The sequence below is a fragment of the Phyllobates terribilis genome, unplaced genomic scaffold (assembly GCF_046119375.1).
Source record: "Phyllobates terribilis strain yellow unplaced genomic scaffold, ASM4611937v1 Scaffold_7__3_contigs__length_470593459, whole genome shotgun sequence".
NCBI classification, from domain to species: domain Eukaryota; kingdom Metazoa; phylum Chordata; class Amphibia; order Anura; family Dendrobatidae; genus Phyllobates; species Phyllobates terribilis.
This window is the reverse complement of record NW_027362767.1, coordinates 57,654,541-57,726,629: the sequence shown is the minus strand read 5'-3', so window position 1 is coordinate 57,726,629 and position 72,089 is coordinate 57,654,541. Positions and strand designations below refer to the sequence as shown.

The following is a 72,089-nucleotide window of genomic DNA, read 5'->3' as shown; positions in this document are numbered from 1 at the left end:
CATCACTGATTGACACCTTTCTGCCTATGCAGAGTGTACACAGAAAGCTGCTTATCAGTGATGTGGGCGCGGTTATACAGAGCTCAGCATTCAAAAAACTGCTAGACCTGCAGCAGAGAAAACAGGGATTTTATCAAAACTGCAGCAAGCCGTCCAGTAAGTGATACATCGCCGGAATCAGAGTCTGTGACCCTACATCATGCTGCTCTCAGATTACATAGCAAAACATTACTGTCAGACTCCCTTTTAATACAGTGCTATAGATGCCTCTATCCAACCTGTCTAACCTCCTCCCATCAGCTGACGAGTGTTTCCAGCACAGGCCAATGATACATACCTTATATTTCAGTACAATTTGCTGAATGTCATTTTTTGCTTTGCTAAGAACTTTGTGTAGGTTAATTGCAGTATGAAAATGTTTAAACCACAAACTACTTTCCACCTAGACAATGTAATCACCAAACACACCCAAACGTCTCCGGCGCGGGGGCAAAGTGCACCCAACGCAACACTTGTACTCCGGCCCATGTTAAATAATAGATTATTGAGGGATTTCGGGAGAAAAGAAATAATGGAACATTAGCAAAATTGCAAAACAATGGATCTCAGTATTTTCAATTTCCACTAATTTGGATACATTGGGGGGTTGATTTTCCAAATCTAAGGTTCGGAAAGAAATCTTAATATATTCTCTGAACTATATGTGCAGGACGGATCGTTCAACTACCCTGTAGCAACCAAAGAATGAGGCTAAAGCCATCAGATCTTGACATCTGTCAGCCTGTAAGCTGCCAAAGGGGAAACACAGCTTGTCTTTCTGGCAGCAGAAATCTATGTATCCTGTACAATGACACAGGGGGTATGCATCCATGGCATAGCGTGGGCTACCAGCGCCTGCAAGTATTGCACCCCAAACCAAGAAATAATGCCCCTTTATGCCACCTCCTTTATACTCACCTAATCCGCTGACATCTTGGCGTTCATCAGCCAACATAATGTAGACTGGTGGGGCTTTTAGCTCTTGGCACAACCGCCAAATGCAACTAAATCGGCATCACATTGAGTCCTAAACCGTTCAAAGCGGTTCTCGCCTGAAGATCTGGGGCTCCGGGTGAGAAGTCCGCTGTCCCGGATCTTCAGTGCTAATGACACCAATTCTTTTTTTTTAATGGCCTTCAGTTCGATCTCGAGCCATGGCGACTTGATGGATGAACGATCTGTAGGAAAATCAATCTTTTGCAAGCCTAGATAGGTCCACCAGGGTCTTCTCCGCCGCTATCTTGATAGTATCAAGCCATCAGGTTGCTGGTCTTCCTCTTCACCTTGTTTCTTCTATTCTCCCGACCATGATGTTATTCTCCAGTGATTGCTCTCTTCGTATGACCATGATGTCCTTCTCCAGTGATTGCTCTCTTCGTATGACCATGATGTCCTTCTCCAGTGATTGCTCTCTTCGTATGACCATGATGTCCTTCTCCAGTGATTGCTTTCTTCGTATGACCATGATGTCCTTCTTCAGTGATCGCTCTCTTCGTATGACCATGATGTCCTTCTCCAGTGATCGATCTCTTCATGTGACCATGATGTCCTTCTCCAGTGATCGCTCTCTTCATGTGATCATGATGTCCTTCTCCAGTGATTGTTCTCTTCGTATGACCATGATGTCCTTCTCCAGTGATCGCTCTCTTCGTATGACCATGAAGTCCTTCTCCAGTGATCGCTCTCTTCATGTGACCATGATGTCCTTCTCCAGTGATTGCTCTCTTCATGTGACGATGATGTCCTTCTCCAGTGATTGCTCTCTTCGTATGACCATGATGTCCTTCTCCAGTAATTGCTCTCTTCGTATGACCATGATGTCCTTCTCCAGTGATCGCTCTCTTCATATGACCATGATGTCCTTCTCCAGTGATTGCTCTCTTCGAATGACCATGATGTCCTTCTCCAGTGATTGCTTTCTTCGTATGACCATGATGTCCTTCTCCAGTGATCGCTCTCTTTGTATGACCATGATGTCCTTCTCCAGTGATCGATCTCTTCATATGACCATGATGTCCTTCTCCAGTGATCGCTCTCTTCATGTGATCATGATGTCCTTCTCCAGTGATTGTTCTCTTCGTATGACCATGATGTCCTTCTCCAGTGATCGCTCTCTTCGTATGACCATGAAGTCCTTCTCCAGTGATCGCTCTCTTCATGTGACCATGATGTCCTTCTCCAGTGATTGCTCTCTTCATGTGACGATGATGTCCTTCTCCAGTGATTGCTCTCTTCGTATGACCATGATGTCCTTCTCCAGTGATTGCTCTCTTCGTATGACCATGATGTCCTTCTCCAGTGATCGCTCTCTTCGTATGACCATGATGTCCTTCTCCAGTGATTGCTCTCTTCGTATGACCATGATGTCCTTCTCCAGTGATTGCTTTCTTCGTATGACCATGATGTCCTTCTCCTGTGATCGCTCTCTTCGTATGACCATGATGTCCTTCTCCAGTGATCGATCTCTTCATGTGACCATGATGTCCTTCTCCAGTGATCGCTCTCTTCATGTGATCATGATGTCATTCTCCAGTGATTGTTCTCTTCGTATGACCATGATGTCCTTCTCCAGTGATCGCTCTCTTCGTATGACCATGAAGTCCTTCTCCAGTGATCGCTCTCTTCGTATGACCATGATGTCCTTCTCCAGTGATTGATCTCTTCATGTGACCATGATGTCCTTCTCCAGTGATCGCTCTCTTCATGTGATCATGATGTCCTTCTCCAATAATTGTTCTCTTCGTATGACCATGATGTCCTTCTCCAGTGATCGCTCTCTTCGTATGACCATGAAGTCCTTCTCCAGTGATCGCTCTCTTCGTATGACCATGAAGTCCTTCTCCAGTGATCGCTCTCTTCATGTGACCATGATGTCCTTCTCCAGTGATTGCTCTCTTCATGTGACCATGATGTCCTTCTCCAGTGATTGCTCTCTTCGTATGACCATGATGTCCTTCTCCAGTGATTGCTCTCTTCGCATGACCATGATGTCCTTCTCCAGTGATTGCTCTCTTCGTATGACCATGAAGTCCTTCTCCAGCGATTGCTCTCTTCGTATGACCATGATGTCCTTCTCCAGCGATTGCTCTCTTCGCATGACCATGATGTCCTTCTCCAGCGATTGCTCTCTTTGTATGACCATGATGTCCTCCTCCAGCGATTGCTCCCTTCATACGACCATGTTGTCCTTCTCCAGTGATTGATCTCTTCATGTGACCATGATGTCCTTCTCCAGTGATCGCTCTCTTCATGTGATCATGATGTCCTTCTCCAGTAATTGTTCTCTTCGTATGACCATGATGTCCTTCTCCAGTGATCGCTCTCTTCGTATGACCATGAAGTCCTTCTCCAGTGATCGCTCTCTTCATGTGACCATGATGTCCTTCTCCAGTGATTGCTCTCTTCATGTGACGATGATGTCCTTCTCCAGTGATCGCTCTCTTCGTATGACCATGATGTCCTTCTCCAGTGATTGCTCTCTTCGTATGACCATGATGTCCTTCTCCAGTGATTGCTTTCTTCGTATGACCATGATGTCCTTCTCCAGTGATTGCTTTCTTCGTATGACCATGATGTCCTTCTCCAGTGATCGCTCTCTTCGTATGACCATGATGTCCTTCTCCAGTGATCGATCTCTTCATGTGACCATGATGTCCTTCTCCAGTGATCGCTCTCTTCATGTGATCATGATGTCCTTCTCCAGTGATTGTTCTCTTCGTATGACCATGATGTCCTTCTCCAGTGATCGCTCTCTTCGTATGACCATGAAGTCCTTCTCCAGTGATCGCTCTCTTCATGTGACCATGATGTCCTTCTCCAGTGATTGCTCTCTTCATGTGACGATGATGTCCTTCTCCAGTGATTGCTCTCTTCGTATGACCATGATGTCCTTCTCCAGTGATTGCTCTCTTCGTATGACCATGATGTCCTTCTCCAGTGATTGCTTTCTTCGTATGACCATGATGTCCTTCTCCAGTGATCGCTCTCTTCGTATGACCATGATGTCCTTCTCCAGTGATCGATCTCTTCATGTGACCATGATGTCCTTCTCCAGTGATCGCTCTCTTCATGTGATCATGATGTCCTTCTCCAGTGATTGTTCTCTTCGTATGACCATGATGTCCTTCTCCAGTGATCGCTCTCTTCGTATGACCATGAAGTCCTTCTCCAGTGATCGCTCTCTTCGTATGACCATGATGTCCTTCTCCAGTGATTGATCTCTTCATGTGACCATGATGTCCTTCTCCAGTGATCGCTCTCTTCATGTGATCATGATGTCCTTCTCCAGTAATTGTTCTCTTCGTATGACCATGATGTCCTTCTCCAGTGATCGCTCTCTTCGTATGACCATGAAGTCCTTCTCCAGTGATCGCTCTCTTCATGTGACCATGATGTCCTTCTCCAGTGATTGCTCTCTTCATGTGACCATGATGTCCTTCTCCAGTGATTGCTCTCTTCGTATGACCATGATGTCCTTCTCCAGTGATTGCTCTCTTCGTATGACCATGATGTCCTTCTCCAGTGATTGCTCTCTTCGTATGACCATGAAGTCCTTCTCCAGCGATTGCTCTCTTCGTATGACCATGATGTCCTTCTCCAGCGATTGCTCTCTTCGCATGACCATGATGTCCTTCTCCAGCGATTGCTCTCTTTGTATGACCATGATGTCCTCCTCCAGAGATTGCTCCCTTCATACGACCATGTTGTCCTTCTCCAGTGATTGATCTCTTCATGTGACCATGATGTCCTTCTCCAGTGATCGCTCTCTTCATGTGATCATGATGTCCTTCTCCAGTAATTGTTCTCTTCGTATGACCATGATGTCCTTCTCCAGTGATCGCTCTCTTCGTATGACCATGAAGTCCTTCTCCAGTGATCGCTCTCTTCATGTGACCATGATGTCCTTCTCCAGTGATTGCTCTCTTCATGTGACGATGATGTCCTTCTCCAGTGATTGCTCTCTTCGTATGACCATGATGTCCTTCTCCAGTGATTGCTCTCTTCGTATGACCATGATGTCCTTCTCCAGTGATTGCTCTCTTCGTATGACCATGAAGTCCTTCTCCAGCGATTGCTCTCTTCGTATGACCATGATGTCCTTCTCCAGCGATTGCTCTCTTCGCATGACCATGATGTCCTTCTCCAGCGATTGCTCTCTTTGTATGACCATGATGTCCTCCTCCAGCGATTGCTCCCTTCATACAACCATGATGTCCTCCTCCAGTGATTGCTCTCCTTGTATGACCATGATGTCCTTCTCCAGTGATTGCTTTCTTCGTATGACGTGTCCAAAGTAGGCAAGTGGTAGCTTGGTGATCCTTACTTCTAGAGACATTTCTGGCTTGATTTGTTCCAAAATTGCTTTGCCATCCATGGTATTGATAACATCCTTCTCCAGCACCACATTTTGAAGGCATCTTCTTAGGGTTGCAAAATTTCAAAAGAAGAAAAAGTAATACTCTTGAAAGCGCCCTGTGGTGGCCTCCTTCCTTCCTCCATGCCATATGTGACGAATTATATACTGCATGGAGGATTTTGCAAAAATGTATCCTTTTATTTTTATAGTATGTGCACTGTGTGTACAATGTATCCAGTACAGATGGGAATATTGTCATTTCTTGCATCCAACAATGTAGAAATATATGTTTGCAATCATCCAACAAGATACATTGTGTTCTTTGCAAGCATAGTATCCGTGCACAAAGTCCCTTTTAATTCCTGATTTATATTCACTAGGAAGGATGCTGCGATTCTCCCCCAGGAGCGGTCAGCGGGCGGATGACCGGAGTGCATAATAATCCGGGTTTATATAACACAGTGCCAGGTCAGGTGAAGCCTCTTCTCTCTATTGCATAACCAGCTTTTTGCAGCCAGATCTCCATCCGCTCGGTATTTGATGTGTTCCGGATTCTACATTTACCATTATATAACCCCGGTCATCGCCTCATTTTAATTCCAGGGGAATTAATAAAGCAATGCTAATGTCCCGGCCCCTTTTGATTCCTGATCAAAGATACTATAGAATCATTGTGCACAATCTTCCTGTGTACCTTGTACAAAGAATAAATCAGCTTTTTGCAGTGTGCCATTAGACCCGCAGGCAGATTTAATAAGATGGAGATGCTGGAAGTGGCTGTAGTGGTGACGCTCAGGTCGCTGTCAGAGGGTCGCCCATATATGTGGCTCATATTAACCAATTATATGTATGGTAATACAATAAGCACAGCCTGGCTGCCTGGATCTCCACGTCTTCTATATGTGAAGTTTTATTAAAGGAGACTTTTTCCAGCATGCAAGAATCCTGAGCCGAAACGAGCAGCGTAATGCCGGGCTGTAATCTGTTTATGGTCCTGGCTCATATACAATTTAGCTCGGATTTTCTTACTTGCCTGCAATAGAAAAATATGCCATCATTAGAAAATGACCTTATATTAAATCAAATTTTGTGTTCAATGTATTTTTTTTTTAAGCATATCACAATCTATATATATATATATATATATATATATAAAAATCTTGCAATTCTCACACCGGCCACTGGGGCTTCTTTTTTTTAGACCCCAACTTCCAGATGTTTCAGGAAACAACACATGTACATTAGCCACAATGAACAGACACAGATCCTATCTTTTGTATTGAATCATCAAATCAGCGTGTCCAAAGGTCACTGTGAAGGGAGGAGGTGAGCTGTGACATCACCTATTGTGATTGGTGGATGCTGTGTTGTCAGCTGTATATAGAGGTGTAACCTGTCATTGGAATCCTGCCTCTGATGATAAGGAGCCTGCTGAAAACTCTTCCTGGAAGGACAGGAATTTGGGGTCCTAGTGTGAAAATTGCAAGATTTTAAAAAATATATGGTAAATAAAAACCGTGATATGAAAAAAAAAAATGGGCAAAAGTTTTTCAAAAATACATGTAAAAGAATAACCTGATTTAAACAGATAATTTTCTGATGATGGCTTCCCTTTTAATCTATGATGGGTGTCTGTCATCTATGCAATGCTGGTGATAGGGGAGACATTGCGGTCAATACCACTGGGCAATGCTGTCCAGCCAGGGATTAATGTGGCTGGAAACTGTAGGGTCAACAGGTTGAGCTAATGGGTGTGTGTGCTGTCCAGCAGGTGTAATCGTCTCCATGCTGTGACCAATGGGGCAGCACCACATCCTACTTAAACTCCCAGCATATTACTGGGAGTTCCAGATACTGCCTGAACTCTGGTGCTGTATCTCGATTTTGACCGGCTTGTACTTTGACCTTATCTTAACTGTTATCCCTCCTGTCTGACCTTCTGGTATCTGACCTTTGGTTATACCACAGACTATAGTTTTGTCTTCTGATTCTGTCCCAGTTTCCTGCCTCCCCCGATTCTGAGCCGGCTCCGTTTGACCATTCTTGTCTCAGTCTCGCTGCTCTGACCAGCAGCCACTCCGTGGACGCAACTCAGGGGGCCCAGTAGTAAGTCCAGATCACTGCATAGGTGTAAATGCTGGGATACTTCTGGCATCTGCCAGATGGAGTGGTTACTACTAGTGATGAGCGAGTATGTTCTGTTAACCCTTTTGGCAAGCATGCTCGGGTGCTCGCCGAGTATCTTCAGCGTGCTCGGGTGTTATGTTTGAGTCACTATGTGTGCATGATTTGCAACTGTTTGACAGCTTTTATACATGTGAGGAATGCCTGTTTCTTAGGCATTCCTCACATGTATTAAAGCTGTCAGAGAAACAGGCATTCCTCATATGTATTAAAGCTGTCAAACAGTTGCAAATCATGCACACATAGTGACTCAAACATAACACCTGAGCACGCCAAAGATTCTCGGAAAACACCCGAGCATGCTCATAAATCTGAAGTAACGAGCATGCTCGCTCATCACTAGTTACTACCTAGTGTGCTTGAGGTAGCCTTTATGAGCGGATAGCCATTTTTTTATGGCGCAAACAGATATAATTAAAAGGCTTTTTGTGAGTTTAGAGCTTCATTTATCTATAGGGATGTGGGGCCCAACTCATGATTACATTTTCACCAGTTTTTGGGCACTAAATCATCTCAATTAATGACTTTGATTTGCAACAAATTAATTAAACCATTTGCACCTTTTTTCAAGTTGTCCTTCTTTGTTTAGTTTTCTACTTTTTTATGCGGCTTAACTTAGACTTTTTGGTAATGGAGCTTTTCCAGATACAGTACAGACCAAAAGTTTGGACACACCTTCTCATTTAAAGATTTTTCTGTATTTTCATGACTTTGAAAATTGTACATTCACACTGAAGGCATCAAAACTATGAATTAACACATGTGGAATTATATACTTAACAAAAAAGTGTGAAACAACTGAAAATATGTCTTATATTCTAGGTTCTTCAAAGTAGCCACCTTTTGCTTTGATGACTGCTTTGCACACTCTTGGCATTCTCTTGATGAGCTTCAAGAGGTAGTCACCGGAAATGGTCTTCCAACAATCTTGAAGGAGTTCCCAGAGATGCTTAGCACTTGTTGGCCCTTTTGCCTTCACTCTGCGGTCCAGCTCACCCCAAACCATCTCGATTGGGTTCAGGTCTGGTGGCTGTGGAGGCCAGGTCATCTGGCGTAGCACCCCATCACTCTCCTTCTTGGTCAAATAGCCCTTACACAGCCTGGAGGTGTGTTTGGGGTCATTGTCCTGTTGAAAAATAAATGATGGTCCAACTAAACGCAAACCGGATGGAATAGCATGCCGCTGCAAGATGCTGTGGTAGCCATGCTGGTTCAGTATGCCTTCAATTTTGAATAAATCCCCAACAGTGTCACCAGCAAAGCACCTCCACACCATCACACCTCCTCCTCCATGCTTCACGGTGGGAACCAGGCATGTAGAGTCCATCCGTTCACCTTTTCTGCGTCACACAAAGACACGGTGGTTGGAACCAAAGATTTCAAATTTGGACTCATCAGACCAAAAGCACAGATTTCCACAGGTCTAATGTCCATTCCTTGTGTTCTTTAGCCCAAACAAGTCTCTTCTGCTTGTTGCCTGTCCTTAGCAGTGGTTTCCTAGCAGCTATTTTACCATGAAGGCCGGCTGCACAAAGTCTCCTCTTAACAGTTGTTGTAGAGATGTGTCTGCTGCTAGAACTCTGTGTGGCATTGACCTGGTCTCTAATCTGAGCTGCTGTTACCTGCGATTTCTGAGGCTGGTGACTCGGATAAACTTATCCTCAGAAGCAGAGGTGACTCTTGGTCTTCCTTTCCTGGGGCGGTCCTCATGTGAGCCAGTCTCTTTGTAGCGCTTAATGGTTTTTGCAAATGCACTTGGGGACACTTTCAAAGTTTTCCCAATTTTTTGGACTGACTGACCTTCATTTCTTAAAGTAACGATGGCCACTCGTTTTTCTTTACTTAGAATTTGTATTATGGTAAGAAAAAAACAGCTATCAGTCTATTCAGTAGGACTATCAGCTGTGTATGCACCTGACTTCTGCACAACACAACTGATGGTCCCAACCGCATTTATAAGCCAAGAAATCCCACTTATTAAACCTGACAGGGCACACCTGTGAAGTGAAAACCATTTCCGGTGACTACCTCTTGAAGCTCATCAAGAGAATGCCAAGAGTGTGCAAAGCAGTCATCAAAGCAAAAAGGTGGCGACTTTGAAGAACCTAGAATATAAGACATATTTTCAGTAGTTTCACACTTTGTTGTTAAGTATATAATTCCACATGTGGTAATTCATAGTTTTGATGCCTTCAGTGTGAATGTACAATTTTCATAGTCATGAAAATACAGAAAAATCTTTAAATGAGAAGGTGTGTCCAAACTTTTGGTCTGTACTGTATACGCCAGTTAAAAGTCACTTTTTTTGTTTTACATTTTGCAAAACGTGACTTTTTGCATTTGCACTAAACGGTTAAAAGCAAGAAAAAAAAAACACAATTTGCGGCTTTAATCAAATTGGCGAGCTTGAATTTTGCGTAATAAGGTGCAAACAAAACAGCGAAAACTACAAATCAAAATAGGAAAGTTACTTAAAAAAATGCAGTTTTGCATTTTGTTTAGACACTTATTTTTTTCATTTTTGCCTTCAAATCCAAATCTCTACTGAATTGAATCATTACATCCTGGGGATCTTCTTATAAACTATTTTAACCACAGAAGGTCATAATGTGACCAAGGGTTGGATATAAATCAACAACAGCCCAAAGGACCCAATTCTACATCCAAAACAGCAAGGCGCTTCTGCCACAGATACATAAAGGGTTGTATTACGATGAGATATTAAACTGCAAAGGGCCCAAATACTGCTCTGACATAGGGACCCTCTTCTGTCTGTGTCCACCTGTGTTGACTTCTCTCCATTTTTGTCCCTCCTGATTCTGTCCCGGCTTAATTTGACCATTCTTGTCTCAGTCTCGCCGCTCCGGCCTGCAGCCACTCCGTGGACGCAACTCAGGGGGCCTCATGTACTGTTAGATTGGTCTCATCTATAGTCCTTGTTCTCTATCTATATGTGCACTCCCATTTTTTTTTTTTTTTGTAGTGCACCAACATTGATAACATCCAATGGTGCCGGCAGTCCGAAATAGATCAGTCTAGTGCTATAGGTTTTCTTTCTTAACGTCTGCGATAGCAAATTTCCACTTTGGGAACATAAAAACAAAGGGATGAGTTACATGGATGGAACCCCAAAGGTCTGCGTGTGGTTACCACGGGAAACCCAAAGGTCCGCGTGTCGTTTCCAATAGAAACCCAAAGGTCCGCGTGTGGTTTCCAATATGGTGTCCATCAATTTATCAGAACAATAGTAGCGCCTTGTCCATGCAGAGCTTGTGGTTGCACAAAGTCCGGGGCAGAGCCCTGATTATAAAGGGACTAGGGGTGATAAACTGGCAGCTGTTCTGAGATTAGAGGATTAGTGTAATATCTCCACTTATCGGTGCACTCAGTCCTCATAAAGACCAGTTGTGCAGGAAACATTTCCCCTCTGTGCATTGGTGCTGTGCCTTTCCCAGGCTGGAGAAATCCTGTGCATTTCAGGTCTTAAAGGTTTTAACTCCTCGCCAGCAGCAATGCGCTGCTGTATATATACTAATATGGAGAAAAGTCATCCGGGACTGATGCCATATGAGGATATAGCGCAAGGTCCGGCATCAGTCACTAAATAAGGAAGGAGACACTAAGTGATCCGCCTGCAGCTACAACCATCATCATCGTACTGACGGAGGAGAGTAGTTACATACAGGGCGGTGTATACAGCGGAGTCCACAACAACATCAGGCATTGGGCTTTGTATTGTTGTGATGCACGATGAATGCATGCAGATTGGGGTTAAATAAGGCCCAATTGGCAGGTCACTAAGGAGAAATACTGGGGAATGGGAGAATGCTGTGAATAGACGGGATGGGAGGGAGACTGCTGTGACTGCTAGGGAGGTGAAGGAATAACAGATGTGATTAATAGGGAGGGGACACCACTGAAATATAATAGGGAAAGACAGATGTCGCTGCCTAAGAAAGCTTAAAGGGAATCTATCAGTAGGATCTACCCTCCTAAGCCGTCTATATGTGCATGGAGGTCATAGGAAGCTGAATAAAATGATACCTTGATATCTGTGATCCAATGTCTTATTCCCGAGAAATCCATGTGTTTTTTTTTTTAACATGTAAATGAGCTGTTAAGATCTATGGGCCGGACATAGATCTCCCTGAGAATCTGCCTCCAGAGCATTACTAGTGTGAGACATGTAATGACTGACAGTCTGCTCTCCTGATCCACATATCTCACATTCGTAGCACCTCCTTTAAATTTAATATAAGCCCTGCAGGCAGATTCTTGGGGAGATCTTAACAGCTCATTTACATATTAAGAACAATGTGGATTTCTCGGGAATAAGACATCGCATCGCAGATATCAAGGTGTCATTTTATTTGAATCTCTATGACCTACATGCCCATATAAACATTTTAGGAGGGTTTATCCTACTGACGCGTGCCCTTTAAAACTGACCTTTTATTTGCAAAATGTAGGTTTGTTTTGGTGTAAATGGTGCTGTTCCCCAGAATCTGTGCTGTTCTTGTGACTCTGCTTTCCTGAGGAATTACGTGGTCACTTTTCAGGATAATCTAATATAAATTAGTCCTGGAAAGACCGGCTAGTAAACTCAGGATATTCTTTCGTAGCCTTATTGCTTGTTTGCGGTCCCCCCCCCCCCCCCTAAGGCCATGTGCACACACTTAGCATTTGCAGCAGATTTTTCTATTGCAAAAACCAGATAGCAGTAAAAATGCTGCGTAAAATAGACGCGTTTTTGATACCTTCCCCCTCCTCCTTTCATTTGTATGGGAGAAAAATGCTGAAAGATTTGAGAAAATGCTTTGAATGATCAAATCTGTAAGGAAAAAAAATAAGCAGCGTGTGCATGAGACTTTAGGAATCTCATACACTTTGCTGTTACGGTAAAACATTTTTTTTTTTTTTCTGTGGCAAAAACGCAACATGTGAACCAGCCCTAATAGAGTTAAAGAAAACCTGTCACTTGCCAAAAATGTCATTTTTTCTTTTGTTCCTGTGCCTCTCCATTCCCGAGATATGATCCCCACTACCAGTAGTCAGAGTTAAAGAGGACCCGTCACTCACCAGAAATATATCATTTATTGTGTGTAAATGCCGCTGTTCTCCTGAATCCGGCGTTGCTTTTCTTTTTTTTTCTGCGCCTCTGAGATATGGATGCATCTTACCTGTATAAAAATATAGTCTTGTTGTACAAGTAGGTGTGATCCTCAACTACACACGTGGTCAAAATTATTGATACCCCTCGTTTAATGAAAGGAAAAGACCCAAATGGTCACAGAAATAACTTGAATCTGACAAAAGTAATAATAAATGAAAAATCAGTGAAAATAAACAAATGAAAGTCAGACATTGCTTTTCGGCTTCCACAGAGTTTTTTTTAAACTCATGAACTAGGCCTGGACAGAAATGATGGTACCCCTGAAAATAATGTGACAAAAGGGACAAGTTAAATCAAGTTGTGTCCACTAATTAGCATCACAGGTGTCTACAATCTTGTAATCAGTCAGTGGGCCTGTATATAGGGCTACAGATACTCACTGTGCCTGTATATAGGGCTACAGATACTCACTGTGCTGTTGGGTAACATGGTGTGTGCCACACTCAACATGGACCAGAGGAAGCAAAGGAAAGAGTTGTCTCAGGAGATTAGAAGGAAAATTATAGACAAGCATGGTAAAGGTAAAGGTTATAAGACCATCTCCAAGCAGCTTGATGTTCCTGTGACTACAGTTGCACATATTATTCAGAAATTTAAGATCCATGGGACTGTAGCCAACCTCACTGGACGTGGCCGCAGGAGGAAAAGTGACGACAAATCAAAGAGACGGATAATACGAATGGTAACAAAAGAGCCCAGGATAATTTCTAAAGAGATTAAAGGTGAACTTCAAGCTCAAGGAACATCAGTGTCAGATCGCACCATCCATCGTTGTTTGCTCCAAAGTGGACTTCATGGGAGACGACCAAGGAGAACACCATTGTTGAAAAAAAATCATAAAAAAGCCAGACTGGAATTTGCCAAACTACATGTTGACAAGCCACAAAGCTTCTGGGAGAATGTCCTATGGACAGATGAGACAACAATGGAAGTTTTTGGCAAGGCACATCAGCTCTATGTTCACAGATGGAAAAATGAAGCATATCAAGAAAAGAACACTGTCCCTACTGTGAAACATGGAGGAGGCTCTTATGTTCTGGGGCTGCTTTGGTGCATCTGGCACAGGGTGTCTTGAATCTGTGCAGGGTACAATGAAATCTCAAGACTATCAAGGGATTCTAGAGAGAAATGTGTTGCCCAGTGTCAGAAAGCTTGGTCTCAGTCGAAGGTCAAAGGTCTTTCAACAGGATAATGACCCAAAACACACAGCTAAAAGCACCCAAGAATGGCTAAGAGGAAAACATTGGACTATTCTGAAGTGGCCTTCTATGAGCCCTGACCTAAATCCTATTGAGCATCTTTGGAAAGAGCTGAAACATGCCGTCTGGAAAAGGCAACCTTCAGACCCGAGACAACTGGAGCAGTTTGCTCATGAGGAGTGGGCCAAAATACCTGTCGAGAGGTGCAGAAGTCTCATTGACAGTTACAGGAATCGTCTGATTGCAGTGATTGCCTCAAAAGGTTCAACAAAATATTAAGTTAAGAAGAACCATCATTTCTGTCCAGGCCTGTTTCATCAGTTAAATTTTTAAAAAATTCTGTGGAAGCAGAAAAGTAATGTCTGACTTTCATTTGTTCATTTTCATAGATTTTTAATTTATTATAACTTTTGTCAGATTCAAGTTATTTCTGTGACCATTGTGGGTTTTTCTTTCATTAAACGAGGGCTACCAACAATTTTGACCACTTGTGTATTCTTGTGCACCACGCCCCCTTGTCAAATAAGACCAGATATACATACCCCGAGAAGAGGCTATATCTTGGGAACGAAAAGGCGTAGAAACAAAGGAAAAACAACTCTGGATTCAGGAGAACAGCAGCATTTACACCAGGTAAAGAAATTCCATATTTCTGGTTAACTCCCTCCACTAGTGGGTAAAACCAGGATGGCATAGCCGGTTCATCCAGGAGCAGTTTCTCCTTCGATTATATCAACTCGATGGTGTACGTCTGTAATTTCTGAAAAGACGACGTTACATCCCATTTCACTGCATAGAGAGGATCAATATCTCTCACACTATAGCCATCTGTCTGTATCCCACCATGCCGCATGCTATGCTGGGGAAAATGTATCCACATAGACTACCGGCATCTGCAGTGAAGTATAATGCTGCCTACGACAGAGCATGCCCAAATCTTAATATGGCAACCTCCGAAGGAAAAACTTATAATCTTCCATGTACTAATTCCACAATTACAATCAAACAAGGAAACAAGGAAACAAGGAAAATAAAAAGAAACAAAAAACTGAGTTTATTATTCACAAACTGTAAAAAAGAATATTGTGTGAGGATCGTCCCTGGAGGAGGAAAAGAGCGGCTGCTCCAGCGTCCGTGTGCTGTTTACAGTTGCATTTTTCCGTCAGTCTATATACGGAGTTTTCTAATGACAAAGTACAGAACATTCTTTTTTTTTTCCTACAAGAATGCTTAAAATAAACCCTTGGTGGCAAAGGTCAGGTACCCGGTGTGACCCACGGTTTCCCTTGGAGAAACGCCGCTTTTGAACAATGCGTTGCCCTGCTGGGACACGGAGACTTGCTTGGATGCGTCGCCGCTCTCGGAGATTCCTTTTTCTTCTACAGCTTTTCCGAAATCCGGGATTTGCAGACTGACGGTCCGTACGTCGTATACCCGGAGGAGAATTTCCAGGGTGTTGATTTCTGTAAAACCGTGTTCTTCCAGGGCCAGACACGTTCTCTGAACTTGCTCAATGCAGGGAGAAAAGGAACAGATTCTGCCACCTGTAACACAAAAAAAAAAGATAGGTGGGGATCTCTCTTTTCTTAGAAGAGTCTGTTACTTGGTAGAACACTGAAGAACTGCAATATAAGAGTCCGTTACTTGGTAGAACACAGAAGAGCTGCAATATAAGAGTCCTTTACTTGGTAGAACACTGAAGAACTGCAATATAAGAGTCCGTTACTTGGTAGAACACTGAAGAGCTGCAATATAAGAGTCCGTTACTTGGTAGAACACTGAAGAACTGCAATATATAGCGCAAGCGATCAAACGTTGGCAAGTACAAGGCCCCTGGGGGGAGGGGACCAGAAAACCCCAAAAAAGTTAAAAAATAAATGACAGTTTGAATCAACCCTCGCCCGCCTCCATTATTTTTGATGGAGAAAAGTTAACAACATATTTGGGGGTCGTCACGTCAGGAATACAGTCTGATCTGTAAAAATATAATGATGATCTGGTGAAAAACCGGAAAAAAAAAAAAAAGAAAAAGTTCAGGATTGTACTTTTTTGTTCACTGCACTCCCCCCCCCCCCCCCCCCCCCAAAAAAAAGATGCAATAAAAAGTGACCAAAACATGCTATCTACCCCAAGATGGAACCAATAGAAACAACAGTTCGCCACCAAAAAATGAAAAAATTAAAGTTAAAGAGTCTCAGAAAATGGCAACAAAAAATCCGCTGCAGCCAATCATACCGCCTACTCAGGCAGAGCCATTAAGAGTGATTGACTGCAGCGACATGAGTGCTGCAAGCAATAACAGACACTGGGAGCAGTGGCGGAGACTCAGAGCTGGACCAGGGGAGGGTGAGTAAAGCAGAGGGGTAATATTTTTCAGACATGTGAAAATGTTATAGCGGTAGAAACCCTACTGTAACAGCAAATACAAGGCTGGCATTTCCGTGGACTCTTCCTTTAAACAATGCCTTCATCACACGAACTACATCCGCTAGGCTTTGTCGCAGCACGTCCTGTGAATATAACGAAGCGAGCGCGGCTTGATTACTTTTCTCGGGCAGCGCCGCCATAAATCTGCAGCTCAGACATCTATTGCTGGAAGATAATTAGAATCCTATACAAAACAAACCCAAGAAAGGAATAACTTAGCAGCCGAGCAGAACGGGGAAAGCCGCGCTGAGCATTGTCATTCTACGCATGGCTTCATTCTTCATAAATATGGAGGCACCTAATAACTATTCTTCATCAGAAGACATGCACTGCATAATAAAGGAGCCGATAAATCAGCTTTGCCTTCATTCTTGCTTATTTTCTTTTAAAAAATAAATAATTAAGTAATATTTGCATTTTATCAGGCAAGATGGAAAGGTTCACAAGCGTCGCCCGGTGTCTAGGAGGCGCCACTTCTTGTTTTCCTCCTTACAACACTATGTGCTTCGGGCGGTTTTATAAAAGGGCCGACAGAGGCCCGGACAATTCCATATTGGTTAGCGGCAGCCTCTGATCAAAGTCTAATCCTCAGATTTGTAGAAGAATTAATCAAAGAAATTACTGTTTAAAACATCACAGCTTTCCTCCGCTGCTGCCGAAAAACACTCCAAGACCTTGTATAAGTATAAGTGCTGCGACCCGGAACAGGGAACAGGCAAAAAATATATAGAGAATAACCCGATTAGAAGAGTTCATCGAGAGGTCAATTGAGGGGACCACCAACATAGGACATAGCGTATTATTAGCCCGTCCCCATAGACCCGGCCCCTTGGCGCCCGTCTCCACAGACTCGGCCCCTGTCACCAGTCACCATAGACCCGGCCACTCGGCACCCGTCACCATAGACCCGGACCCTTGGCGCCCGTTACTATAGACCTGGACCCTGTCTCCATAGACTCGGCCCCTCACATAGACCTGGCCCCTCGGCGTCCGTCTCCATAGACTCAGCCTGTCTCCATAGACTCGGCCCCTTGGCGCCCTTCTCCACAGACCTGGCCCCTCGGTGCCCATGTCCACAGACCTGGCCCCTCGGCGCCCGTCACCACAGACCCGAACCCTGCCTCCATAGACTCGGCCCCTCACATAGACCCGGCCCCTTGGCGCCCGTCTCCACAGACCTGGCCCCTTGGCACCCGTCTCCACAGACCCAGCCCCTCGGTGCCCGTCACTATAGACTTTGACCCTGCCTCCACAGACTCGGCCCCTCACATAGACCTGGCCCCTCGGCACCCGTCTCCATAGACTCGGCCCCTCACACAGACCTGGCCCCTCCGCGCCCGTGTCCACAGACCTGGCCCCTCGGCGCCCGTCACCACAGACCCGAACCCTGCCTCCATAGACTCGGCCCCTCGGCGCCCGTCCATAGATTCGGCCCCTCACATAGACCCGGCCCTAGTCTCCACACACCTGGCACCTCGGCGCCCGTTACCACAGACCTGAACCCTGCCTCCATAGACCCGGCCCCTCGGCATCCGTCTCCATAGACTCGGCCCCTCGGCGCCTGTCTCTATAGACCCAGATGCTGTCGTCATAGACTTGGCCCCTCACATACACTTGGCGCCCGACTCCATAGACCCGGCCCGTCACCAGTCACCATAGACCCAGATCCTCGGCGCCCATCACCATAGACCTGGATCCCGTCTCCATAGACTCGGCCCCTCACATAGACTTAGCGCCCGACTCCATAGACCCGGCCCCTCGGCGCCCGTCTCCACAGACCAAGCCCCGTCACCAGTCACCATAGACCCGGCCCCTCGGCGCCCGTCACCATAGACCCAGATCCTCGGCGCCCGTCACTATAGTCCTGGACCCCGTCTCCATAGACTCGGCCCCTCACATAGACTTGGCGCCCGACTCCATAGACCCGGCCCCTCGGCGCCAGTCTCCACAGACAAAGCCCCGTCACCAGTCACCATAGACCCGGCCCCTCGGCGCCCATCACCATAGACCCGGACCCTTGGAGCCCGTCACTATAGACCTGGACCCCGTCTCCACAGACCCGAACTCTGTCAGCAGTCACCATAGACCCGGCCCCTCGGGTGCCCATCTCCACAGACCCGGACCCTGCCTCCAAAGACTGGGCCCCTCACATAGACCGGGACCCTCTGCGCCCGTCTCCATAGACCCGGACCCTCGGCGCCAGTCTCCATAGACTCGGCCCCTCACATTGGAGACTGGTGCCAAGTCTACGTGAGGGGCCGAGTCTATGGAGACGGGTGCCGAGGGTCCGGGTCTATGTGAGGGGCCCAGTCTTTGGAGGCAGGGTTCGGGTCTATGGAGACTGGTGCCAAGTCTTAGACCCGGCCCCTCGGCGCTCGTCTCCACAGACCCAGCCCCTGTCACCAGTCATCATAGACCCGGCTACTCGGCGCCCGCCACCATAGACCCGGACCCTGTCTCCATAGACTCGGCCCTTCACATAGACTTGGTGCCCGTCTCCGCAGACCCGGCCTCTGTCACCATAGACCTAGCCCCTCGGCGCCCGTCACCATAGACCCAGCCCCTCGGCGCCCGTCACCATAGACCCGGACCATCGGCGCCCGTCACCATAGACCCGGACCATCGGCGCCCGTCACCATAGACCCGGACCCTCGGCGCCCGTCACCATAGACCCGGACCCTCGGCGCCCGTCACCATAGACCCGGACCCTCGGCGCCCGTCACCATAGACCCAGACCCTCGGCGCCCGTCACCATAGACCCGGACCCCGTCTCCATAGACCCGGACCCCGTCTCCATAGACCCGGACCCTGTCTCCATAGACTCAGCCCCTCACATAGACTTGGCACCCGTCTCCATAGACCCAGCACCTCGGCACCCGTCTCCACAGACCTGGCCCCTGTCACCATAGACCCGGCCCCTCGGCGCCTGTCACCACAGACCCGGACCCTGTCACCAGTCGCCATAAACCCGGCCCCACGGTGCCAGTCACCATAGACCCGGCCCCTCGGCGCCCGTCACCATAGATCCGTACCCTGTCTCCATACACTCGGCCCCTGTCACCATAGGCCCAGCCCCTCAGCGCCTATCATTATCGACCCAGTCTCCCGGTGCCTGTCACCAGCAAGCCAGACCCTGGAGAATGTTGTACACACTTCTATACATCAGTAAGGAGGCGATGCCTCAGCTCCGTCTTCGAGGCAAGGGATGACCACCATTGGGCATTCACGTCATTGACCTCTATGGGGAGTAGCCGTGTGGGGCGTTGCAGCAATCCTGCACTGGACATATGAGGACTAGACCATCAGGCCGTCAGCGAGATCGGAAGTAAGAGGAAACAAGTCAGTGACCCGCCTGACTGGAGCATTTCCGGCCCAATGCCCTGCTGCACTCAGAAAATAGCATAGCCCAGAGGCGAGAAGCCTCACTGCCTATACTCATCGTGTCATTCTGCTGCCATTAATTAATTGTAATGGGATTCTCCTGACAGAAAAAGCCGAAAGACGTAGAAAGGATTCAGGTAATGGATATGGCAGGTTTATAATAAGATTCCTCTACATGGAAAGAATTCTAGAATAAATACCATAAATATGTTACAGATCCTACACCATTATATTCACTGCATGGCCTCCAGACACAAGAGACCAGGAGCAGCGACGGGAACCACAGATCACTATTCATAGAAAGGGAAACGACATGAAGAAAAAACGGATTGGAATGTAATTATTGTCACACACAGTGTAGGAAAGACAAAGTGCAACACGAAGGATGAGGGGAAGGGAGCCCAGACACTAGGAAAAGGGGAGAGAGGAGACCTCCTAGGCTGATCTGCAATCAACCTGTCTCCCCTACCGTCCCTTTATTGGTTCCTCATCAATCGCCGCACAGGAACCTATCCCTGTATTTCCTTAGCGCTTGGCCCTAGATAGGGAACGGGGGTGAGTGCTAGTCGATCCCCACTGACAATTAAAGACAGCAACGGGAGACAGACACAGGGGAAGTATCTTAGCTTGAGCCGACTTCAGAGACATGGCACAGACGTCCTCTTAGTACCAGAGAGGAAGTAAGAACTGCACTTGCTTCAAGCCTTCACAAGGGGTCATGTGAATATCACCAGCGCCTCCTTATTGCAAAGTGAAAGTATTTATACACCCAGGCCAGGGTGTTAATTAGTAAGAGGAAGGTAGCCACTGGGTCCTAGAGTGAGGCAGATGTTAGAAGGTGTCTGTAATGCCAAACAAAGATCTCCTGTAACCAACTGCAGGGTGACTGTCACATTTGACACACCTGTGACAATTATATATAAAAATCTTACAATGTCACTCGAGTCACACTGCCGAGAATACTACACAGCAGAGTGTCGTCTCAGGGAGAACTCCTCCTTATACAGTAGAATAAGGAGAATGCACAGAAAATAGTAATATTAGCCTTGTGGCTAGTGTGATAATTGCATATATATATTTTTTTTCTTTCATATTACACTCTTAAAAAAAAAAAAGAAAAAAAAAGGGAAGTATATATATATATATATATATTTTTTACACACACACACACACACACACACACACACACACACACACACACACACACCTTTTTCTTATTTTTTTTCTTTCATATTACTCTGAAAAACAATATATCAAAAAGTTTTAAAGTGTACAATTAATGTACAAAGTGCATTTAAGCCATAGGTCATTTTCTAATGTTCCCCTTACAATCATGGTCCTGGTGGGTCAGTGGTGCTGCCCCAATGGGAGTGTAGGGGCCGGGCTGTGACGCCATCGGATGCCGATCTGAGCCCAGACCAGGAGAAGCAATATTAATATAAAACCTACGTAGATTTCCATAGGAACCGATGACGGCAGAATATTCATCCCAAAGCCCTGACCTTTTTTTCAGCCAGTAACCCCTTAGCTGCCAGGGCCAAACACTGTTCTGGACAGTAACTGACCCGAGGGAGCCGTCACAAATCATCAGTCATGTGTAAGGTAGGAGGAAATGAAGAGAGCGGATATGAGACGGCCGACAGCTCAGAGACATGGAGGCATCAAGCAGCCGTCACTGCGATAGGACTTGTGAAGTTGGAAGGGGAGGGTGAGACGAGGACGACGGTATAAGGTGAAGCGACGCGTCCTAAGCTTCTCCCCAGCCTCAGTCATATACTCGCTGCTGGAGTGATATACAGACACATTGTGATTTACCGAACCCCTGTGCACCGCTGTGCCCCCGACCATCTTCTTGCTCCCTCTTCCAGTGAAGGGAAAAAAAAAAAAATCAGATGACCACTGCAGCCAAACACCCCTGATTGCCTGCAGTGGTCACATTCCATCTGAAAGGAAATAGAGAGACCATTTCTTTCAAGTTTGAGAGACCATGACTGCTGATTGGTGAATGCTGCAGCCAATCACCCCTTCTTAAAGAGGAAGCCTGGTACCCGCACCAGTACTGAGGAGCAATGAGAATCCGGTGGGTGAAGGCTGCGGAGAGGCCACTGTGCTCTGCCCAGAGGCGGACCACCAACTCCTGAGCATTGGCACACCCGAATGTTAAGGGTCCTGTTCTTGCACTAAATTCCCATTAACAAGGGTTTTTCCAGAAAGTAAATGGTTAAATAAGTTACTAAGCTAGTCGAAATAGTCCTCGTGCCCTGATCCCCCGGTAGCCGCTCCATCCCTTTCGCTTTGTGTGCAGGTGCTTATTTCAATAGCCAAGTCAGCCCCCTCCTCCACCACAGCCAAGGCACTGACAAGGGAGCTGGCTTAGTTACCGAAATTAGCCAGCCAACATTATAGACATTTTTTTAGGATTCAGAGGCTGATCTGTCGGATCACATGCACAGGGAATATCCGACCTATGGAAAGCAGATGTGCAGCTGTGACGACGCAGCGTACAGATTCCAGCTCCGGACTACGAGCTCCTCAGGATACGGGAGGCCGGGAACGGCTCAGGCACTTGCTGACATAAGGAGCACAGCTAATTAACGAGATTAACAAGGAATTAATTCGGCTCATTCTGCAGCAGAGGAGGAGGAGAATGATGGTGACTGCGGCGAGCGCCGGACTCCGATGTGGAAGAACAGATTTAGTAGCAGCTTCGCTGGGGATATTTAGAGGAAGCGCACAGGGCTCTATTGTACCCGGTCACACGATAGCATTTTGGACGTGCAAAGTTGCAATATTGTGCAACAGAGATGAGGATGATGATGATGTCAGCCCCTGAACTCTTCTTCCTCCACAAAGAAGTCAGCAGCCGTGTTAGACACTCTGGAAGTTAAAAATTAGTCACAGAGTCACCCTGGCTTTACAGGATCATATCGCCCCATTCTGAGCTGATGCTTCCCTACAGTCCTTGTAAACCAGCGATGGCAAATACACCGCATACACATGACCTATGAAGCCAATCACTGATTGTAGGTGTAACAAGTAGATAACAGGGAGCTCGCCCCCTCGGGCCAGCGACGGCACGCCAGCGAGCTCGCCCCCCTCGGGCCAGCGACAGTACCAATACACTTGCCACCTTGGACAATGATTGGCTGCAGTGGTCACACAGCGTCACTAGAGATGGGTGAACAGAGACCAGTGGGGCATCAGGAAAGTACTGGCATGCTATTTTATACTCTGCAACAAACGTTCCTACATTCATGATCATTTCATCACTAACAAACTTTCCTTCCTCGGCATCACCGAAACCTGGCTCATCCCCTCTGACACAGCCTCTGCAGCTGCACTTTCATACGGTGGATTCCATCTTTTCCACACACCCCCGCCCCACTGGCAATCATGACGGAGGAGTTTGTTTTCTCCTTTCAGATAACTGCTCCTTCTCCCATATCCCACTGCCGCCCTCCATTACTCTCCCTTCTTTTGAGGTGCACTGTGCGCAAATCTACTCCCCCTCCAACTGGCCGCCATTCACCGCCTCCCAGGGCCAGCCACCACCTTCTTAGACCATTTCACCACATGGCTTCTTCACTTCCTTTCGGCCGACATCCCCACTATCATCATGGGCAACTTCATCATCCCCATTGACGCTTCTATCTCTCACTTCCACCTTCGGCCTTGCTTAATGGTCTTCCACCCCTCTCACAAAGATGGCCACACACTGGACCTCATCTTCACCCGCCTCTGTTCCCTATCTAACCTCTCTAACTCACCTCTCCCTCTTTCTGACCACAACCTACTCACATTCTCTTCCCTTTCCTCTCCAGGTGCACAATCCCCACTCCACAAACTTGCACACCCTTGCAGAAATATCAGCACCTTGACCTACACTCACTCTCTGAATCCCTCTTACAGACATAAGTTCCTTACAAGATGCAGATTCTGCTGCCGCTTTATAGAATACCACAACAGCTGGAGATCTCAATTTGGTCTCCCCTCTCACACATACCACAGCTCGCACAATCAACAGACAACCCTGGAACACCAGCCTAACTAAATAACTGAGGCGAGCTTCCAGGGTTGCTGAGCGGAGATGGAAAAGATCCCACTCCAACGAGCACTTCATCGCATTCAAACAGTCCCTCACTACTTTCAAGTCCACACTCACTGCAGCAAAACAAACTTACTTCTCATCTCTCATATCCTCCCTGTCTCACAACACCAAACAGGTATTTAACACTTTCAACTCTCTCCTCCATCCCCCAGTGCCTCCTCCCTCTCCTCTCAGCCAAAGACTTTGCCTCATTCTTCAAGCAGAAGATTGACACCATCAGACAAAGCTTTGGCCTACAACCATCACACCTTCTCAGCCATCCGCCTCCAAAACCAGCTTCTCAACCATTACGGAAGATCAACTTTCCTCTTTACTCTCAAGATCACGTCACCACCTGTGCACCCGACCGGATCCCATCCCACCGCATCCCAAACCTCACCACAACCTTTACCCCAACCCTAACCCATCTCTTTAACCTATCACTAACAATTGGTGTCTTCCCCTCATGCTTCAAACATGCCTTGATCACACCCATCCTCAAAAAGCCCTCCTTTGACCCATATCACTTCTCCCCTATGCCTCAAAACTACTGGAACAACTCATCCATCTTGAACTGTCCTCCCACCTCTCCTCCTGCTCCCTCTTCGACCGCTTACAATCTGGCTTCCGACTGCATCACTCCACTGAAACAGCCCTGACTAAAGTCACCAACGAAAAAACCTAGAAGTCTGAACTGAAACATAAATTGATGTGCATGCAAAATGTAAATGCATGTTCACACAAGGCCACTAGACAAAGAAAAACGAAAGACAAGCAAAATACCCAAGTAACTGGAAGTAAATGGGTAAATCGCACAGTGCAAAAATAATAAATAATGAAGGTGTAGCACCCCGAGGGCTCGGCTGCTACAGGGGTATTGCACCTCAAACCAGAGGTGTGATATTCCACTCCCGGGTAAGGATGGAGTGTGGACCAGGACTCGTTTAGCTGCATGCACCACACACACCCCATTTCCGAGGGACAGGTCAACGGTGCTCCCATTAGACAGAAGTGCAGGCACGACAGCATCTGTTCCTGGCTGGAGTGGGGCGGGGGGTGGAATACCCAGTGGTGTAGGAGCAGATAGGGGTGGGTTTCTGGGCATAGGTAGGAGCCCATTGGTTGCTAGTCACCTGGGCTCGGGTGTTAGAAGGAGGTATATAAGGTGGGCACCATCTTAGAAGTTCAGACAGTAAGAGTGAGAGGAGAAGACAGGAAGCAGAGCCTCTGCATGGGCTCTGCTCCGCAGGCAGGCCTTGTCAGAAGGCTGGAGCCTGAGAGAGAGAAGAAAGAACAGAAAGGAAAGTAAGAAAGGAACTGGAACAGAGGAGAAAGGAAGCAAGGAACACAGAGAAAGGCCCAGAGACACGAGGACAGAAGGAACCCCATATGCCCAGGAGATACAGGGTGAAGGGTTGGCAGAACAGGGTACCGGAACCCAAATTGGTGGAGGCAACAGATTCCTCAGCCAAAGACCGGAGGTTGTTACCACATCTTGGTGCGACCCCTCACTACATCCACCAGGAAAGCATACCGGATAGGGTCAGGGAAACCGGAGATAGGTTTCGCCAAAAGAAGGCCCGAGGGAGCTGGACAAAGGTGGGTCACTGGTGGGGACGGCCAGAGAAAGGAAAGGAAGGGAGTCCTGTGCCACGCTCTGGAATTGCCTGGGAGTTGGTCGAGCCCCTTGCCTGGTGAACGCAGCACGGCTTAGGCGGTCCCTCATGTGCACAAGTGACCAGAATAACAACTGTGAGTAAAGCATTGGAAACTGCAATTACAAATCTCTGTGTTTCATCGCCGCACCAGCACCATCAGTACTGGGACGCTCACACCATCACTCCCAACATTCACTCTAGCTGCCCTGAGGCAATACTTCTCCCGTGGGTAGTCATTCCATTCCTGGCTGCGCATATAACATCAGCCTCAGCGGTCTGCAGCGCAGCGGCGGTCCCTACTGACCGCAATCCACGGGTGGCGTAGTCGGACAATTACAATACCATTAAGACTGCCACTGGTTTGACCACCCTGGGCACAGACCGGGTCGCCGCCACACAGAGACTACAACCCCCAGCATCTTACAGAAGGCCCGGCTCCGGGTATCCCCCGCACAGCACAGGCCCAGGGGGCACGTCAAAGGGTATTTAGTTAACATAATTATGATCAAAATCATGTAAAAGCTATCCCGCCACGTCACGGTAACCCTTATGGGACAGTCCTAACTCTAATATTAAAACCTTACCATTTGTCAAGTGACGTACATATGGATAAGGGCTGGGAGACTGACCCCCTAGTAGAAACATAGACCTGAGGCAGAATGAACATTTCAGCTCAGGCAAAGGGCGGCCACACCCTTTATATACACTAAACTGCAAAGAAAAAACCTGGGAGTCTGAACTGAAACCAAATTGTGAGGAAGCACGAGCAATCTCAAGGCTACAAGTCCATTTCCAAAGACCTGAATGTTCCTGTGTCTTCCGTGCGCAGTGTCATCAAGAAGTTTAAAGCCCATGGCACTGTGGCTAACCTCCCTAGATGTGGACGGAAAAGAAAAATTGACTAGAGATTTCAACGCAAGATTGTGCGGATGGTGGATAAAGAACCTCGACTAACATCCAAACAAGTTCAAGCTGCCCTGCAGTCCGAGGGTACAGCAGTGTCAACCCGTACTCTCCGTCGACGTCTGAATGAAAAGGGACTGTATGGTAGGATACCCAGGAAGACCCCACTTCTTACCCCGAGACATAAAAAAGCCAGGCTGGAGTTTGCCAAAACTTACCTGAGAAAGCCTAAAAAGTTTTGGAAGAATGTTCTCTGGTCAGATGAGACAAAAGTAGAGCTTTTTGGGAAAAAGCATCAACGTAGAGTGTACAGGAAAAAAAAAGAGGCATTCAAAGAAAAGAACACGGTCCCTACAGTCAAAACATGGTGGAGGTTCCCTGATGTTTTGGGGTTGCTTTGCTGCCTCTGGCACTGGACTGCTTGACCGTGTGCATGGCATTATGAAGTCTGAAGACTACCAACAAATTTTGCAGCATAATGTAGGGCCCAGTGTGAGAAAGCTGGGTCTCCCTCAGAGGTCATCGGTCTTCCAGCAGGACAATGACCCAAAACACACTTCCAAAAGCACTATAAAATGGTTTTAGAGAAAGCACTGGAGACTTCTAAGGTGGCCAGCAATGAGTCCAGACCTAAATCTCATAGAACACCTGTGGAGAGATCTCAAAATGGCAGTTTGGAGAAGGCACCCTTCAAATATCAGGGACCTGGAGCAGTTTGCCAAAGAAGAATGGTCTACAATTCCAGCAGAGCATTGTAAGAAACTCATTGATGGTTACCGGAAGCGGTTGTTCGCAGTTATTTTGGCTAAAGGTTGTGCAACCAAGTATTAGGCTGAGGGTGCCAATACTTTTGTCTGGCCCATTTTTGGAGTTTTGTGTGAAATGATCAATGATTTGATTTTTGCTTCATTCTCTTTTGTGTTTTTTCCTTGCAAGCAAATTAAATGAAGATAATAATACCAAAGAATTTGTGATTGCAATCATTTTCAGGAAGAAACTGAGTATTATCTGACAGAATTGCAGGGGTGCCAATACTTTTGGCCACCACTGTAAATGCATGTTCACACAAGGCCACTAGACAAAGAAAAACCAAAGACAAGCAAAACACCCAAGTAACTGGAAGTAAATGGGTAAATCGCACAGTGCAAAAAAAATAAATAAATAGACTGACCCCCTAGTAGAAGCATAGACCAGTATTTTGCTTGTCTTTGGTTTTTTTTTTTAAAGTCACCAACGACCTACTAACCACCAAATCCAAGCGACACTACTCTCTCCTCCTCCTCCTGGACCTGTCATCTGCCTTAGACACAGTGGACCATTCCCTCTTACTACAGACTCATCTCATCTCTCGGCATCACAGATTTGGCCCTATCTTGGATCTCCTCATACCTAACAGACCGGACATTCAGTGTCTCCCACTCACACACCACCTCCTCATCTCGCCCCCTATCTGTTAGTGTCCCCCAAGGCTCAGTCCTAGGACCCCTGCTCTTCTCCATCTACTCCTTCGGCCTGGGACAGCTCAGAGTCCCACGGCTTTCAGTATCATCTCTATGCTGATGACACACAAATCTACCTCTCTGGACCCGATATCTCCTCCCTACTAATGAAAATCCCACAATGTCTGTCCGCTATCTCGTCCTTCTTCTCTGCTAGATTCCTAAAACTTAACATAGACAAAACAGAATTCATCATCTTTCCACCATCTCACTCAACCCCCCCCAAAAGGACTTATCACTTAAAAGTAAATGGCTGCCCACTCTTCCAGGTCCTGCAAGCTCGCTGCCTCGGGGTAACCCTGGACTCTGATCTCTCCTTCAAACCACATATCCAAGCCCTTTCCACTTCATGCCGACTCCAACTCAAAAATATCTCCCGGATCCGTGCATTCCTCAACCATGAATCTGCTAAAACACCAGTGCACACCCTCATCATCTCTCGCCTTGACTACCGCAACCTCCTGCTCTGTGGCCTCCCCTCTAACACTCTCGCACCCCTCCAACCCTCATCATCTCCCGCAACCTCTTGCTCTGTGGTCTCCCTTCTACCACTCTCGCACCCCTCCAATCTATCCTAAACTCTGCTGCTCGACTAATCCACCTGTCCCCCCCGCTATTCCCCAGCCTCTCCTCTGTCAATCCCTTCACTGGTTGCCCATTGCCCAGAGAATCCAGTTCAAAACCCTAACCATGCCATACAAAGCCATCCACAACCTGTCTCCTCCATACATCTGTGACCTAGTCTCCCGGTACTTACCCGCACGCAACCTCCGATCCTCACAAGATCTCCTTCTCTACTCCCCTCTTATCTCCTCTTCCCACAATCATATACAAGATTTCTCCCGCGCATCCCCCCTACTCTGGAACTCTCTACCCCAACACATCAGATTCTCGCCTACCGTGGAAACCTTCAAAAGGAACCTGAAGACCCAACTCTTCCGACAAGCCTACAACCTGCAGTAACCCTCGCTCCACCATACCACTGTACGACCAGCTCTACCCTCACCTACTGTATCCTCACCCTTCACTTGTAGATTGTGAGCCCTCGCGGGCAGGGTCCTCGCTCCTTCTGCACCAGTTGGTGACTTCTATGGTTTATGATTATTGTACTTGTTTTGTATTATGTATACCCCTTTTTCACATGTAAAGCGCCATGGAATAAATGACACTATAATAATAAATAATAATACTATTGTAAGCTATTTGTGAAAAAAATATTGGACAACTTTTCAACTGCAGAACTCTTCCTATCCGTGCACTATTGGCTGATGTGGAGAAAGAGGGGGCATCACGTTCAGGACCCCCCATCTATATGCCAAAAATGGAGGACTGATGTGTAAGATCTGATTGGCTGGCAGGTAAGGTATATGGAGCGTCTGCTTCTCCCAGTGATAAAAGCTCATCAGGGGGAAGGGAGCAGATTAGTCTATTACTGTGCAGGCTTAGCTCTGCTCATCAGCCGCCCTTTACAATCCCTGCCTGTAGGAATCTCACCAATGGCCACAGAGAAGGGCCGGTGGGTGAATTATCAATTCCAGACTGAAGCAGAATCTCATCAACGAAGACGATGAATGAGCCGTGATTCTGAGCAAGGGGTTAAAAGGATGAGAAGGTGAAGGAGTGCGGCATATGCCGGTGACGTGAGGATCCCGCCTGCTGCGAACAGATCACTTATCCCGCTAACGGCTTAATCCCCTGAACGGACACATTCTGCAAAAACGACTTCACACTTTACAGGCGAATTATCAGCAGGTTATACAAAAAAAATTAGTGACCTCCATTTTGACCGATACAGAGATCAGCGTCGCCTGCGGGTCTCATCCTTCCCCTTATTAAGAACAATATACATACTTGGTTCGGGGAAGCGCAGCCGGGCGAGCCCCTCCTCCGCCGCAAAAGGGGAAGGGCAGCCGGGTGAGCCCCTCCTCCGCCGCAAAAGGGGAAGCGCAGCCGGGCGAGCCCCTCCCCCGCCGCAAAAGGGGAAGCGCAGCCGGGCGAGCCCCTCCCCCACCGCAAAAGGGGAAGCGCAGCCGGGCGAGCCCCTCCCCCGCCGCAAAAGGGGAAGCGCAGCCGGGCGAGCCCCTCCCCCGCCGCAAAAGGGGAAGCGCAGCCGGGCGAGCCCCTCCCCCGCCGCAAAAGGGGAAGCGCAGCCGGGCGAGCCCCTCCCCCGCCGCAAAAGGGGAAGTGCAGCCGGACGAGCCCCTCCCCCGCTGCAAAAGGGGAACCGCAGCTGGAGCGAGCACCTCCCCCGCCGCAAAGGGGAACCGCAGCTGGGCGCCCTACCCCACCTCCTATGTGACGCTGTCAGTTAAATACAGTAGTCCCTTTATTTTCAGGATGAGTAGGGGGTTTCTGGAGGTTGCACCTCCCCCACCACCTCTCTGCTCATAAAAAGTGGAAAGGATATGCCATCACCTTATAAAATCCAAATACAATATAAGAGTAACCTCTAATTTCACAGCAGTTGAGCATTGCTGAAAAAAACTGAAAAATCCCTTTAAATTTGCAGGCTGGATGCAAAATACTGTAATCAAAAATATTCCAGCAAACGGGTTAATAAAACACAGGGATCCTAAAGGTCACATTATAATAAAAAGAAAAAATGGTGCATGGGACGGCGTCTGCCCACGACGGCTCCGAGCCCTATAATCAGGTGAGCACATTATACCGGGGTCTATTATTGAGATCCTGCAGAACAAGGTTTGGATTCAGCTTTTACAACCGCCCCAAATCCGCAGAGCACAACTCATCCAGCGTCAGACAGAGCCGTGTGTGCCGGGCTGACCAGCTGCTCCCTCCACGTCACCGATCCCCGCGTGTAGGCGACGGGTGGGGGCTGCCACAGAGCCGCGAGTCAAAATCATAAAAAAAGATGCAAAAATCACACGAGAGAGAAGTGATAAAAGCAGAGTAACCCCTGAGGTGCCGCGTGCTCGGCTAATGGCTGGGGGGCAGAGCACGGCCGTCTGCATGCCAGCGCTCCCCTGGGATATTCTGCTGCTCTATTTAGGATCTGTTCACACGGGACGAGGATAAACAGCAGCAAAATCTGGAGCAAAAGCTTCAGAAAACAGTACAGATTTCATTGCAATGCAAAATCCACAGCATAAGTTGTAGGTGTGAAATCCGGGGAGCTCCGTGGATTTTTCCTGCAGGGTGCGGATGAGATCCAGTAAAATCTAATCCGCCAAACTGGGACTGGAACAGCGGATTTAATAGAATAAAGAAAAAAAAATAAATTAAAAAAAAAAAACACTGTACAGATAATATCCATCTAGAGGGCGTTCATTTTTCATGGATCCTGTGCAAAAAAAAGTAAAAAAAAAAAATAGTAGAATAAACAGGGTTTTATTTTTTTTGGCAGGAGCGTCATAACCAATGGATGTAAAAAACGGACGAGCTGACCTCATACGGACGGGATTTTAATACACACAGATGAAAAATTGGCCATTTTTTAGGAAGTAAAGGGATAATTTTTCATACAAAATTCCATTTTCTACAGTTGAGGGGGTGGTCCACGACCCAAGATGGTCCTAAAAGTAAAAAACCCACCACACCACTTTGCCATGTCCCCCGCCGGCCCATACAGTATGTGGCACTGCAGCCAATCAGCAAGTGATGGCTGGAAGAGGAAGCAAGGAGACCAGTGTGGAGGACCGGCGGGGGGTGGGTAGCTGTCTTAATAAAAGACCAGCTTGAGTACATTTATAAAATAGTGAATAACCCACTTAATGCAGCCCTGCCCTAACTGGGTGCTACCTCCAGCCCTGCTCATCCTAAGCCTCCTGGTGCAGGTAAATCAGCTGCGGAGGAAAACAAATCCGCAGGTAGTCTGAGCGAGGAACATGGCGCATGATTGGGACGACGAGCAGAAAAAGAGAAGACGCTGCAAAATCCTGGATAACCAAATGTGCGAGACCCCGGCCCGTCGTACAGAGCGGACCCTGCCCGCGATTAAGACGAGAAATGCCCCAAATCCGAGCAGCGTAATCTGGTTTTCCATTTCCAGCCCGGCAGATGGAAGCCATTAGTGGAATATATTTGATCACTCCCCATCAACATGGATTAATTTGGGATAAAGCGGTAAATAGAAGACCACCGAAGGGCCAATGGGTCCTTTAAAGGGGTACTCCCATCTTAACAAGCAATTGCACGTCGCTAGAAAACAACATCACTTTATGAGACCTTCCTTAATCCCGAGCTGATTCAAAACTGCGTTCCCTTCACAGCAGCGCTCTCTGGGCACCTGAAAACAACCATCGTCCCTATTCATAAATCTGCGGCCTTCAGAGCTGAAATCTCTCAGCTTTCCTGCCTGTGCAGAAATTCCTCTGGTGATTTGCATTATCAACCTGGTTCAAATGGGCCATGAAATTAGCAACTGCTAAGCGATGTTTCAAGCTTGGTGACCGTTTCCGACTGCAATTAGTAGAACTGTGAATGCAGCTCTGGAGTATAATACTGCGGTAGCACAGGATCAGTCCTGCGCAGAAGCGTTTGAGCAAGCGCTTCTATGTCTCTAGGGGCGAAATGAGGGTGTCACAAGAATTAAAGGGGTATGATCATCTTATTAAAGATGGCATAATCCGGCAATGTGCCATCACCCCTTATCAGAGGGGGTCCGACTAGGAAATGTAGGGGCTGCAGAGCAATTTTGGTGGCCCTGAGCGCTGCTGTCTAGGTAAAAGTGCTCTGCAGCCCCTTCATTCTCAGATCGGACCCCCTCTGATCATAAAATGATGCAACGCTGATCGGGGGAAGGATTTAAAGGGGCCACAACAATATGGTCATCGCTTTACAAGATGGAAAGACCCCTGTAATGGTAAATAAAAGTCATCGGTGTTACACCAGAGGCCGAGAAAATACAAAAATACACATTTTCCCAATATATTTTCTGTATTGGATCCTTGCAGCTTTTAAGATCTCCGATTGCCATCATTAATAAATACAGGGATTATACAGGAAAACGTTGCATCTTTTCATTATACAAGGAGTAAGCTCGTTTGCGGAGACGTGAGGACGAAGACGAAGCGGCTCCATAAGCGTCGGCCTATTAATAAACCCCTCAAACGTTGCAGGGTGTAATTACCGGGAGGCAGGAGATAAATGTGGCCGGAGGTTTATTAGAGAACAGCGGACTCAGTTATCCTCTCTCCATTTGCTGGGGGTCATAGTGCAATAATCATTAGCAGCGATGTGCGGCCGCCGGGCGTGCGGATTATTGAGGAGCCGTATTTTGCTTCACCTCCGTGTGCCTAAGCGTCTCACCACCAGGAAACCACAGTGTCAGAGATTGACAGTGGCACTGAAGTGGTTAAACAGCCGTGATCGGAGCTAGCTCTGATCGCTGCTGTTAGAGGCAGGTGTCAGCTGCATAAAACGGCCAAGCGCCCTTCGTGTAAGGAGCGGGCTCAGCTCTTGATCCCGCTCCATACATCTGCACCTTACAAGAATGTTGGAAGTCAAAGAGGGGGTAAAAGGCGGCTATATTCAAGTTCTGGCGCTTAGGCCAGAAGTGATGATGTCATGACCACCAGTCACCTGACCGCTGAGGTCACTGCAGATTCTTTTGATTGGTGACCATGACATCACCACCTTTGGTCGGGGGAGACTGTCGGAGGGGCAGTGCTGGAGCTTTGGAGGCTAAAAGTGGATCTATAAAAAGCATTGTTTTTTAGTTTGGTTAAACCCCTTTAAACCAGACAGGAAAGCCCCATTTCATAGCGCCTCCTGTGCTGGTGGACTCGGGTTCGCCGAAGTCATTAAATAAATGGCCCGACAAGGAACGGAGAACTGATCACGGGGGACTGGGAGAGAAATCTGCTAGAAAAACATGGTGAGACTTACCTTCCATCTTCAAAGCATCCTTGGCATGACCAATAGCCTCCCAGGGGGATGGAATGTCCAAAAAGACAGCATCCGCGACGTGAGACACCCCAAATCCATTCTTGCATACATCCTGGTTCTTCACAGTCACCAGATGATCCACTTTATGTTGGCGGAATTCCTCCATAGCTTTCTCCGCTCTCTGCTGGTGGAACTCCACCGTGTAAAGGTGTCCGGTGGGGGCCACGGTGCGGATGATGGCATGGGAAAGAGAACCACTGCCTGTACCTAAAGAAACAAACAGGGGGTAAATGGGGGCTCCAGGAACCCAAAAAGCAAAGAAGTATAAAAATAAAGAAATGGTATAATATCATATATAGACACAGCGCCCTTCGACTTCTCTCACATTTGTGTGTGCAGTCAATGAATAGAAACATTCCCATTAAACTCAAACTAAAGAACAGCCATCGGGGCTTGCAAAAATGCTTCAAATCCAACCGCTCTTTCTATTCTCCTCCTCTTCTCTCAGTGTTAGAGATAGCAGAAGGTAAGAGGGTTGTACACAGATCTCTGTGTAGGTGGGGGGGGCACCATCTACAATCTAAGGGAGGGAAGAGAAAAACAGGCTGTAGAAAAAGAGGAAAACACATGGAGTAAATATAAGCAGGATACACCCAGTACTCACATCCAGCCTATATTACGGAGAGAGACACACAGTACTCACATCCAGCCTATATTACGGAGAGAGACACACAGTACTCACATCCAGCCTATATCACAGAGAGACACACAGTACTCACATCCAGCCTATATTACGGAGAGAGACACACAGTACTCACATCCAGCCTATATTACGGAGAGAGACACACAGTACTCACATCCAGCCTATATTACTGAGAGAGACACACAGTACTCACATCCAGCCTATATTACTGAGAGAGACACACAGTACTCACATCCAGCCTATATCACTGAGAGAGACACACAGTACTCACATCCAGCCTATATCACTGAGAGAGACACACAGTACTCACATCCAGCCTATATCACTGAGAGAGACACACAGTACTCACATCCAGCCTACATTACTGAGAGAGACGCACAATACTCACATCCAGCCTACATTACTGAGACACAAAGTACTCACATCCAGCCTAGATTACTGAGCGAGACACACAGTACTCACATCCAGCCTACATTACTGAGAGAGACACAAAGTACTCACATCCAGCCTACATTACTGAGAGACACACAGTACTCACATCCAGCCTATATTACGGAGCGATACACACAGTACTCACATCCAGCCTATATTACTGAGAGACACACAGTACTCACATCCAGCCTACATTACTGAGAGACACACAGTACTCACATCCAGCCTATATTACTGAGCGAGACACACAGTACTCACATCCAGCCTACATTACTGAGAGAGACACAAAGTACTCACATCCAGCCTACATTACTGAGAGACACACAGTACTCACATCCAGCCTATATTACTGAGCGAGACACACAGTACTCACATCCAGCCTATATTACTGAACGAGACACACAGTACTCACATCCAGCCTATATTACTGAACGAGACACACAGTACTCACATCCAGCCTATATTACTGAGCGAGACACACAGTACTCACATCCAGCCTATATTACTGAGTGAGACACACAGTACTCACATCCAGCCTATATTACTGAAAGAGACACACAGTACTCACATCCAGCCTATATTACTGAACGAGACACACACAGCTCACATCCAGCCTATATTACTGAAAGAGACACACAGTACTCACATCCAGCCTATATTACTGAACGAGACACACACAGCTCATATTCAGCCTATATTACTGAAAGGGAGACACAGCGGCCGATTCATGAAAACTGAAGCAGTGCACTGCGTTAAAACGGCAACAGTCACAATATTTTTGAGCAACTCTGCGTTGCGCTAAATTTTTCTGCCTTTCAAAGCTTTTATGACACTTTTCTGGTGTAAAATCTTTGTTGAATAGACCCAAACAGAGTGACATTCGGCCTGTATTACTGAAAGAGACAGCTCACATGCAGCCTATATTACTGGGAGAAAGACATAGAAAGCTCACATTCAGCCTATATTACTGGGAGAGACACTCCCACTAGAGAAAAACCTGACACTTGGATCTGGCTTCACCTGCATATCAATGGGCCTGAAAATGGATAAAGGATTAACTAAAGGCGAAGGTCACCACTAAATTATGTTTTCAATGTCTGAGCAATCCATAGCCTTTAAAGGGATAGTCTCACACCTATCTACAGGATAGATGAGAAATGTATTAGCACTGGGACCCCTCCTGTCATAAGAACTGGTCTCCCAAAATTCCATGTGTGAACGGAGCGTTATTGAGCATGTGCGACCACTGCACCATTCACGGTCTATAGTAGTGGTCGCACATGCTCAATAACGAACCATTAACAAAGGACTTTGGCCATATTCTTGGGATCATGGAGGGTTTTAGCAACCGGACCCCCAGTGATTATACATTTATCACCTATTTTATGTGGGATAAATTATAAAGATCATTATAGGACAATCCCTTTAAACAGCAGGATTGGTAGACTTCCAGGTACGCGCGGTGATTGGCATTTTAGAGTAATGACCTTGTGCGGGAATTGAAGGTCTCTATCAGACCGCCGCACAGTTTGGGATCTCAACGGTTAAATATGATACAGATTCCGTCAAATCAAAAACATCCGCAGCATCTCCAGAGAAAAGCCGTATTCCAGCACGTTTATAAGGGAGAGACGTGATGTCTGAGGCCGCGGACGGATTCGTTACGTGCCGCAGCATCAATCTCAAAAATAAAGAGGCAAAAACAAATCAGATTATAATCCCGAATTCAATCCTGTTCTCTCTGGAGACAGAAGATACAACAAGAAATGATCAGCATCCAAGATGTATTAATGAAACGCTTCCATCGTCTCGTTAGGGCTAATTTACTTAATTCTAGCAGCAGTCACCGGCACAACTGTGCCGCATACCTCGGGGGGGGGGGGGTACGAGATTACAAGAATCAGACACCCTTTTTCCTGAAGAATCGCCGCTCTTGTCCATTGTCAGCATCCAAAATTGCAGTTCAGCGCCTTTAAGTAAATGCTGCAATACCAGACATAACCCATGATTAAGAGAGCCGCTGTTTCTTAAAAGCAGAGAAAAAAAGGCAAATTGGGCATAAATGTCACATAAAACCCCAGAAAAATGGGCAGAACAAAATTGTTGGCCCCCTCACCTTAATATTTGGTTGCACACCCTTTGGAATAAATAACTGCAATCAATCACTTCCTATAACCATCAACAAGCTTCTTACACCTCTCAGCTGGAATCTTGGACTCTTCTTTTGCAAACTGCTCCAGGTCTCTCATATGTGAAGGCATCTTCTCCCAATAGGTGATCAATGGGATTTAGGTCTGGACTCATTGCTGCCACTTCAGAACTCTCCAGGAATTTGTTTCCATCCATTTCTGGGGGCTTCTTGAAGTAGGTTTGTGGTCATTGTCCTGCTGGAAGACCCATGTCCTAGGACACAAACCCAGCTTTCTGCCACGGGGCACTACATTGCAACCCAAAATCCTTTGGTAATCTTCAGATTTCATGATACTCTGCACACAGTCAAGGAACCCAGTGCCAGAGGCAGCAAAACAACCTCAAAACATCTTTGAACCTCCACCATATTTGATTGTAGGTACTGTGTTCTTTTCTTCGTAGGCCTCATTCAGTTTTTGGAATGATGTGCTTTACCAAAAAGCTTGGTCTCATCTGTCCACAAGACGCTTTCCCAGAAGGATTTTGTCTTATGTACATTTTGGCAAACTGCAGTCTAGCTTGTTTATGTCTCTGTATCAGCAGTGGGGGTCCTCCTAGGTCTCCTGCCATAGCGTTTAATCTTATTCAAATGTTGACAGATAGTTTGCACTGACACTGCTGCACCCTGAGCCTCCATGACAGATTGAATTTCTTTGGAACTTGATTGGGGCTGTTATCCACCATCTGGACCATCCTGCGTTGCAACCTTTCAGCAATTTTTCTCTCCCGTCCACGTCCTAGCAACAGAACCACAGATTGTAAACTTCTTGATTTTTGTTGTGCACCGTGGACAAAGCAACATCAAGATCTCTGGAGATGGACTGGTAACCTTGAGACTGTTGATATTTTACTACAATAAGGGCTCTCAAGTCCTCAGACAGTTCTCTTCTCCTCTTTCTGTTCTCCATGCTTAGTGTCGCACACACAGACACACAATGCAAAGACTGAGTCAATTTCTCCTCTGTTCATCTGGTTTCAGGTGTGATTTTCATATTGCCCACACCTGTTACTTGCCACAGGTGAGTTTGACCCAGCATCACCTGCTTGAAACAAAGTTGTTTACCCACAATTTTGGAAAGGTGCTAAAGATTTTGTCCGGACCATTTGGGGGGAAGGGGGGGGGGTGTGAAATTTTGTCCAATTTGCCTTTTGTTTGTGTTTTTCCAATACACACAAAGGAAATAAACATGTGTTTAACAAAACATCTGCAATTGCAGTAATTGTCTGGGAGAAATACTTCATTTTCTGGAACAATTTCATGGGTGCCAACACTTTCGGCCATGACTGTATACATACACACACATGCATGTATGATTTGTGCAAAGCCTCCTGAGGGTCTCCATTGTGTACAAGTCTCCGTCACGTTCTCTTTGTCTCTTGTTCTGAGGACGATATGTGAGTGACAGGAGGCGCCGTACAATCACTGTGCACCGAGGAAAGCGTCCTCTACTGGAGCCCAAGAGATTTCAGCCTTTTGGCCTGTGAATCGTATTACTCTGCTGGAGATTAGAGTAACTGTAAATGTACAAGAGGACTCCAGCGGGCATATAAGGACAATCAGCAGGAGAGGACAATTGGTGGGTGTCCGACAGCCAGCACCCTCACTGATCAGCCATTACTAGGGATACTGCAGCTCAGCTCCCATTCCCATCCATAAGAACTGATGTGCAGTACATGAGAACAGCCACTGCAGTGAGTGGCGCTGTGCTGCCCCGTGTGTGCACATCAGGCAGGACCTGCTCACAGCCGATCAGTGGTGGCGACAGGTGTAGGACCCTCCACTGATCGGATACTGATGATATACATTAATGGGGACCAGTCACCAGGTCTAAACCCTCAGATGGGAGAAATGTTTGATACTTTTGAGATGCAAATAAAAATGTTTCAGAATAGGCAGAAGATGACTGAGGGTACAGCAGGATTTCCCACGTACACAGGCGCCTGTCACACTGACACCCCCTGACATTTCCCATCATCACCCGCCATGTTCACTCCCTGCCCCAGCAGCTAAGGGGTTAACCCTGGAAGCAGACGAGCCGAGTCTCCAAATACGATGCTCCTCCGCCATGGAGATGCCATCTGTGACCTGGAGCCGAGCGCACATCACGTGTCCTGACTAAGCTCCCTGCACAGCGACTTATGGAGGGCAGACCATTACCGAGATGAAATACGCAGCGGCGCAACATGGCGGCGACAGGGGAAGACGTGAGGATATATCAAATCAGGATGTCAAAGCCGCAGGAAGTCGCAACGCCGAAGATGTTTAACCCCTTACAATAAGATGCATCATTAAAGTCTGATCTCTGCGGGGGGCGTCTAGCCTTCCAAAGACTGCAGCGTGCAGTAAAGCGCAGAAGCCCGTTACTTTGGAAGAACATTCGGGGTCTGCATTAAAAAAAATATATATATTCAATAGGTCCATCTGAGCCCATCGATCGACACCCTTGTGAACTAAAACCAGACCAATTGGGCTGATCACCGGCAGGGTGGGCTCACCGAGCTACCGCATAAGCCACTGCTATAAGGTGGGCACGCTAGAGGAGAAGATCCCCCCATCCGAGCCTTCACGGGCACCCGATCCGGCCGACAGTTTAACTAAGGTGTAATCCTATCTACATGATTACTTTTCTAAATGAAGCCGCCTGGGATCAGCTGATTACTGCAAGCCAGCAAGCGCCCACCCCCCATGTGGCAGTCACATTTCTATTGCAGCCGGTGACTTAAAGGGGTTCTCCAGAAATAGAGAAAAAAAAAAAGGAAATATAATTCGACAAAAAACCCTAAACACCTTTAAAATTAGCAAATCACGCTAGTTTTTTTTTTTTTGCTTACAGGTGAATGGACAAAGACGCAGCCACCTCTCCATTCATCTAAAGATGGTCCCATCACCATCACTAGGACTGGTACTAACCCTCCCAATAGTGCCTATATAAATTAATAGGCACCCAAGTGAAACCTGGTGAACCGGCTCTTGTAGCAGCTCTCTCATCCAGCGATCAGGGCTATAGACGGGTCTGTGATATACCTCACCTTTACAATTTTCCTCCAGTCCCTGGCTGTCAGCACCTGCCATCAGCTCAGTTTTATATTACAGGGTGATGACGTGTCAACATGTCAAGCAATTGCTACCCCCTGAACAGGCTGATTCGTAATGAAACCCCCTTTTAATGACATGTCAATTAGGTTACAACAGCAGAGATCTCATTGCTGTCATAGACAAATAGGTCTGGGTGCCAAGATGACTATGGACTAGAGAAGCTCGGACCTTGACCCAGTGGGTACCCAGCGAACCTCCTCCTTCCCGGGGACACCCGCGGCTCCTCTTTTGATTAGTTGGCCTGGCGCAGCATTGTTTAAGTATCCTGCCGCGGCATTAAGTATCCTGCCGCAACGATGACATCGCTCCAAAGGAGGAGCCGGAGGTGCAGCCAGGAGGCCCTGTGGGCTCCGGCCTCTGGGCCAGTCACCTACCTCTACTAGCCGGCATTGCACTACTGAATAAAATGGCACTTAGGAAATACCGTTCCCATCAGAGAAAATAAAGTTACCTGATTCGCAGACCACTGACCCCGGCTTCAGCTCCAGCATCATAGTGATCATAGAAATGTCTGTGGAGTACAGGATCTGCGTGCGGTGAGGAAGGTTTAAGGTCCATAACTCCGGGGTCGGGTACAGGACGTACACCCAGCCCCCCTTGCTGCAAATCACCTTGGAGCCGAACCGTTTCCCTATTAAGTCCGTGGAATGTCTGATGACTCCGTATTTAGTTTGTGTCTGGCCTCCATGTTGGATGGTCACTGGGAACATGGAGTCGTGACCCAAAAACACAATCGCTGTGTCGCCATCTTGAATAAACTCTTTGTACTCCACAAAACTCATGCTGATTCGCACACTCTAAAAAATATTTAAAAAAAAAACAAAACAAATTAAAAAAAAAAAAAGATATAGGAGGAGTGAACACTTTATAAAAATAATCAAAGCGTTTCAACATTTTTTGGTCTATAGAACACAAGCTCCTCTGATATGTCCTACAGCTCAGAAGTCTCCCATGGCCGGACACATCCAAGACAGCTTTTTAAAAGGGATATATAACTTTTGCAACACTCTAGTGTAGCTGAAAATATAAACATTTAAAGCAATATTGGTTTTATAATCTACTGCCGTTTTGGGTATACAGCTCCTATGCAGGCTAATTCGCCTCCACAAGAGACTACAACTAAATTCCCTTCCACGCGTCCAACCCCGTCCCCCCCCTCATCTGTTGAAAACGAACGAGAATAAAGCTGGGAAACACGACTGCAGAATCAGACTACACTCATTTTGTTTGTAGTCTGTAACCATAGAGACACGTAGGACTGCAGAGGAGCTGAGTACACAAAATGTTGGCAATTTGCAATATATGTTTTTTGTTTGTTTTTTTTTTTTTTGCTTTTTTAGATGCATCAGAGACAATAAAAAAAATCAATTACAAAAATATCAAGACAAGTATTTCATTTGGTTTTCTGGGTGCAGAACTTGTGATAGAGTCACAGTTTTCTCTGCTGCAGATCTAGCAGAGCTCTGAATGCTGAGCCCTGTGTACAGTGGCGTACCGCTCGACACAAAAAACAAAACAAGCCCTCGCACAGATACACTGGAGGAAAAATGTCAAAAAAATGTGGATTTCAGAATATGGCGACACTTAAAGTTATTGTTTGGTATTGCTGTAATCGTACTGACGTGGAGAATCATTAAGAACAATGAACGACATAAAAAAAGTAGAATTGCAGGTTGTTGTTTTTCTTTCCTTTTTCCACCATTTTACTCAAGTTGGAATTTTTGTTCCTGTTTTTAATACATTATATGGAAAAATTAATGGTGTCATTCAAAACTACAACTGCAGAGGACAAGCAATGATAGGGCTTATATTGATGGAAGAATGAAAAAAAAGAAACATGCAAAAACAAAATTTTAGACTGGTCATGAAAGGGTTTAAAAAAAAAATGGCAAAAAGTTGCAAAACCCTTTTAAAGTGAAAGCATCCATTAAATGGTTAAATTCAGTGACAAGCAGAAATGTCTGCAGGGAATAACAGTAGTGACCTCCAAGACAAACAAATCCGGGTGGTACACCTTGGAGAGCCCCTTTAGGCTTAGGCAGCTTTTGACACTGTGTATTTTTGTTGCATGAAAAACGCAGCGTGTTACGGTTCCAGCAAAGTGGATGGGATCTACAGAGATCTCCTGCCCTCTGGGCGTTTTCTGTGACGCAGTGTAAAGTGACCTGTGGTGCGAGGAGCAAATAAACACGTTAAGCTCTCTACGCTGAGTTTTATGTGCAGAATTTCCCCATAGCCTTGCATTAGAAGCGGAAAATTTGTAGGTAAAAAACATGCGTCTTTAGTGCGTTTCCGCACCAAAAACGCATCTAATGTGCACCCAAGTATGTTAATAAAGTTTTGTCAAAGCCAAATACCAGGAAGTATCAAAAGATAAAAGCAGCTTTACTTAAAACATGACAAATGAACGAGAGACAAAAAAAAACTCATGAAAAAAATGCAATCAAAAACACAAGTAGCCTAGTTTACCTGATGGATGCAAAAATTCTGCAACATCAAACCTCATCAAAAGCTCATCATGGGAACGTAGCCTTAAAGGGGTATTCCCATTTCCAATATCTTATTCCAAATATGTAGTAGGAGTAATAATAATATTAGCAAGTACCTCCAATTAGAAAAGTAGTATAGTTCTTCTGATAAGCTATGTGTCTTACCCCATGTGCAGGGCATTGCAGTAGTTTAAGTATCCATGGTTACAACCACTCATATAGTGACAGTTACTTCCTAGTGGTCATAACCATGGATACCTAAGCTACTGCAATGCCCTGCACATCAGGTAAGTGACATAGAAATGTAGTATAGTTCTTCTTATTCTCTGTCACTTACCCCATGTGCAGGGCATTACAGTAGCTTAGGTATCCATGGTTACAACCACTAACTAATTGTCACTATATGAGTAGTTATAACCATGGATACCTAAGCTGCTGTAATGTCCTGCACATGGGGTAAGTGATATAGAGAATAAGGCTGTGTGCCCACGATGCAGAAATGCTCTGGATTTTTCCTGAGCATTTCTGCATCTCCCTGGCAGAAAAAACGCATGCGGATTGCACATGCGTTTTACTGCCAGGGACAAGCGGATGTGAAGCGTTCTTCACATGCATTTCCGCATGCGGGTTGACAAGCTCTTTTCAAGCGATTTTACCATCACTTGGAAAGTGCTTGACAACTTGGTCACACTATATAAATCCATACAACCGGCATGGATTTATATAGTGTGACCGAAAGAATGGTAAAAAATAAAAAAATAAATCTATACTTACCTTCCGATTGCCCCTGCAGTCTTGATTCGCTCCGTCCTGGCTTGCCGGCAGCTCACGGTACACTGAAGGACCTGTCAACGTCAGCGTTGCGTGACCTGTCACATGACTAAATGACGTCAGCGCAGGTCCTTCAGTCCAACGCGATCTGCCGGCAAGTGAAGACAAGGAGACCGGGGGCCATCAGAAGGTAAATATAATATTTATTTTTTATTTTATTCTTTTTTTCACAGGTTCTATGGTACCCGGGTCCGGAGGAGAGTCTCCTCTTCTCCAGACCCGGGTACCATCTGCACATAGAAACACATATTATTCGTGTGTGCAAATGTGCTGACACGGATAATATGTGTTTCAATGCAAGTCAGTGGCGGCGATTACGCTGCGTGTCCGCAAAATTAATGGACATGCTGCGTATTTTTCCGCAATGATAATCCGCAGCGTAAATTTCCGCATGTGCACAGCACATGCGGATTATCATTGGGGGACATGGCAGGCCTTCTACCTTGCGTTTTTTAAGCGTTTCTGCGTTTTTGCCGCTGCGGAAACGCTTAAAAAACGCATTGTGGGCACACAGCCTAAGAAGAACTGCACTACACTTCTAATTGGAGAGATTTGCTAATATTATTATTACTACTACTACATATTGGGATATGATCTTGGAGATAGGAATACCCCTTTAAGAATCGGATATTCTGTACTTTGAAGCATTAATTATCCAACTGGGCGTAGAGGTAGAGAGGCTTCCGTGTAGCATCACTCATCTGGTGTTGTTTTAGTCTATGCCAGGATGAGCTCCCTGCTTATATATCTGGTGCATCCTGGAGATACTGGTCCATCATGAGTAGCCTTACTCTAAAAACGTAGGGCCTGATTCATTACTGCAATTTTGTTTGTATGTCTGGTATTTCCACCCCCATGCAAATTTTGGAACCTTTTAGCACAACATGCATTTTTTTATTTAAAAAAGTCACATGAATTAAATACAATTTTCTTTTTTTTTTTTTTTATAAAGAGCCTTTTTTATTATAATAATTTTTTGTTATTGCACAAAATTCTTGAACCACATTTGAAGAATTTGGAGCAAAAAAAAAAAGTCACTGAAGACAAAGAAAACTGTACAAAAAATAAATATATAAATGATGAATTGGCCTTTAGTGAATCCATATTGGAAGCCACTAAATGAAGATGACTGCGATCAGCGGCATTTATTTGCTCGCTACCTTGCAGGCGCTGATCGCCCTACATTATACAACCACTGGAAGTAAATGGAAACAGCAGAAGCTGCTCATTATCACAGGCGGAGAGTGAAATATCAGAATACCCAGCAGCAATGATCACATCTCTGCAGCTCCCACATAATGGAGGAAGAGGGACATCCTTAAGAGAAACCGCCCCCTGAATCGCAGTGACCTATACACACGATACTCTAATCATTACCTGTCAGAATGGAGGATGCGGCTGTGTACGGACACAGGTGATGATCAGCCGCGCAGTTGTCGCCTCTCAGTCTCCCTGTGATACACGTGGGCGCCACTTCCGGGTCGCTTGCTGATGACGTATGTATCTTTATTGTTCGGACAGCAAACAGGCTGTAAAAGTAAACAGTGTCACATGACTCGCTCTTGACACAAGCTCTAGAAACCAATCAGATTGCTTCTTCTACTAACTCCGCTCAGATAAAAAATGAAAACTGGATTCTGATTGGCTAAGCAACTATTCAACGTTTTAAATGGGAAAAAAAGTCCCCTTGTTGTTGCCCATAGCAACCAACCACAGCATTTTACCAGAGCTGTTTATAAAATGAAAGCTGAGCTCTGATTGGTTGCTATGGGCAGCAAAGTTTGCCCATATCCACCATTTTTTGCAGACATTTTTGATATTCAAGCCCATTATATAAAAATGGACGCAAAGGGAAAACTTTAAGCAGTTGGCCATGGGAATAAGACAGTTTTGAATTAGTATACATCGTCTTTAGTCCTTAAAGGGATTCTCCACTTTTGTATAAATAAAGTTTATTTTACAGTATAATTATATATGCCAACTTGTCCCTGGCAGTGGATGCTTGCGGTGCACAAAACGCGCTGCTGAAAAGTCCACAGCTAATCTGATAGCACATTTCATGGGGAATCCATATGGAAGATTCCGCCGCCTGGGTGCACGTGCCTCACTGATTACTAGAATAGCGGTGATGACCTTGTCCCTCCAGTCCAACCACCCATCCTGTAATGGCGTTTGTCCCAGAACAGTCACTTTTGGCCAGGGTTTACATAAACCTTTTGTCCCAGGAGGATATAAAATATTCTAATCATCGATAAATCAGTGACTATAGATAATATGATAAAGAAGACATAAAGAGTGATGGAAAAGGACTCATTAGGCGTCAGCCAGCATACTTCATAGTCAGAATCGTGGCTCTTGGAACCCCATGGACACCTATAGAGGGTCATATTCCTACTCAGACACGTCCCCTCACTGGGCACCTAAAACGGTTCTAACGGTCAGTTAGGATTACCAGGATAAGGCCACGGCCCCACTATCAGTATTTGGTCAATATTCGGTCAGTATTTTTTCTCAGGAGTGGGAGCCAAAACCAGGAGTGGGTGATAAATGCAGAATTGGTGACTTGTTCCTATTATACCTTTTCTCTGTTCCTCACCTGGTTTTGGCTCCCACTCCTGAGAAAAAATACTGATCGAATACTGACCAAATACTGATAGTGGGGCCATGGCCTAATTCAAAGGATCTGAGTTACAATATCACGTAGAACAATTCGAGATGCAGAATCAGAGCAATATTATGGTGCCCAAAAGTAGAGGTATAAGTAATTTGGAATTGACCTTAAATAAATGATATTGGACCAATCAGCCTCCCCCCCAAATATAAGAAGAAATAGAAATAAAAATAGCAACAGTATGTTTGTTGGAAAAAAAGATCTTTTATATATATAGATATATCTATATATATATATATATATATAGATATATATATATATACACACAGTGGGTACGGAAAGTATTCAGACCCCTTTAAATTTTTCACTCTTTGTTTCATTGCAGTCATTTGGTAAATTCTAAAAAGTTCATTTTTTTTTCTCATTAAAGTACACTCTGCACCCCATCTTGACTGAAAAAAAAAGGAAATGTAGAAATTTTTGCAAATTTAATAAAAATGAAAAACTGAAATATCACAAGGACATAAGTATTCAGACCCTTTGCTCAGACACTCATATTTAAGTCACATGCTGTCCATTTCCTTGTGATCCTCCTTGAGATGGTTCTACTTCTTCACTGGAGTCCAGCTGTGTTTAATTAAACTGATGGGACTTGAATTGGAAAGGCACACACCTGTCTATATAAGACCTCACAGTGCATGTCAGACCAAATGAGAATCATGAGCTCAGAGGAACTGCCCAAGGAGCTCAGAGACAGAATTGTGGCAAGGCACTGATCTGGCCAAAGTTACAAAAGAATTTCTGCATTACTCAAGGTTCCTAAGAGCACAGAGGCCTCCATAATCCTTAAATGGAAGAAGTTTGGGACCACCAGAAGTCTTCCTACACCTGACCGTCAAGCCAAACTGAGCAATCATAGGAGAAGAGCCTTGGTGAGAGAGGTAGAGAAGAACCCCAAGATCACTGTGGCTGAGCTCCAGAGATGCAGTAGGGAGATGGGAGAAAGTTCTACAAAGTCAACTATCACTGCAGCCCTCCACCAGTCGGGCCTTTATGGCAGAGTGGCCCGACAAAAGCCTCTCCTCAGTGCAAGACATATGAAAGCCTGCATAGAGTTTGCTCAAAAACACATGAAGGACTCCCAGACTATGAGAAATAAGATTCTCTGGTCTGATGAGACAAAGATAGAACTTTTTGGTGATAATTCTAAGCGGTATGTGTGGAGAAAACCAGGCACTGCTCATCACCTGCCCAATACAATCCCAACAGTGAAACATGGTGGTGGCAGCATCATGCTATGGGGGTGTTTTTCAGCTCCAGGGACAGGACAACTGGTTGCAACTGAAGGAAACATGAATGTGGACAAGTACAGAGATATCCTGGATGAAAACCTCTTCCAGAGTGCTCTGGACCTCAGACTTGGCCGAAGGTTCACCTTCCAACAAGACAATGACCCTAAGCACACAGCTAAAATAACAAAGGAGTGGCTTCGGAACAACTCTGTGACCATTCTTGACTGGCCCAGCCAGAACCCTGACCTAAACCCAATTGAGCATCTCTGGAGAGACCTGAAAATGGCTGTCCACCAACGTTCAACATCCAACCTGACGGAACTGGAGAGGCTCTGCAAGGAAGAATGGCAGAGGATCCCAAAATCCAGGTGTGAAAAACTTGTTGCATCATTTCCAAGACGACTCATGGCTGTACTAGCTCAAAAGGTGCCTCTACTCAATACTGAGCAAAGGGTCTAAATACTTATGTCCATGTGATATTTCAGTTTTTCTTTTTTAATAAATTTGCATTTCCGTACCCACTGTAGATAACATAATCACATGTCAAATAATGGTTATTGCAGAAAACTTCCTGCGTTACAGGATGTATAAAATTATTATACTTAGAGGCAACTTGTCATGTAAAAAAAACGCTATTAACCTGAAGATATGGGGTTCATCTGCAGGTTAATTTAAATAGTACTCTGAAGCCCTGGGGCCGCACTGACAGCCCCACTGCCAGGGGGAAATGAACATTACTGCTCCAGGCAGCCTCGAGCTTTTAGTCATAGGGGCACCTTCTCCATTCTTGAGTCAGTGAAAATCGGACCAAATATTATCAGAGTGTGGTTTAATTTTTTTTTATGGACCCATTGACTTGTATTGATAATTTTGATCCGACATGCCTCTGCGATTTTCCGCAGACCTCTCGGTCCTTGAAAAATCACATACATGTGCTTTGCCCCATAGACTATCAAAAGTACGAGTCCTGTCAATGAAAATCACGGATCACACTCGTATGCGAAACTCGGACATGTGAATGAGCCCAACCCCTAAATTTGTCAGTCATTATCATAAAAGCACTAATCCAGATTGTAATCCTCATTTACAGTCCTTCTCACACGTAGATATTGACTGTAAGGTAATGACTGCAACATTTTAGCAGGATGGTGACTCTCATATTTTGGTAAATTATTTCTATCAATTGGCTTCAGGAATAAAGAGGTGGATCATGACCCATCATTCTGTGAGAACAAAACATCCAGAAGCCGAATGTTAGTTTTAGTGTAAATCAATGTGAATTTAACATCAGTATCAAGTTGGTTACAGAATCAATGGAAATGTAGCCCTGCTAGAAGCACATCATCTATGTATCTCCAGCACTCCATGACATCAAGTAGCTTCCGCCGAGGCTTGGCACCCAGATACTTTTTTGTAAAGTTGGTGCAGCTTACACTTTTATTTCCTATCTTTCTCATATCTATCTGTTTCATATCTATCAATCTTGTTACAATGTGTGCTTCCTCTTTACAGATAGCTTGTGACTAGGTTTTTCTGATTCTATACAGGAATTAGTCAGTTCATGTTTTGGATATATGTGCTATTAATATCAGTGTGGAATAGGTAGAGTTATTTTTTGCAAATTAAAAATCATTGCTTCCTCAAAAATGTGGTATTATATTTATTATAATGTGCAGTCAGTAGAGGAAAATTGTACTAAAAAATGTAATGACCATTCTCTGTCCCATAGTGTATATATGTATTTCTTCCCTGCATACTATTAAGGAGACTTAACGTTGGACCCAGGGAAAGTGAGAAAAGCATTTTTTTACAAACTGAAGCTGGGGAGAAGATTTTCTGGAACCATAAAACACCATTAGGCAATGTACCAACTCCTCCTCTGTGCCAGTATTGCTTGCAGTTAATGGACTTTGTAGCCTGAGTCTGCCAAAGCTGTAAATTCACAGCACCCTGTAATAACCCTTACAAACCATACATCTCTGGTAGTAACGGCTGATTTCATGATTGAAAAGAGCGTGAACATTTGCAGAATAGAGTGAAACTTCTCTTACCATTTCCATGAGTCTTCACTTTATACTTCCTGGAAACTCAACTCACCTATGTCGTACCAGGATCATACATGTAAATTATTAAAGGGAATGTGTCATCAAAAAAATATCCTATTATTTAAATCAAAATTTTCTGTGAAATGTATTTTTTTTAAATGGCAATTTTGGTTTTCCATATCACAATCTTTGTTAAAAAAAAATATATATAAAAATCTTGCAATTTTTACACCGGCTATTTTAGACTCTAACTTCCTGTTGTTTCTAATACACTGATCTGATATTAATGACCTATCCTAAGGGCGTAGTCAGGTAGCCATATAAATCTGGCTGAGATAGGAACGCAATACTTGGACTGGCCGGCGGCTCTTCCGATCCGAGCATGACATGTATTTCTATGCAGCTGTCACGCTCGGGTTGGGAGAGCCGCCGGCCAGCCCGAGCATTTCATTCCTATCTCGGTCCAATTTATATGGCTGTCTGACTGGGGTCTTAGGATAAGTAATCAATGTTATATGGTCAGGGAACCCCTTTAAGTACATTGAGGAGTTATACAATAGTACATGCCAGAAAATGACACATGATTTTGAAGAGATATTGGGGCAGATTCAACAAAACGTTTATGCCCAAAAACTAGCATAAAACCTTTGAAAAAACATACATTTTTTGTGCACATTTTTTTCGACTTTTTCACACCAGTTTAAATAACTCCACTGAAATGGGCAGAGCTAGGACGGAGCCGAGCCGGGGCGTGTCAAGCCCACCCATCAAATTCATTACATATAATAAAACTCCGGAAGCATTTCTGGCGAGGCGCACGCCACACAGTAGATGCACCCAATTCATTAAGTGGAATGGGCCTCTAAGGCCACGGCTCCACTATTATACCTTTTCTCTGATTGTTCCTCACCTGGTTTTGGCTCCCACTCCTAAGAAAAAATACTGACCGAATACTGACCAAATACTGATATTGGGGCCGTGGCCGTAATGAATTTGGTGCATCGTACTCAGCGAGCCTTTCATTAAAGGGGTTGTCTGATCTAATATGGTAAGTCTACAGTCATTTTGTGTGACTGCAGACCTATGAATCCCCCCCACCGTGTGCTGCGAGGATTCGCCGGGTTTCTGAGCCAGAAATGGCAGAGATGTATGTGTTATACATACTCCCGGCCAGAACCCGACTAGTGGGCACGGCCTCGCTCCATAGACTTGCATTGAGCAAGGCCGCACCCACTAGATAGCCACGTCCACTGGATGGCGGCGTCACTAGACAGAGCGAGGTCTCGCTCAATACAAGTGTCTGGCCGGGAGTATGTATAACGCATACATACCCACCGGTCCCGGCTCAAACAACGAATACTCGCAGCTCACAGTGCCTGCGCTTGGGGGATTCAAAAGTCTGCAATCACACAGAGTGACTGTAGACTTAGCATTTTAGACTGGACAACCCCTTTAAAGGGGTATTCCCATCTCCAAGATCCTAGTGTGAAAGCACAACCAACATTCAAAAGTGACCAAAACATCAGCCAGAAAGCATTGGTACTAAGATGTGGTCTGTGGTCCCCACCTGCAGAACCACTCCTTTATTGTGTCTTGATAATTGACAATAATTTCCATCTATTGTTTATTCCATTTGCACAACAGCATGTGAAATTGATTGTCAATCAGTGTTGCTTCCTAAGTGGACAGTTTGATTTCACAGAAGTTTGATTTACTTGGAGTTATATTCTGTTGTTTAAGTGTTCCCTTTATTTTTTTGAGCAGTGTATTAATACTGGTGCTGAACTGCGCATCATACTATATAGACAACAGATGGAAATTATTGGCAATTATCAAGACACCCTCAATAAAGGAGTGGTTCTGCAGGTGGGGACCACAGACCACATCTCAGTACCAATGCTTTCTGGCTGATGTTTTGGTCACTGTTGAATGTTGGTTGCGCTTTCACACTCGTGGTAGCATGAGATGGACTCTACAACCCACAGAAGTTGCTCAGGTAGTGCAGCTCATCCAGGATGGCAGATCAATGCGAGCTGTGGCAAGAAGGTTTGCTGTGTCTGTCAGCGTAGTGTCCAGAGGCTGGAGGCGCTACCAGGAGACAGGCCAGTACACCAGGAGACATGAAGGGGGCCGTAGGAGGGCAACAACCCAGCAGCAGGACCGCTACCTACGCCTTTGTGCAAGGAGGAACAGGAGGAGCACTGCCAGAGCCCTGCAAAATGACCTCCAGCAGGCCACAAATGTGCATTTGTCTGCACAAATGGTTAGAAACCGACTCCATGAGGGTGGTATGAGGGCCCAACGTCCACAGATGAGGGTTGTGCTCACAGCCCAACACCGTGCAGGACGCTTGGCATTTGCCACAGAACACCATTGGATTGGAAAAGTTGCCACTGGCGCCCTGTGCTCTTCACAGATGAAAGCAGGGTCACACTGAGCACATGTGACAGACATGACAGAGTCTGGAGACGCCATGGAGAGCGATCTGCTGCCTGCAACATCCTTCAGCATGACCGGTTTGGCAGTGGGTTAGTAATGGTGTGGGGTGGCATTTCTTTGGAGGGCCGCACAGCCCTCCATGTGCTCGCCAGAAGTAGCCTGACTGCCAATAGGTACCGAGATGAGATCCTCAGACCCCTTGTGAGACCATATGCTGGTGCGGTTGGCCCTGGGTTCCTCCTAATGCAGGACAATGCCAGACCTCATGTGGCTGGAGTGTGTCAGGTGTTCCTGCAAGATGAAGGCATTGAAGCTATGGACTGGCCGCCCGTTCCCCAGACCTGAATCCGATTGAGCACATCTGGGACATCATGTCTCGCTCCATCCACCAACGTCACGTTGCACCACAGTCTGTCCAGGAGTTGGCGGATGCTTTAGTCCAGGTCTGGGAGGAGATCCCACAGGAGACCATCCGCAACCTCATCAGGAGCATGTCCAGGCGTTGTAGGGAGGTCATACAGGCACGTGGAGGCCACACACAATACTGAGCCTCATCAGGAGCATGCCCAGGCGTTGTAGGGAGGTCATACAGGCACGTGGAGGCCACACACAATACTGAGCCTCATTTTGACTTGTTTTAAGGACATTACATCAAAGTTGGATCAGCCTGCAGTGTGTTTTTCCACTTTAATTTTGTGGGTGACTCCAAATCCAGGCCTCCATTGGTTAATAAATGTGATTTCCATTGATGATTTTTGTGTGATTTTGTTGTCAGAACGTTCAACTTTGTACAGAACAAAGTATTCAATGAGAATATTTCATTCATTCAGATCTAGGATGTGTTATTTCAGTGTTCCCTTTTTTTTTGAGCAGTGTATATCAGCCCCATTAAATGCACTCATAATAATGAACTGTTTTTCATCAGTGTGCTTGATCTATTTTGTGATAATTTTTTGGTCCGTGAGTCCATTTTTACCATCCGTGTGTCATCCAAATTTCCTGCATGCAAAAAAAATCCCACGGAGGTTACCATTCATGTGCTGTCCGTTATTTTCACTGACTCTTTCACTCGGATGGACCAAAGTAGGACATGTCTCCATTTTTTGCTGTCAGTGAAACAATCTGGCAGCCCCCAAATGACAAACACTGACGTGTCCTACTGGACAACCCCTTTTCCCTGCCCCAGGCTGCAGTGTAAAAAAAAAAATGGTATAATTAACGGCGTTCCTCCGATCTCAGCACTGTATCCACCATAGGTTATGTGACATCAACAATGTCAAGTGCCTTTTCTTCTGTTCTGACGGAAAAGTGAAAGCTGCAGCTGATCAGTGGGCACTGATTGGCCGCAGCGGTCGTGTGACTTTGTTTATGTCAGGAGACCAGAGTGTATACAGAGATGAGTTGGCTAGAACAACGCTAGTGTGGGAGGCAAGTTTGGGGTTTTAATTTTATGCTGCACCTTGAGGCTATTAATTAGGGGTTGTCAAGTAGTGGAGAACCCCTTTAAGAATTAGTTGTGAATGGTGTTGGATTTTTTGCAATTGCAATAACACTCTCACAGTAGTTACAGAGAGTCCAAGTTTAAGGGCATATTCACATGCGGCAAATTTGTGCTACTGCCAATTCTTTCCATATAAACAGCACGGTGGCTCAGTGGTTAGCACTGTAGCTTTGCAGCGCTAGGGTCCTGGGTTTAAATCCCACCAAGGACGACATCTGTAAGGAGTTTGTATGTTCTCCCCGTGTTTGCGTGGGTTTCCTCCAGGTTTTCCAGTTTCCTCCCACACTCCAAAGATGTACTGATAGGGAATGTAGATTGTGAGCCCCAATGGGGACAGTGATGATGTCTGTGAAGTGCTGCAGAAATTAATGGTGCTGTATAAGCAAAGCAAAATACATATATATCAAAAAGGTTTTTTTGAAAACTAAATTAAATGGATAGGACACTAACTTCTGCAAAACAAAAAAAACTGCTGTGTGTAAATATACCTTAAGGCCTCATTCAGACATCCGTCTTGTGCTTACGAGTGCTATCCGTGATTTTCACGGATAGCACTCTTATCAATGATAGTCTATGGGGCCAATCACAATTCCGTTTTTTCTTTGGTCTGTGGAAAATATTGGAGACATGTCAGATTTTGATCCATTGGTCGGATCAAAATCAACAATGCAAATCAATGGGTCAGTGAAAAAATTGGAGTGCACTCAGATTACATCCGAGTGCAGTCCGATTTTCATGAACTGTCAGAATGGAGAAGGTGGAGAAATATATACCGTATTTTTTAAATTTCTCCATGTACGAGAAAATCGGATGACACTCGTAGAACACTCTGATCAAACAAACTGTTCAGAATAATTGATTTGATTTTCTCGTCTGCGGAAAAAATAGGACGTCTGAATGAGATCTAAGCAGTAGCGTAGCTACCGGTGGGGGCAGAAGGGGCGGTGGCCCCAGGCCCCGCGCTCTCAGGGGCCCACCCGGAGCTACGCCAGTGTAACACGCCGATACAGTTACACCCTGGGGCAGAGCAGGGAGACTCGATGTCCCTGCACACTGCCAGGTGGCCGCTATCGGGCCCTTGAGCACGATGGGGGACCCCACAGTGTCAGCATCGGCCCCCCCGCCAGTCATCCCAAGTTCAATGACGAGAGAAGGAGCGTGACGCTCCCTCTCCCATCAGTCTCCTGACGCAGACACTGACCATGCGCGATGATGTCATCACTTGGCACCCGCTGTTCTGAAGAGCAGCGGGGAACGAGGAGAGGTGAGTATTGTATTTATTTATTTTTTTATGGGGGTGCATTACTTTATAGACTCTGCCTATTGGGAGTGGATTATACTATATAGAGGCCTATGGGGATGCATCATACTATATAGATTGCCTATGGGGGTGCATTATACTATATACTCTGCCTAAGGGGGTGCATTATACTATGTACTCTGCCTATGAGGATGCATTATACTATATACTCTTCCTATGGGGGTGCATTATACTATATACTCTGCCTATGTGGGTGCATCATACTATATAGACTGCCTATGGGGGTGCATCATACTATATAGAGGCCTATGGGGGTGCATCATTGTATATAGACTGCCTATGGGGGTGCATTATACTATATACTCTGCCTATGGAGGTGCATTATACTATATACTCTGTCTATGGGTATGCATTATACTATATAGACTGCCTATGGAGGTGCATTATACTATATACTTTGCCTATAGGGGTGTATTATACTATATACTCAGCCTATGGGGGTGCATCATACTATATAGACTACCTATGGGGGTGCATTATACTATATACTCTGCCTATGGGGGTGCATTGTACTATATACTCAGCCTATGTGGGGTGCATTATACTATATACTCTGCCTATGGGGAGTGCATTATACTATATACTCTGCCTATGGGGGTGCATCATACTATATAGACTGCCTATGGGGGTGCATTATACTATATACTCTGCCTATGGGGGTGCATCATACTATATAGACTGCCTATGGAGGTGCATCATACTATATGGACTGCCTATGGGGGTGCATTATACTATATACTCTGCCTATGGGGGTGCATTATACTATATACTCTACCTATGGGGGTGCATCATACTATATAAACTGCCTATGGGAGTGCATTATACTATATACTCTGCCTATGGGGAGTGTATTATACTATATACTCTGCCTATGGGGGTGCATTATACTATAGAGGCCTATGGGGTGCATTTTACTATATAGAGTCTGCCTATTGAGAGTGTATTATACTATATTGGGCATTATACTATATAGACTGCCTATGGGGGTGCATTATACTATATACTTTGCCTATGGGGGTGTATTATACTATATACTCAGCCTATGGGGGTGCATCATACTATATAGACTGCCTATGGGGGTGCATTATACTATATACTCTGCCTATGGGGAGTGCATTATACTATATACCCTGCCTATGGGGGAGCATCATACTATATAGACTGCCTATGGGGGTGCATTATACTATATACTCTGCCTAAGGGGGTGCATCATACTATACAGACTGCCTATGGAGGTGCATCATACTATATGGACTGTCTATGGGGGTGCATTATACTATATACTCTATCTATGGGGGTGCATCATACCATATAAACTGCCTATGGGGGTGCATTATACTATATACTCTGCCTATGGGGAGTGTATTATACTATATACTCTGCCTGTGGGGGTGCATTATACTATAGAGGCCTATGGGGTGCATTTTACTATATAGAGTCTGCCTATGGGGAGTGTATTATACTATATTGGGGACTATCTGGTGCATTATACTATATGTAGGCTATTTAGGGGGCCATCATACAGTGTGGGAGATAATGTGGGGTCTTTGCATAGTGTCGGGCCATCATACAGTGTTGGAGTCATCAGTTTGGAGGCTGCTAAGGGGTCAGTATACTGTGTGGGGGGTACAATAAAGTGAGGGGGCATTATACTGTGTAGAGGGGAGGAGACTCAGGACATTATTAAATTTTAAGTGGGCACTTATCATTATAGGGGAATTCTGGTTATTGTGACTGTCAAAGGGGCAAACAAAGGGCATTATTACTTTCTAGGGGGCAAAATGTGTGTTTTATTTTCTAGGGCACTTACACATGGCATTACTATATTCTAGAGGTTTGTTTTACTATTTAGAGAGCACAAAGCAGGTGCAGTAATAGGGACACGGCAGCAACGGCTCAGTATTGGGGTGTCAGCAGAATGATGAGTTTGTGCAGGGTGGAACTAGATGTGGTCGGTGCCTGAAATGTAAGAAGTCAAATGTGTCTTTGTTGTAATCTCTGTAGACCTGAGACTCTGAGTCCTGGATGGAGGAGTTGTCGTGTCGGTCTGGGCTAGATGGAAAATACGGGAAAAGTGAATGATTTCATTGGAAAGAACATCAGCTGTAAGGTACTATATATAACTGTACTGTAATATCTTTAGTGTTCTGCAGGACTGGTATCTACAAGTATATGGTCACCATATAATAGCAGTAATATCAGTGTTGGTTTTTGTATAGAGATTTTTTTTTAGTGACAGCGGGATCATCTGCTGAGGTTCTCCTACATCCACTATCTGGGTGCGCCACCATAGTTGTAATCAGGGTTACCTGGTTAGGGGCCCACTCAGAAGTTTTGCCCCCTCTGAACCAAAACCCTAGCTACGCCACTGGGTCTAAGGCTACGTTCCCACAAGTTTTTTTACGCTGTGTATTTAAAAAAAAAATGCAAGTAACCTATCTTACTTAATGGGTGCAGAAAATCTGCAACATCAAAAACTCCCCAAAAGCTAATGGTGGGAACATAGCCTTGGACACCTGATGTTAGTAATATTGCCATTACTTTATGCCATTTTCCCAGCTGAACAATTTGACAATAAAAAGCAATTTCTAGAAATGGCCACAAAATATGTGCAAAGCTGAAAACAGGCCAAATGTTGTGTCCTTCATGGAGATCCTGTGAATGCATTCACTGTTTGCACTGCTCCCATTGCTACAATGCTCTGTCATTATACAGCCCTGTGCACAATGCAGGCAGCTCCAGCTCTGATAAAATGGAAGAGCATTGATTAGAAGCCCTGGCTGACTCTTCCCCCTGCCAGCCTTCCAATCCAATGAATGGAATATAAATATCAGCCAATGGCTGCCTGTCCTGGCATTGGTATATAAGGGGGTTGGGAGCCCTCTCTCACACACATCCCTTCAGGTCTGGGGAGTTGTTGGTCCTGAAGTCATTCAGGGTCCTTAATTATTTGCCTCCAGTAAACAAATAGCTGGTAAGTAACCTGTGTCCTTGCTGATCTCTGCAGCTTCCTTCCCTCTGCACAGGACACAATGTGATGTTTGTTTCCTGCTGTCTTCTTCTGGATACAATGTATCACTGCTCCAGGGCGTTGCGCTCAGATGTTTGCAGATCCTTCTGCTCCTGTCCAGACTGACATCTGAGGATTCATCATCCGTTTCCAAGTCAGCAGCAGCCTCCATCGTAAGCAGGGACCCCATGATGTCCTTGGATTAGGGTGGTCTGGCCATTATGCAGCCTGTGATGGGGGAAGTTCTTGGGGCTCACAAAGGGGGAGCTGTGCGTAAAAGCGCATGTCCTTGGGATGTGCCCCTTTTTTGCACACTGGGGCGTTGCTGCTTTTTCTTTTTTTTTTCCAGTGGATTCTCAATGCTGAGCCTTACTGCACATTGCTGCAGATCTCCTGCAGTCTATTACTCCTCTGATGCAGGAATGTGCTGCTGAGTCTGATGAGGAGGGAGGGAGCCTGCAAACAGAAATGTCTATACGTGGAATATTCTGTGAAAGAGTTAATAGAAGTTTTTTTTTCTCATGTCCAATCTTCACTGCCCCCTACTGGTACTACTTGTGATTGTGGTGCAGCCAGTGGGCTCAGGGCCAACAGTATTTGGGGTGACTGATTATTGCAGTGGCTTTCCATTTTGTAAAGGTATCTGACAGTTAAGGATTAATAGAATAGATGAGCTTTCATATCTGTCAATCAGGGCTATACTGCCGGACTCCCCTTCCTATATACTTGGCTTATCTCCCTGTACTTGCTATAGACAATAATTATGTCATCTAAAGTAACATGAGCCATTTATTGCATGATATTCGCCTATTTCTGTTGTATTGCTGCAGGTCCAGGTCTTGCATCATTTACTGTGACCTGCAGCAGTATGATAGCCTGCAGTCCATACTATGCAAACTACTAAATGCAATTTATACCCCCCTAAAACAAATGTCACTGTCACCAACTGTGCAACATATTCATAAGACCCCCTAGGAACATTGGATGGTTGCATAAATGACAGACTTGCCATCCAGCTTTCCTTGGGTCCTGATAGAAATACACTTCTCTAGAGGAGAGGAACCATTGCTAAATAACTGTGGAAACACCCCTACTTGGGTGCAAGAGAGTTACCATCATCATGCAAGCTATGAAGGCAGCCATATTGTCACCCAGCTTTCCCTGAATATAATGTTAAATATCCAGACAACAAAGCGCTTGGATTTTCTGGTAACTAATATCTGGCTTTTGTTTACTGGATTAACTACTATAAATTTTGGGTCAACAGGAAATATTACAGTTCTTGCTGGGGACGATGGTGGATAGAACAAATTTGACCTTATTGTCGATGCTTAATTAAAAAAAAAATGGCTTCCAGTTTCCTTAATCCAAGGTGACTGACTGTAAAGGTCATATGCAGACTTGTAAAAGTTTTTCTTTACCATTTGTTCCTCATAATCTTGCAGTAAAGTGCAATCATGCCTTTCGGCAACTCCCACAACCAGCTGAAATTGAAGTACTCCGTTGATGATGAGTTCCCGGACTTGAGCCAACACAACAATCATATGGCTAAGGTATTGGATATAGAGATGTATAACAACCTGAGGGACAAGCAAACGCCAAGTGGATTTACTCTGGATGATGTCATTCAGACTGGGGTTGATAACCCAGGTAAAGTCTCATCCTCTTTCTCTCTCTCCCTCTGTCCTCTCATCCACTTTGCCATCTGTTTAGGTCTGAGCATTTCCAGTAACGAAAACTCTCTCCTCCAGGCTGTTCAGCATTTGAATATTTTACTTACAAATTTTGAAAACTTTTTTGAAACCCTTCTATAAACAAGGGGGGCAGCCGTTAACTTGTACAATGTTTCTTCTCACTCTATTAAACTTAATATGGCCGAGCCAGTGATTTAAGGGTGTTCTGCCAAGGGAAGAAGTTCCTGACCTCCATAATCCCAACAATCATAAGGCTGAGGTGTTAACATTTCACATGTCAAAGAGATTGAGAAGTAGGATGACCCTGCTTCACTGTAGATGATTTAGTACACACTGGGATGGACAATCCTTGTAATCTACATGACTCCAAATTTTACCCGTGACCTCCACTTAGGGGAGGCAGCCATTGTGTTTGTGCAGCTTACCTAGCAATGTCAAGGTGTGACGCACCAAACTTGACTCCAGATGTCCGCCTCACCTTAGTTTGTGAGGAGTCTACATTAAATGTAACTACTGGAAAGGGGTTTGCACACCACTATATTCCGTTGATAAAAATGACCTAATCTGGGCTACTGAGCATGTTTGTGCCATAAGTTTATTAAAGTGACGTAAACATCTGTACTAACCCCCTACAGTAATATTGTGTGACATGTCATTAACATGAGTTTTCCTTTTTTCAATATCTTATTACATTAGAATTAAAGAAGTGCAGACCTATTATCGTTGAGGACCTCATAATGTTATGGGGTAACCTTCATTGTCTAGTTTAAACTAAGTGGGTACCACACTTATTTTACAGAATGTGCACACTAAAATAGTGATGGTTGCCCAATCACTGACCGTTATTACGCTGATGGCTCCATACATGTTCTTGGCCTTTAGTCGATCATCCTAGCCATATATGTTCAATGACCCCAGGCGATGAATGATCTTATTGGAAATATTTCTAAATATCATATGGCTGATGCATCACGCACAGAACACTTCAGATTATCGATTGTCAAGTTTTACCAACTGTTTGATTAGCTAATGAAAAATTAACCAAATACATGTCTATGGGCATCTCATGTGGCCACACTAAGTCTAGAGTAGAACGACCTGACTGCTCATACGGCGAAGTTTAGTAAAGCTTGATCTTCTCAAGATAATGGCGGTCTACCGAAACACAAGTCTGTTCCATAGTCCATCAATTATCTCACTATGGAAGATCATTCGTTGAGCGTCTATGGCCAGTCTGAACTAATATATACAAGTGACGGTGTTCAACCATCAACCCATTCTTCTCGTGAATAGTTGGTCATCTCTCCATGTTGGATGGTTTCTGACTCTTCACCCTTGTGTGGAAAATTCATTCCACAAAGTCGAGCTGTAACTTTTAGGCCAAGTAGCATAGCAATTGGTCACATTTATAGGATATTCTGACCTGACAAAAAGGCAAATATGGATTTATAATCTGACATCTAAACTGGACACTTTGTGCAAAATTAATATTTTGCAATCCTATACTGAGGTCTTCAGTGATAAAGGATTATAAGCAGGGCTGTGGCGTCAGTAAGCCAAACCTCCGACTCCTCAATTTCCATGTCCACGACTCCCTCATACATGGCTCATGTTTAAGTGATAAATTTACTGTAGCACAGATTAATCTCAGCTAAAAGTCAAGACCCTTAGATCAGGAATAGGACAGACATTTATAGGACATTTCAGAACTTTCCCAAATTCTTATGGAAAGTATGTTCTCCACAAACTGCATTGAATTACTGTACCCAATTTATTATATATTTTAGGAGTTGGTCCATATTATGCTGACTCCACCAAAATGGACTCCGTTATAAGTAGTAATGTCTTTCTATAATATTGGGTTAGTCTTACTCATTGTTACTGGCAAGCTTCTCCTCCTTTCCTCACGACTGATGGGTTTAGATTCTCCCCTCCCCTCTTTCTTTCAGACATTTCCATCCTGACTTATTGGTGGTCTTGTCCTTAAACACTTATTCTGTAAATGCTGAGACCTCTTGTGTTTGTGTAGGCCACCCATTTATTATGACCGTGGGATGTGTTGCTGGGGATGAAGAGTGTTATGATGTGTTCAAGGAGCTTCTTGACCCCATCATCGAGGACCGACATGGGGGCTACAAGCCAACAGACATGCACAAAACAGACCTGAATTCTGACAATCTGCAGGTAATTGTTATAACTTTATCATTTATCTAGTCTAACCTATTTGGCTCTGTGCACATTGAGGTTTGTCTTTTTTTTTTTTCTGGCGGAAACTAATTTCTAAGACTTGAAAAGTTTCTACCAAAAACCCCTCAATGTGAACCTACTCCCCTGGCTTTGGAGAACCATCTCTGCATTAAACAATCTACTAACTTGAATGGACCCTGTGTAATACCTAGTTTCTCCTCTGGAGGTGCTGCAGGGAAATTGAACACCTGCTGACTTTATTTTTTTAGCACTTATCACGGGGATGTTTGGTAATTTTAAATTGCTCAGACAGTTCTAACAACTGTGTGGAAAACCCATAAGATAGTGGTTGTCTACTTAATGCGTGGTGGGGAGACTGGCTGCAAAATGTGTCCTAAACCTGTGCAATGGAAGACTTAAGAAACTGGGCTGACCATTGCTTAATTTTATCAGGGTGGTGATGACCTGGACCCAAACTACGTTCTCAGCTCGCGTGTCAGAACTGGCAGGAGCGTCCGGGGATTCTGCCTCCCACCTCACTGCAGCCGCGGGGAAAGACGAGCCATCGAGAAGCTCTCCATTGAAGGTAATCTTTCTCTTGTGAATTAATAATAACGAGCCTCACTTTAATTAGACCTTCTCCTTCCTCCCAAGCATTCCCCCTTCTCTGTGCTCAATGACAAAGTTTCCACCAACAGAATCTGTAAGGGAAAATGCATCTGTAAGCAGGTCGCGGATGTAAGGGATGCCGGAGTGCTGTATTGATGGCAGATCCTGCACAATGGAGGCTATTCAGTTTCATTGTGTTCAGGGATTCAGACTCTGGGTGTTCTGTGCCTCAGACCTTTTAAGGATCTGCCTTCCTACAAGCAAACCCTATTAAATACCTGGCTGTATATGGAAACGGAGTAAAGCGCATCTTGGCTCTTGGAGGGTTGGAATAATTCTTTCCATCTGACTTTAGAATGAATAGAACCTATAGCCAGATATGGTGACTTCTTCTTTAGATCCTGGACATTGGTTTAAGGAAACACTTAACTTTAAGAAGGGTTTTACAGTCTGTAACTTCTGTTCTTCATCAACATTGCCCCATTAGTAAGTGGTGTGGTGCTCTGACCCTCCAATCTGGGAAAACCAATTGGTCACAAGGAAATTATGCCAACTCCTATGAAGGGACCACCTAAAAAAAAAGTTCATAAGTACAACCCTCCTTCATTTCACTTGAGCGTTGGGAGTAAACTGATTTGTCCACACTCTGATGCTTTAAGGTTCAGGACACTTTTAGTTTAACTGCAAAATCACCCAAATTGCCTTCTATGAAAAAATATCTTTGTGTTTGTTGCTGCTGAGTCAGTCTTTCTCCTAACTAGCTGGTAGAAATCTGTCATGGCTCTGACTGCTTTACATCTCTCCTCTTGGTGTTAAGATCAGGAAGGGGTAAAAGCATCTACAGCCTCAGGGAGGACAGAAAATGGGCTGTGGATGACATACAGTATAGGAATAAACATGTACTGATGCATAAAAGCAGCTCCTTGGACTCGGCTCACATCCAGCCTGCATTACTGGGAGAGACATGTCCACAAGAGAGAATCTGACACTTGGATTATGCTGGAAAGTACATGAAAAATGAAAATTCCAGACTCAACGGTGGGGTTAAAAAAAATTAATAAATTATTTAAAAAAGTATTCCTTGTCCAGAACTGTTCACATTACTGGCTTCTCTTTCAGCAGTGTTAAGTCCAGAGTTTATTTTCCTTATGTATACACTGGTCTATACACCTTTTAATACTTTTTGAAAAGCAAACATATATATATTTTTTTTATTTCAATGGGTTATTACAAACTGACCCTCTACACGCTGCTCCTATTCTTGCTTCCACATTTGCTGGTAGCCTCGCTTAAGTTCTGATGTGCAGTCATTTGTGGATGGAACAATGCTGATGACGAGTAACCATTGTGGGCCCTCGGTCACCTCTGGACTATTAGAGGAATGTAAAGGGGGGGGGGGGGGGGGTTCTCCAACAGTGGAGAGGTGCAGGTGACTATGCATTGCCAAGATCTGATGAGCGCCTCCCAATGCAGAGATGAAGCACTGGAGAACACCTTTTAGTATAATGAACCCATTCTACTAATGTGCTCACTTCAATATCAGTTGGTCCAACACTCATTCGGCATTCCTATCTCTAGCCCCCCTCCCACCATGGGTATATAAAAAAAAAAAAGATCTCCCTTCTAAACTTCTACCCCAATAAATAGGACAACCCCTGGTTCATATGCTTGATTGGAGCAAACCCAATCCATGCCTTACCTTTTCCAACCAAATAAAATGGGTAATTCTTTCAAAATCCATTATGTTCCTACAGGGGGAGGGTAGCAGTGTTAATAGTTGTGCCTGCGTGGGCTCATTACTACCATCTGCCACATAACAGTGCCGGACCTGGTAGGTAGGGGGCCTGGCACATGGTTTGCACGGTGTCCAGAATCTTCAGGATGGGTTTCTGTTGTGGGTTTCACCTGCATTTGTCAGGAGAGCTAACGGCAAAGTCTTCTGGCCAGCAGCCATGTTTAGACAGTTGCCCATGTCTTGTGGTTTTGGAGCATGGCTGAATGGACACTTGTATCCTTGCGGGATGAAGGAGGGTGGAGGGGTTCAATGAGATCATGGTGTTCTGTGAGTACAAGACTTTGACCAGTGAAGGGGAGGGCGACTCCACACGTATTTATAGTTCTGGTGGAAGAGTGACTCCTGTATGAACCTTTTTATTTTTCTTTCATTCTCAGCTCTCGCCAGCCTGGATGGTGACTTAAAAGGAACGTACTACGCCCTCAAGAGCATGACCGAAGAAGAGCAACAACAGCTGATTGACGATCACTTCCTCTTCGACAAACCTGTGTCTCCTCTACTTCTGGCCTCTGGAATGGCCCGGGATTGGCCTGACGCCAGGGGCATCTGGTAGGTAGAAGGGTATAAATTGGTCAGATTCCTGTATTGGTAATACGATCAATTTGCTCCATCAATGGACGAGCCATGGGGAGATATGTTGGGGTAATGTGCGTCCTCCCAAAATTCAACCAGCAGGTGCACAAGTGTCTCCTCCTACAGATTCTCTTACAGAATGGGGCCCCTAGCATGGACCCTTTAGTCATCCTCTTGTAACACTGTGGGCTGCCAACACCCAGGGCAGTGCGAGTATTATGCCCCATCCAAAACTAATAGGCTTGTGCAATCCTTTCTCCTCCAAAAAAAATAAAGCTTAATCCTAGTGACCAAATCATTGCTTTCAGGATGGCGTGGTGGGACCTATGGCTCCTTTCTCTGCCACTGATTCCAAATGTATTGCTGCCATGTGGCACTCGCTCAAGAATCCAGGGGCGCCTGTCCAAAAGCCTGGTACTGCCCCAGATCATCAGTGACACCACAAATACTTAGTCACCTTGGGAACTAAGTTTAAGGTTAACTGCCCCTCTACTCCCACCTGTTACGCTTCTGATGTGCATAATACAATATGTGTAGGTCTTAAAACTGAGGCTAAGTTGCCTTGATCTCAATATTAATGTGTTTTCTTAAAAGGCACAATGATAACAAGACTTTCCTTGTCTGGATCAATGAGGAGGATCACCTCCGTGTGATATCTATGCAGAAGGGTGGCAACATGAAGGAGGTCTTCAAGAGGTTCTGTGATGGTCTAACGACTGTAAGTGTTTATTTTAGGTGTCACCGACTACCCATTATTCAGTGATCCCTTTTTAATCAGCTGGACTAGTGGACAAGCCCCGTTTTAAAAAATGGTAGAAAGAAACATGGCTGTCTTCCAAAACTGTACCTGGCAAAAAGTCTAGTATTCCAACTCTGTATAGTGGCTCATACCCATTCATGTCACTGGAGCAAACAGGGAAGGGGTACAGAATTCCCCTTCCTGCACCCCCAAAAAAGTCAGCCATATTTTTTTTTTTCTGCTGTTTGGTTGGAGATTGATAGAAGCCGCTAGTGTAATTTTGGCTTTGGCCAAAGGTAAAAAAAACAACCCTCTTGTTCATGGGGCTTGTAATAAAAGGGGTTTATCTGCCATACTAAGGTCAACCTTTTCTAACTATTCGGAGAGTCTTGGCATGGAGGGGAGGAGAGGGCAGGACAGTCTGCTGGGCGACTCTGGACCCTCTAGTACCTTATAAACTTTGAAACTTTTTTTTTTTTTTCCAGATTGAGTCCTTATTTAAGAACAAGGGTTATCAGTTCATGTGGAATCAGCACCTTGGGTATATCTTGACCTGCCCCTCCAACCTCGGCACTGGTCTCCGTGCCGGAGTCCATATTAAATTGCCAAATCTGAGCAAAAATGAGAAATTTGGTGAAATCTTGAAGAGGCTGAGACTTCAGAAGAGAGGCACAGGTAATGAGCCATTATTCCCTGTTCATAGATCAAGACATCATGAAGTTTGACTAAACCGCACATTCATGTGGCACCTAGAGCACACTGCTTGTCCCCTTATTCAAAGCTACATGATGGAGGCTTCTGACTTGTCACCTTCCATTGGTTTCCAAAGACCACCACTAAAGGCTGCCTTTGCCATTCCAGAAAGGTTCATGGTTCCCACTATCCAACTCTGAAGTTTACATTGAGTTCTGCAGTAGACTAGGTTTTTTTTTTTTTTTTTTTTTTTTTTTTTCTGGCTTTGGTTGTCGCGCAACTTAATTTTTGGATGATTGGGGAAAGGGTTTCCAAGTATGTCTCTCTACATGAAAAGATGCTGTAGTGCCTCACACGTGGCCTCTTTAACCCTCGCTGTTCTGTTCTTCCCACCAGGGGGTGTAGACACTGCGGCAGTCGGTGGAGTCTTCGATGTTTCAAACGCTGATCGTCTTGGCTTCTCCGAGGTGGAACTGGTTCAGACGGTGGTCGATGGTGTGAAGCTGCTTGTCGAGATGGAAAAGCGTCTGGAGAAAGGCAAATCCATCGATGACCTCATCCCAGCACAAAAATGAATGCACTTTTAATGGCCATGCTTTCTAATTTATTGGATCAATAGCCTCACTGAGATCTTGGGACCCAACTCCTGCTTAGTAACAGTGTAGAAATGTCTTCCATCTGTTCATGGGTTTTCTTTAGAGTTTTTTTTTAATTTTTTTTTTTTTTTTTTTTTTTTCTTGATGGCTGCAATGTTACTGAAAAAACCAAACTAGAAATAAACATTGGTCTTGCCTTGATATACTATGTCTAATTTTCATCCACCGGGAATAGACCGATGGTTCTATGATGCAAAAAACAAAAGTGGTCACAACTGCTAATGTCTTTTGTTGGGGGGGGGATTTCACTGCTCCAGATCTGGAAACGAGAAGAGTCAATTACCCGGACCACCTTTACAGTACTCTGTGCAGGATCAGGGCTGCCACTAGCACTATTTCAATTTTTAGGCAGGCAGGGTAGTTGTAGCCACACGTGGCAAACTTGTTGCAGGATCTCGTGCCGTTATATAGGCGTAAGGCTTGCTGAAATCCATGCAGATGAATCAAACCCCCACCCCCTATGTAAGGGGTGGCTTCAATGGCCAGAATTTGCCACTTGTGAACTGTTGTTCACCACCGCTCACGTCTGCATTGGAAGGTGAGCACCGATGGTGTAGTGTGTGCAAACCCTTTGGCAATTGGCAGATATCATACCTGACTGTTGTGCATGGTTCTAGGCAGGTATATGCAGACAAGACATCAGCTCAATGCAAAAGTGAGCGATGCTGGAGAATCCTGAACATCGTGGAGCTCCTGGAACCTAAATAAAAAAAACTAAAAGACCAATAGTGTCTCCCTAATCTGGTGGAGCTGCTTCTTTCCTAGTTTATTTGGTAGCTGGAGTCCCCTGTAATAATGGCACTGAAATTGGGACAGACTCTACTAATCTGCCTGATACAAAACATACAAAAGACAAAAAATATATCACATACCCTACCATCATTATATATAAATGTAAAGCAAAGTTGCATAATAAATATAGGGTACTTAGTGAATTATTTTTGATCAAAAAAAGTATACAAGCCGTCCCACCAGCGGCAAGGTGACCCTAAATTGGGACGGTCCTACACTGTCTATATTAAAAACCTTACTGTATATCAGAGTTGAAGTAATGTATATAAAAGGGTAGACAAATAGAACCGGGTCCCAATATCAGACCACCTAAGCCCGTGGTAAGCTACATATATACTAACCAGCTCAACAAGGGGCATGCCACACCCCTAATTCGCACAGAATGCAAACAAGACAAAAAACCAAGCAATATGAACTGAGGTCTAAGATGGTAGACATGCAAGAAATAGGAGCATGTTCACACTAGCAAAAAGATACAAAAGACAAAAAATATAATCACATACCTTACCATCATTATATATAAATGTAAAGCAAAGTTGCATATGAAATATAGGGTACTTAGTGAACTGATATAGTAAATGTGACCTGTGCGGTCTGAAGATGTGCCAAGTGTTAGCACAGTGGTGCCCGAGAGGAAAAACTAGGGTTGTTTCTGGCCAAAATATAAGTTTAGTGAATCAAGTCAAAAACCAACAGTGATGAATTTTAACTTTTTAATGGACTTAACTTGATTCAATAAATTGTTCCCACCCCCCCCCCCCCCCTTGTCCAGCTGCACTCACCAGCAGGTACGGCTTCTAATTGCAGCAATGGACTCATCCATGTGAACACACATGATAAATGTGGCACACATTCCTAAAAATCTTTAACTTGTAACACCACTTGTTGGCTGGCTTTTGGTACACTTATAGCTCGCCTATAAGCCACTCACCTTGTCGCGTGAGCCGTGCAAAAAAAGTCTAAAATGCGTAATGCGGTGCGAGGTCTGCACACTGGGGAAGTAACTCTCCGATGACCCTAGATAAGGTGTTGGCGAACGTCTAGTGCTGCAGAGAACTTTTGTCTTTTGGAATGGGAAACGCTCCTTTTCTATGGGTTTCTGGGAACACCGCCAGCCCAGCGGAGCTACCCGAAGGAATCTAGGGCCGGAGTCGCACATGCTGTGGTCTTCCCCATCCTACACTCTCTTCTGCTGTCTTGGAATTCATTTTGATAGTGATTGCGTACAAGTAGGGAAACACTCTCATGTTTGGAAAAATAAAAATACTGACTCCTCCACACCCCAAAAAATAAAGGGGGGAGGAATGGGTGTAAGCTAATCTAAATACCAATCCACACTGCTGTATTGCAGGAGAATGTATTAGAGAGAATGCCTTTACCCCCATCCTCTACCATCAAAATCCTTGTATTTCCTGCAGAGGTAGCTATTTTCTCTGAAGCCCCCTTCAGACTGTTGGAGACATAGACAATTGATTGTCTGGAGAAGAAAAGGTGAGTGCTACCTTGAGTCCTGTGTATGCCAACAGTAAAGCCTCCTGAGACCATTCAGGTGTGGGGGCTTCTCATCCATGGAGGGGGCTCACCACCATTTTGCCTAAGAATATGGCCATGAATAAAGAATGGGATCTAATGAGCCTAAGAACAACTTATCCCGTCATCCAGGTGCGATGTGGTGATTACGATGCGTTTTCCAGCATGATGGAAACCATGGCAAGTGATAACTAAGTGGCTTGGTGAGCAAAACATTGACATTCTGGATCCATGGCCCGAAAACTCCCCAGATCTCAATCCCATTTGGTGTCGATCCTGAAAAAGTAGGACAAAAATCTAATTGTGATAAACCCCAAGCACCGATTAGACAAGAATAGGTGATCAGTCAGGATCTGGATATCCAGCCGCCAGGGTGAAGGGCAGAGGACTGGAGAAATAAGGGGCAGCACTGGAAATACTGAGGCTTTGAATAAACTTGATGTATTTGTCAAAAGTTTAAAAACTTATGAAATGCTGAAAATTGTGCTATAGAAACATAAAAGATCTAAAAACACTGAAGCTACAAAATTTCAGTCTCAAAACTTTTGACCATGACTAGATAGGAGGAGGGGTGTACAATGTAATTATACCTGAGTGTTCTGCATATAGGCAGTAGACCCTCAATCATTTCCCCGGTGGGCCAGAAGAACTCAACTCCAATACTGTCACGTAAAGGTTGGACTTCAGGCTCCTTATTTCCTTCGCTCCATACCATACTACATCCACTTGGCCAAAGAGAGTGCTTTATCCTTGTTCTTGTGATGTCACCATCTTGGTGTACACCACACTCATGACGTGGAGGCGGCTTCATCATTGAACGTTCCTCGCATGCTCCAAGTGCCATTGAGATGTTAACCACTAATTGTGACTGAAGTTTACAAAGTTCTAATAAAATCCCCACACGTGTAATTACACATTTCCTCTGTTCTGCATCCCCTCGGGGCTGCTGTTCAGCAAAAAAAAAAAAAAAAAAAAAAAAAAAAAAAAAAAAAAAAAAAAGCTGCTCCATAAATGAATTTCCAATGTGGTGTTACCAGGGAAATTGTGTTAATGTCCCGAAGATTAGAAAACCCTTTGAATATGAATTTGTTCACCTGTTAATAATTAACCACCTTGGGTTAATGTACACAATTTAATGTACGCAGCCATTAAGAAGCATAGACCTCTGTTCTGTACTTGTAAAGAAGCAGAAGGTCCAATAATGACCAGAGACTTGGATGTTATTGGACTTATTTATAAAAAAAAAAAAAGGCCTGGGCCTGTGGCGGCAAAAAAAAAATTGAAGGAAGACAAGAAATTTACAGAATTAAAATAATGTGTCAGAGGAAGAAATACTATAAGTGACCAGGTCCCTGCAGGCATCTAATAGAAGTAAAATATCATGGCTTCTGGACTTTCCATGGTCGTCCCGTGTGGAGCAGATGGACTGGTGTGGACCCACAGGGACATATTGGACCATGTCCATGTTACTAATGGATTATTAGACAATGTATCAGCGGCTCAGGGCGCAGTAATTCGACGCCATTTTGGCTGTTGTCCAATGTTATACATTCCTGATCGACAAAGCCGGCCTCCAGGAGCGAACTGTCACTCCTGTCCCGCTCACGTCTTCCCGATGGTGCAGAACAGTTTTTTCTTTATATGCTGCTAGGAAACCTGGAGCGATTAGAGATCAAACACAGGCTGCTGCTTGATCAAACATTCACAGGTTGTTACTGCATGAAATATCTAACGCCATGTGTGAAGGGTACCGTCAAGGGCACGAGTCCCGTCCAATAAGCCACTTTTTTTTTCTTGGCCCGTTTAAAGGAGACCTGACAGCTTTCCTAACATGTCTGTTTTAGTATACTTGTATTCTTCTTTTCTTAGAATGTTACATTGTACTGTTCCTCTGTTATTCCTCCTGGCAGTGCATGAATAAATAGACAAATAGATGTCACCATTCCCCCCTTGTTAATTGAGTGTTTTTTTACACATTCTGATGTCCATTCAGTGCTGACCGGATCAGACTGTGTTGGGACAAACCTTATCTATCAATTGTATGCATTTTACGGAGGAATAACATAGGAATCACAGAGTGATAAAAAAAAGATTCTCCAAAATATGAATTTTAAGCATTTACTAAATCAAGACATGTCAGGAGTGCGGACAGATTTTTTTTTTAAAGGGGCTCTCCAGAATGATAGAAATAAAGGACACTTATTTGTCCTGGATGTATGGTACAGAACCAAACAGTAGAAGCCTTTCAGGCATGGCCCCCGAAAAACTGTCAGGGCCCCATGTTATTACGGGAAATTACAAAGTGAGGGCACATAAAATGTAACTTGGGGAGCACAGCTGCCAGCCCCCCAACGATCTGACACTTGAGACATGTCCTAGCGACATACCACTAATGCTTCTCCCCATCTTGGTGCTATAGATGACAGAGGGGGCGCGTAAATTAGGGGCAGCTGATATAATCACTAAATTCATAGTCTGGGTTCTGGTAAAAGTCAATCCACTTAATGTAATAATAGATAAACCAAAAATAAAGATGGTGCGACAAGATATCTCACAAATATATCAACTTTATAAAATAGAACGGATTTTGTTAAAAAAAAAAAAAAAAAGAGTAGGGCTAATAACAAAACTCCCAAGGCTATAACCAGTATATCATTAGTAGCCCACATATCTATCGCAGTATATTCCCTAATGGTTAACATATACATCAGATAGAAGAGTATAGGATGCAGACTTACATAGTAATAATGTGGAACCCTGTTAGTTGTGCAGCTCTGCGCCCCATCATGCGTTTCCCCCAGCTTCATCAGGGGGCATGTGCTGACATAGTCCTGCGCCCTCTGATGAAGCTGGGTGAACGCTAATTATATAGTGTTTATAGCCTTGGGAGGTTTGTTGTTAATCCTCCATTGAGTTACTCTGTTTTTTATATTTAATAAAGTTAATATAATTCAGTTATATTATGTAGCACCATTTTTCTTTTTGGTTTATCTCGTGATACTTAGGTGCATCTCTCTTATTCAGCCAAGTACATTTTGGATATAGGAATATTGGTTGGTCCTATTAAGACTATGTGCCCACGATGCAGAAATTCTCCGGATTTTTCC

General features: G+C 45.0%; 2 protein-coding genes across 3 annotated transcripts; one reads left to right on the top strand and one right to left on the bottom strand.

Moving 5' to 3' along the window:
- Positions 1-14,982: 14,982 nt before the first annotated feature.
- TRMT61A (tRNA methyltransferase 61A) lies at positions 14,983-58,113 on the bottom strand. 2 transcript variants are annotated; one of them, XM_073638604.1, is made up of 5 exons: positions 57,688-58,113; positions 44,873-45,024; positions 40,627-40,972; positions 33,754-34,020; positions 14,983-15,495 (listed from the first exon to the last, which is right to left on the bottom strand). In XM_073638604.1, exons 3-5 carry the CDS (start codon positions 40,955-40,957, stop codon positions 15,182-15,184), a joined length of 912 nt encoding a protein of 303 aa, XP_073494705.1. In that variant the 5' UTR covers positions 40,958-40,972; positions 44,873-45,024; positions 57,688-58,113; the 3' UTR covers positions 14,983-15,181. The 2 variants fall into 2 exon arrangements, with proteins under 2 accessions (XP_073494705.1, XP_073494704.1); XM_073638603.1 differs by lacking the exon at positions 57,688-58,113 and adding an exon at positions 49,450-49,524.
- On the top strand, positions 57,533-66,620 carry CKB (creatine kinase B). The gene is made up of 8 exons (XM_073638602.1): positions 57,533-57,678; positions 59,160-59,364; positions 61,438-61,592; positions 62,049-62,181; positions 64,377-64,548; positions 65,167-65,290; positions 65,797-65,986; positions 66,401-66,620. Exons 2-8 carry the CDS (start codon positions 59,172-59,174, stop codon positions 66,577-66,579), a joined length of 1,146 nt encoding a protein of 381 aa, XP_073494703.1. The 5' UTR covers positions 57,533-57,678; positions 59,160-59,171; the 3' UTR covers positions 66,580-66,620.
- Positions 66,621-72,089: the final 5,469 nt, after the last annotated feature.

Excerpts from the sequence above, each read along its gene's own strand:
- TRMT61A (XM_073638604.1), bottom strand. The coding sequence starts at position 40,957 with ATGAGTTTTGTGGAGTACAAAGAGTTTATTCAAGATGGCGACACAGCG. Across the intron at positions 34,021-40,626 it reads GTCAGTGGTCTGCGAATCAG|GTACAGGCAGTGGTTCTCTT; the intron begins GTAACTTTATTT and ends TTGTTTCTTTAG. Across the intron at positions 15,496-33,753 it reads GGATGCTTTGAAGATGGAAG|GTGGCAGAATCTGTTCCTTT; the intron begins GTAAGTCTCACC and ends TTTGTGTTACAG.
- CKB (XM_073638602.1), top strand. The coding sequence starts at position 59,172 with ATGCCTTTCGGCAACTCCCACAACCAGCTGAAATTGAAGTACTCCGTT. Across the intron at positions 61,593-62,048 it reads TGAATTCTGACAATCTGCAG|GGTGGTGATGACCTGGACCC; the intron begins GTAATTGTTATA and ends TAATTTTATCAG. Across the intron at positions 65,291-65,796 it reads TCTGTGATGGTCTAACGACT|ATTGAGTCCTTATTTAAGAA; the intron begins GTAAGTGTTTAT and ends TTTTTTTTCCAG.